Consider the following 67,095-nt stretch of genomic DNA (forward strand, 5'->3'; position numbering starts at 1 on the left):
TGGTATAATTAAATTAAAATAATTTTTCAGATTCCAAAAATTCTATTGTTTTGTACTTGCTTCACGCTCTCTTTGTACCTACTACAAAAAAGGCCTACATCGATTCTAGTGGAAAAAAATGTTTACAAAAATGTTCAATAAAAGATTCACAAAACAGTCTGGTGATGGTGGCAAATACAGTAGTTGAACTAGAAGAAAATATGAAAGCTAGAAAGCAGAAAAATATTCCAATACAGCCTTGTATGTTAATAGTTGGCACAATCATAAATCCTTCACAAATTATTATTTATTTTGATGAAATCAAGTATAAGTTTTTCTCTGTTATTAAAGCAATTGACTTATGTTTTAAAATCTATCATGTTTTTAACATTGAGTACCCGATAGAGTCTTTAAATGTTTGGCTATTCATACAACGTTATTTTTTTAATATTAAATCAAAATTTCATAAATCATGTCCTATAATACAACAAATTATTTCTGAATTAAAAAAATAAATAACTAATTAAAAAAAATACTTATCTTATGTACTTTTATTTGTAAAAAAATATATAAATACATATTTATTAAAACAAACTAATTTGTGATTTTTATTTTTTATACAAAATTTCCTTCATTTAATTTGGCTATATTTTAGATATAACCTACTTGTTTAGTACCTAGGTACCTACAATATTATATTATATTAAACATTTAGTTTGGTATACTGAAAATAGTATGATGTCAGAAATGAATATTCAACTTTATTACATACATATTATTTAGGTAATATTATCACTAATAAATATTAAATACCAACAGAATTTTTCAAAAAATTGTTTTATATAAATTGCTTACTTATATATAAATATATACCAAAGGGACATGCAGTGTTGTGTTTTAAATCTTTTTTAGAAGAGAAATTTAAAAATAATGTAGTAACATAACATAACAATATTAAATATGGCTAATGAAATAGTTGCTCATTTGCCAAAGTGTAGTATATTCACTAAAGATTAAATTGACCACCCATTTTTTAAGGGGGGGGGGGTGGTTATTTTTTTCTAGTTTTTGTAGAACTTGAATATTTATCACATGTAACTTTATGACAACATTGATAAAAAAAAAAAAACAATTGTGGGGAAGCACTCCCCCCCCCCCATAGCTGCACTGTTAGATTTAACAATGTAACTATTTAAATCAACAATATATATCTATTGTTTCAAATAAAGGTTTTCATCAATTTAATTGAATACTGTATAAATATAACAAAACTATTGTTAATATTACAAAATTCTATAAATGTAGAATTGTTAAAATAAACAATAACTTTGTTAAACTAAATGAAAACTTTATAAACTTAACAAAACTTATTGTTAATTTAACAAAATGCAATAAATTTGAGGTTTAAAAATTAACAAATCATTTTTTTTGAACTAAACAGGAATTTTAGCAAATTAATAATACGAGTACTGTTTGTTAATCTAAGGATTAACAAAATGTAAATTTTGAAATCAACAAACGGGTTTGTTGGCCCTATGTTAACAATGATTTTGTTGATTTAATTGTTATTTTTTTTAATTTTACCTAGATTTTTCTTTCTGTGCATGGATGTATGGAATTTTTAATTTAATTTAATTTTGTGGAACCTTGTTTCCATGTCCGTAGCCATATGTTATTAGAAATTGTTTTTATTATGGATTTAGCGTCGTGTAGGGTGAAACAGTTGAGTCTAATCGCTCTGATGTACATGTTCAGATGTATTCACTTATAAGAATCAATATCATAAAATGTCTCGCCCACAAGTCGTGGGGAAGCCACTCATCTAGCCTATTACAAATATATAAGGCACTCATCCTTTCTAAGCTCGAATATAATTCATTCTTATTCATAAAAGCTAAGACTTCAGCACTTAATATGATTGATACTGTTCACAACATGGGGTTAAGACTTGTCACTGGAGCATTTCGATCCAGCCCGATTCACAGCGTGCTTAATACAGCAGGAATAGCCCCACTCGTCATCAGGAGAGTTCACAGCTCCCTACTACTAGCAACCAGACGCACCCAAAACAACCTCAAGGTAATGTAACAAATATCCGACTCTCTAATGGACATCTTATTCTCACATCTGGACGTTATCAAAAACGAAATCCCTCAAACACCCCCTTGGACACCAAACAACCTCATCAATAAAAAGCTAAGTGAAATGCCGAAAAACGACACCATACCCATAAGCTACAACATACGTTCAATTATCTCCAATTTTCAGGATTTTACGGAAATATACACCGACAGCTCCAAAATGGAAAGCGGTGTCGGAGCAGCTGTGGTATTCCATGATCATGTTTCCATGCTTAGACTCCCTAATTTCTGTTCAATATATTCGGCTGAGGCAATGGCAATTTAATTTGCCTTGGACCTGATAAAAATAAAACGTTTACAGAAAACAGTAATCCTTAGCGACTCACTAAGCACCTTGAAGAGTATTGAAAATCTATCCAACCAGAATGAGATAGCCAGAAAAATCCAGAATCAACTTTACGACCTTACACATTCCGGCTACTCAATCAACTTAATATGGATTCCTAGTCATAATCAGATTACGGGAAACCAAAGAGCCGACGAGAAAGCACGCCATGCAATAACATCCCCAGATGCGATTAGACTCAACTGTTTCACCCTACACGACGCTAAATCCATAATAAAAACAATTTCTAATAACATATGGCTACGGACATGGAAACAAGGTTCCACAAAATTAAATTAAATTAAAAATTCCATACATCCATGGCCCTATCCGTCGGACTCCTCTAGGAAAATAGAAACCGCAATAAACAGAATAGGAATAGGACACACATGGCTAACACACCAATATCTGATGAAAAAGGAAGACCCTCCCATTTGTGCCAGTTGTGGTATTCCTCTCTCAATTAAACACATCATATCCGAATGCCGCATATACGAAACGGACAAACGGGAAGCAGGTGTATCCAACATTTTATCAGAAGCCAAACAATATTAATAATTTGATAACCTTTATAATTAAGTCCAAGCTTATAAATTGTATGTAACCTGTAAATAATTTTATATATATTATGTAACCTATTGTAAACCAACGCCAATGGCCTTTGACGCCGAGGCTTAATATAAATAAAAAATAAATAATATTTCCGACTTTGCAGTTTCTGTAAAAATGATTGTTGCATTAGCGTTCGTTAAATTAGAAAATTTTGATGCTGTTGTTGACGCGTTGGCCGAATACCTTAGTGAAGAGTTTCATACTTTATTAGAATGGTTCGAAGACAACTATATTGGAAGGGTAAATAGAAATGGTAGAGGTAGACGCACGCACGTTTTCCAACTGATATTTGGAACCTTTATAATAAAGTTTTAAATTCCCAAGATAGGACTAATAACCACGCAGAAGCTGCGAATAGGCGACTTAATGTTAAAATGGGAGTATGCCATCCGTCAATCTAGGCTTTTATTAATTGTTTAAAAATAGTTCAATCTGGCCATGATTATTTTTATTCTCAGTCAACTGCAGGAAAAAGTCCACCTAAAAAATTAAAAAAATTTGCCGATCTAGATAAACGTATTTTGAAAATAGTACAACAGTATGATAGTAGAGACTACATTTCATATTTAAAAGGCATAGCATATAATATCTCACTACCGTGATTACTGTTTACCTTAATATTATTATGACGAAATAAATTATAAAAAAGCGGGTAAGTGGGTATCGCTCTGCTGTACATTGGGGGGGGGGGGGGGGGGGTGGATCGTAGGTTAAATTTGAATGCAATGATAGGTATCATTGTATACGAAAAACGATTCTGAACGGAGACGGTTTATCTGTCTAGGATATATTATAGATTATTAAAAATTTTAAAATCCTAGATTTAAAAAGAAAATTTTTTATGAATTTCTAGCTTAAAATAATTTGCGAATTTTCGTGATTTTTAAGTATGTTGTCAAAATTAAAATTTTAATGCATGTAAAAAAAATTGTGGCTATATATTTCTTTTATTTTTCAACTGCTATTGTAAAAATATATTATGAGCCTTGTATTAAATTCTCAAATCATAGAATTAAAAAGAAAAACTTTTATGAATTTCTATCTAAGATAATTTGAACATTGCCATAATTTTTACGTATTTAGTCAATATTTGAACTGTAAATGCTTATAAAAAAAATTTTTGACTATATATTTCTCTTATTTTTCAACTGCTATTGTAAAAATATGTTAGGAGCCTTGTATTAAATTTAAAATCTTAGATATAAAAGGAAAATACTTTATGAATTTCTAGTTTAAAATAATTTGCGAATTTTCGTGATTTTTATGTATTTTGTCAAAATTCAAACTTTGAATGCTTTTAAAAAAAAAATATTCATATCTATTTCTTTTATTTTTCAACTGCTATTGTAAAAATATGATAGGAGCCTTGTATTAAATTTTCAAATCTTAGATTTAAAAAAAAAACTTATGAATTTCTATCTAAGATAATTTGAACATTGCCGTAATTTTGACGTATTTAATCAAAATTTGAATTTGAAATGCTTTTAAACTTATGGAAAACTTAGTATTGTATTTTTAATCCTTAGTTATAAACACAAAAAATTTTATGATTTTTAAATTTCAAAATTACTTGCAAATTTTCGCATTTTCGACAGATTTCGTAAAAAATTGTGACTAAAGATTTTTAATTTTTTTTAGCTACAATAAGAACAACTCATAAGGAACCTTGTATTAAATTTTCAAGTTTTTTTGGTAATTTAAAACTCGAAAATTTCAGTGGTCTATAAATAACTCAAAAAAAGTCGAAAATTTTTGAAAATTAAAACTATTTATAGATAACATTAACATAAACATTTGGTGAAAATTTCAAGTATTTACAGTGATTAGTTTTTGAATTACAACCATATAAAAAAAATCGATTTGGTCGAAAACTGGTTTTGCGTAAAAATTCCCGTTTTCTGTCATTTTTTTTTTGATTTTCTCGATTTTTTTGAAAACTGTTGGAAAATGTTTACTTTTGACCTCTATAATACACCAAGGATATTCACTTTTACATCGGAAACCACCCCCAAAGTTTGAAATTGAAGCATTATTTCGACTAGTTTGCTGTACACAGACACATAAAAAAAAAACACATCATTGTAAAATCAATACATTCATTACTTCGTTCAGAATCTAAAATGTATTATTCTTTTAAATTTTTACCATTGTTATTAATTTTGAATATCACGAAATATATATTATAAATGTACTATTATTTTTTAGCAATTTATTATTATTATAATGACAAAAATATTTAAATACCACGTCGAAACGGCCCCGTCGAAATAGCCCAATATATGTCCAAGATCCTGTAAAATGTATACTATTGCTAATAAGCAGGGTTCGGATTTTATAGCATCAAAAATTCTAAAATATGCGCTATAATATGACCAAAAAACCCGTAAAATATGCTGTATAAATATTCCCTAAAAAAATCAAAAATAGCAACAAATCAAAATAAATACAAATCAAAATTGTATTCAATTTATCATATATCTTTATCAAATCATATATTTATAAAAAAAAAACTAAAATCTCCGTATGCAGTTTAAAAAAATTTGTATGTACTGATTAACTATTGATACCTTGAATTATGACATCGTTTGTACGCAACTATTCAAAATTATCTGAGTAAATAAGAATAAAATTTCAATTCTTATTGATTCACATTAATGATTACCATTTTTTGTCACGAGATTTATGAGAAATATAAAATAAAGCGTTTAATTAAGAATATTAGCAAAACATGGCACCAAAACTTTAAAAGTAGCACTAAAATTCTAAAATTCTAAAATTCTTCAAATATGCAAAAAATAGCAAAATAAAATTTCATATTTAGAGTCCGTGGTGCATTAAACAAATGTACAGCCCACTCTGTTATTTTTATCTCTATCCTATAATAAGTAGCAAATGCTATAAAATCCGAACCCTGCTAATAAGTAATATTATTATTAATTTTTTTTTTATATATTATATATTTAAGTAATTTACAATCTATACAACTATGTACAATGGGCAAATTTGATAATTAATATAATATGAAATAGCAGAATTTAGCATTTAGGGGCAGGCACTCAGCAGCACCACCTGACCGAGAACATTTTAGATGCCGTGGGTTTTTTTTTTTTTTTTTAGCAGGTCTCTAGGCCACTGCCTTTTTAGTCTTCTGCGTACATTGCCAGGAAGTGAGGTGTAAGAAAGTTGCTTTATTAATGGATTACTGTGAGAGTTTAAGTTGGAGTGAAATTTAGATTAATGTGCTTACTTATAATTTATTTACTTGGTTGTTTTAATGTGCTTGAAATTTCTCTCCATAAATTTTATTTTAGCAGGTGGTCACTATAATTTTTTTCACTCATATCATACAAACATTTTCTTTCTCTAACCAACTCAATAAACATCTCTAAATCCATGGGTTTTTTTTTTTAATTGTACTAAAAAAATTTAAAAATATGTTGTGGCCCCTGTGGCATCCGAAAACAAATTGCCATAAATTGACGGATATTGTCGTACAGAAATTGTTTTTGAATTCACATTGTACCGACAGACGTTGACAGGCAGCGACACGACACGACAAAACAATCTTGGCGAGGATGTCTTGTCGGTACGGTCCGTGTCTGTCGTGGTCGGTCTTTACATAATATGTGAATTACACCATTACAGACAATGTTTATAATAATTTGTCGTGTCAATTAATGTATATTTCTGTTATTCGTGTGTTTATTAATGTTATTCGTGTGTTTATTAATATTATTAGTGTACCTACTTATAATATATTAAGTATAAACTAAAATATTTTCTGTTTAAGATAGTACAAACTTATAGACTTATACGTATTACGTATGTTTCAAAGAATACTATTCATAATATACTCCATATAATTTACAAATGTATGTACAAATAAGGCGTTAACTTAATTTAAACGATTTTAATTATTCCTAAATGTGTAAAACTTTAAACCTGATACTAAAATATTATGATACTTTAAATACATTAAATCCATTGTACCTATATCAATCCTAATATCAATATAAATTATAAACTAATTTTTAAAGTTTTCATTTTTCTCGTAAATGAGAAATATATTCCAATCATGATCAGAGTCAGAATCAATAATATTATTATTTAAAAGCAATATGTTATAATAAATAATTTTATATATTATATAACATACTTTATAGGCACTTCTAAAAATGAATGTTTTATATTATATTATATACTATATAATATAATCAAGAATAGGTATTTTGTTTATTAACAACAGTTTATTAACATTCAATTTTTTGTTTTTATTTACATATTATTTTTGTATATACATTTATATACAATTAATATTATAATCATTATTATTCAGACACACTTATACATATCTCAGTCTCAATTCAAGTCATTAATTTTTTTATTGTGCTTAGTTGAGCTTTTGCACTACGCATAAAACTTGCAAAAAAGGATGTGAAATCGATAAACATATGCAACAAATTAGAAAAATTGTAAAAACAAACGCGAAAACAATATATTCTACTATATTCGCTATTTTAAACAAAAAATGTCTCCTACGGGTGACGTCACAGTCCGATTTCTCCCACTCCCGCTTTTTGATATTTTCTGTATGAGGCAATCTTTATTATCTATAAACCTTGGAGTGTAGTATAATTGATACAATCAAAGACTCAATGGTCTCTATAAAGTGATTTTATTTAAATAATATTCTAGAATTTTGTACAAGTTACATAATTACACATAATTATACAGTACAAATCCTACACCAATTGAGTTTTATAAATCATTTAAAAATGTTTTTTGTGCTAATTATTTTTAACATTCCTGAGGTGCAAATTGCATTGAAGATTTAGATGAAAATTTAGGTGCAGATCTACCACAATCCGATAAAATTCTTTTTAAATTTTTAAATATTTTAAAATACAACTTTGTAAATTATAATTTAAGTACCTACCCTAAAGTTGTGTCATCAAAACTAGAATTTTCATATTCAATACATAAGTTGTGTTCCATAACTTCAGCTTCATCAGACGGCATTTCAATAGGACTTGATGGTGTACTAAATGGAACATTTTGATTTTGTGTCGATAGCCTTACATTGTCGGTCGATATGGTATGGAATAAAGACATATTCGGAGTAATTTCTATTTCATTATTTAAATTCTCTGAGGTCGACATTCTTTTTGATAAATTTACAAAAATATATGAATAAAAAATTTGAATTATATACATAATATTGAAATTTTAAACCATTTATTAGTAGCGACTAGTAGGTACTTACCTTTGTATTGAAGATTTAGATGAAATTTTAAGTTCAGATCTACCACAATCAGATGAAATTCTTAATTTTTAAGGATCCGATAAAATTCTTTTTAAATTTAAATGTGTTAGTATCGGCACAGTTGATTATAGACAACTTGACATTCCAGAACAGAATGCATTAACTTACATTGGTGGTTATTTAATGAGAAAATGCTTAGAAAAACGAAAAACGTACTTGTCAGGTTTGTACAGATTATGCATAATATAAAGAGTTAAACCAGTCATATCTTTTGAGTTTTTAAAAACCGTAACCTACTGGAGACTACTCAACTTTTGGAAATTTAATGCCTCATGATGACTTTTATAATTTTGTATCTGAATTAGAAAATATTTCTATTGAAAACTTCCCTTCAATTTCCTATGAAGACGGTGTGGGTGCCAAGTTGAAGCAACAAATGTGTAATGTACCTTGTGAATCTTTTGATAAAATGTTTATTTATTTATTCGCTTTAGAATTTTTTCAGCTGTGACATTTTTAAACAGAACTTTAGTTTCAGAAAAAAAATTAAAAGATAGAAGATTGACCATCCTGACACATTTGTCATTACACACACTATTTTAGATGATTTTTTTATATAAAAAAAAAACCATTAATAATACCAAATGATCCATAAATTGTGTCAATACCTACTTATTATTTCAAAAAGTTAAAACTGTAGTCCTGAACAACGATTCTCAACCGGGGGTCGACAATAATTTTTTTAGGGTCGCCAATTCATGTGGGAAAAAATTGTTTCACTTAGAATCTTATAATTAATAGTAAGTGTTGAAATATATTTATTTTTGTTTGGATAGTCCGATAGTCGATAAAAACGTACTATTTATTTATAATACAATGCAAGGCTAATTACAGAAAAGATAACAATATAATCGATTACGCGATGTTCTGAGTATTTTATCGGTGTTTCGTCAGTTGTATGTCGTACACCAGCTTGCTGGTAAAGTATTGTTATTATAAGTTATACGCTATTTGTACATAGTGTACGTTTATTCAATACCTAATTATTAGAAAATGAGTAAACAAACATCTTTGTCAAATTTTTTTAAACAGCCCTCAACATCAAATTCATCTTCAGCAATTGTGAACGGTTCTGATTCAGATGTTAGTGAAAATGAATTAAGACCACCACTTAAAAAGGTAAAACTAACTTCAAAAATTTTGAACTACGATGAAAGGTACGTCGAATACGGGTTTACTTATTTACGTGAAAATAATATAGATTTGCCTCAATGTATTATATGTAATATGGTGTTGGCCAATGCATCTCCAAAAACCTAATAAACTTTTGCGTCATCTTGAAACAAATCACGTTCATTATAAAAATCGAAATAAAGATTTTTTTTAAGAAAATTACAGTCCTGAAGATGCATTCTCTGTTCACAGTGATTTGTCTAATGATGTATTTAGCAATTAAAAGTGTAATGCTCCAAAAGTATGTTAACAATTGTTTTTTAGTTTATAAGAATTAAAATAGAAATTAAAATAAATTTTTATTATTTTTATTACAGTTTTTTGTCTAATATAATGATATATTGATATTTTTTTTTTTAAACAGATATATTTCATATTTTATTTTCAATCATATTTTGAGTATATTTCTTATAATAAAGAATAATACCTACTTTAAATATTGTAAATTTATTATTCTTACCTCAGAGTTAAAGCTAGTTTTTCATTCGGAGGAATGGACTTCCTCATGCCGGTATCTTGTTTAGTTATATGTTTTTTATACTAGATAAAAGTTCGTTGAATGTATTCTTCGACATACGAAAATATGAGAAAATTATTTCATCATCTCCTTCTAAGTCATCAAATAGTGTATTAAATAAACCTCTGTTCGGGGTATTGGTTTACCAATCTTAGCGCCTCTTACTCGCTTCTAAAAACATATTAAGCAGCGCCACTAACGCACTTCTAAAAATATGAGCAGCGCCACTGATGCACTTCTGAAAAAATATTCAACGCCTGCTGCTAAGAAGCGCTTCCGAGTGGCTACGTGCGTGAAGGAGCCCTAATTAACCTCATATAATTTAATATGATTTTAAAATATTTTTTTTAGGTACCTAATATTTTATCGTTATCATTATTTTAAAAACTTTTTTGAATGAGGCCATACATTTTAAATTGATATTCTCTGTGTATTTCATTTAAATTAAATTTCTGTCAAGTAGTTATAAGTATTGTTATGATGAAGGGAATAGTGAACAGACAGTTTGTACCCCTGTACCACTATTCTCCTCGTCTAAACTTAAATACTTATAACTACTTGATAAAAATTTGATTAAAAAATAAAAACAAACTAAACACTCAATGAATATAGATTTTAAAACATATTGTCTCATTCAATAAAATAAAATAAACTAATAATAATGACTAAAATGTTAAATAGCATTTTTGGAACTTTTAAGAACTTTCTGAAATAATGAGTATGGACAATATAATTGTATCATTCTATATTTAGATGTTTTTTTAACAATGAATTCGTGATATTTTATATGAAAAGAAGACAAACAAATGTATTTTTAAAATATATTATTTTCTATATTGTATCCAATTTTAAAAACCAGTATTTTACCTCATAAACTATTGATTTTTTTTAGATTATGTATTTATGTGTAATATTAGTACATTGTAACATTTTGTTGGATATTTATGAGTTAATTCAAATCTAAATTAAGCTACCAAATATGGTACTTAAATAGGTATAACTTTTTATGAATATATTTTGTAAACTTAATTTTTAGATGAACCTAAATTGTTGAATTGCATTATTTTTTTAAATAAAATAAGAAACCTATTTTTATTATTTAAGTTCAAAAATATCATTAATAAATTGTTTTGTTGATATAATTGGCTTTGCTAACAAAAACAGCACTCATAAGAAGAATACTAAATAACCTGTTATAAATAAATACTTATTGGTTATTACTAGAATTAAAACCTTAAATTTATATTCAAATTGAAGTACCTACTACCTCCATTGGGAGACCTCTTTACTGTGCTCTTCTGTCTGTTTTGTTATCTTTTATCACTTAAGCTTATTGTTCAATAATTGCAACAGATGTTATAATATAGAATTTTGTTAAATTAAATAAAAATAAATAAATAAATACAAATATCTTGAAATTATAATCAAACATTATCGAAAGACCCGTAATTTGATGAAATTTTTTGGTAAGGTTTTTAAAAGAAACCCAATAATGGTACTGTAAGGTTTTATTTTATGATACTGCAAAGTTAAAAATGTTTCTATTCAGCCTATTTTACAATATAAACAGTATTTCTAATTACAATTAATATAATATAAATAAATAAAATGTTTAGCTGAACTATTGTATTGCAAGAGGTAAATTTAAGAGTTTTTTTGGGGCAACATTGATGGTTGCTTTCAATATGGTGGGAATTCTTATCAGATTTTCTTAAGAATAATGTAATTTTTGAGATGTGACCATTCTGACTTTATACATTCTGTGATAGTACATTAACTAATATATTTTGTAGCAGCTAATAAGTATGTATAAATGTAATGAACTTTTATAAATAGATATAATTTAATATTAATATTATGCAAATAAATACATGTGCAACAAATGCTAAATATTATTAATAGACAGAGCCACATTTTTCCATGTACTATAAGCCTTAAACTGTGGTTCCAGCAACCCGCACGCCTTCCATCTATCGTTTTGAGTCCTGTATATCTAAGTCTGTGGTATTAACTGAAAAGACAGAGCGATGATAACATTGCTTAAATTATTAATTACAAATAAATATGTATTTAAAAATGTTATCAAAATAATTACTAGGTATAACTTATAATGTAGTCATATGGACATATTATGTTTAAATACAGAGTGTATAATTCTGAATTAATATTTATTTCAAGCGGTCATCCGATTGCAATTATAATATATCTACGTAAAGTATAAATTTATAAAATATTACAATAAATAATAATAAATATTTAAATTAGCTAAACATCAATATGTAGTACATTTACAAAACAACGGACACGAATGGAAAAAGTAAATATCGTTCGGTCTATATTAAAATCATAATTAATAGCGTATTGTACTACACTAAAACGGCTAGTGTCTAAATGTTAGTATATCCAGCTATGGGGTAGTTGGTTGTGGTTTGTAGAGCTGTCTGAGGTGCGCCACTGCGTCCATAGACCCGTCGCCGCCCACCACTTCACCGGAGACTACGTTATTGCTTTCATCATCCGCAACATAACCAGGGCTCATCTGCAACCGCCACGCGTTCAACCAGTCCTTTGGCTTGCCAATACTTGAGCCACTGCCCTGTCCAACGGTCGCATGCCTCTTATTTGCCACTGCAGGTGCGGAGGCAGCGCTCGCCCCTGCACTACCACCGATGGGCAACGTGTTGGTTTGCGGCCCGAGTTCCAACTGGAACTGCACGTCTGCGTTCGGACCCAACCGAAAACCCACGCCCAGTCTCGAGTCAGTACCTAAAAATGTTTACAGAATTAATAATTATAGTCTCCTGAAAACGTCTGTTCACTCGTCAGAAAAAGTATAGTATGGTCGCAGTGGGTTATAAAAAAATCACAAAAAAAAACTTAAAAATAGTATGCATTTATACGAGTGTGTTGGCTTTTATAATTGTAATGTAATTCTGCAAATAATGACAGAAAACTACAAACGTAAAATATAAAGATGACAATTTCTTAAAACAAATGCATTTCTAATGGATGTCTATAACGTTTTATAAGAATATAACAATAAAACAAAATATTCATTTTAATACTTATAATTTATAGTTTATATTAAAGTGAAAGTGTTAATTATTTGAATATGAATTAATAGAAAAGTAAAAGAGTTTCTTTTTTTGAAGGTTGTTTGCCATTTTCAACGTTTTAAATAAAAGCTATAAAATAATTTATTAAACGTTAATCAAAAAAAGTTAGGAAAATTGTTTTTACTATACTTATAGATCAAACTTTTAACTTAAGATTTATGAATTAATAATTAGACAAAGATTTAATTGTGCAGCTGTTATACGCGTGGCTGAATTATGAAAGGCTACATGTGTGATATGTTTTAGCAAACCATTAATTAATCAAATCATTATAAATTTACAACACTACAAAAGTATAAAATGTACGCATTAGTCTTATAATAGAATACTTATTATTAATTGTATTTTTCTGTCATATATTTATTCATTTACCGATCAGTCGTTTTCCAAAAGTAATAAATTATAAATACAATAATCGATTAATATTATATGCCTAATATATTATAACTATTTATTGTTGTATCGATCTTTACCTTTCTTGATTGGAGGCATGTTACTGTAAACTACCGACAATAATGACGGGATTTCTTCTGGCACAAAAATCGTTGCGCTTACGTCTGTAAAAAAAACAAACGTCATTAGGTTATAAAAGTAATCGAAATGTTTATTTGATAGTTACAACTATACGCGACCCATAATCAAAATAATCCATTAATAAAAAGAGTAATTAATTTCATAATATTTATCGAGGAAAGATGAAATTATTTATAATTTTCCTTTTTTTGGTTTACATGTCTACAGGAAATTGGCAGAAACCTACAGGCTACAATATGTTTTTGATTTTTACTCAATAAAATTATACAATAGTATATTGTGTGGCAAGGGCGGGAAGTGAGCCATTTCAGTCGCGGGCGTCGTGTGCCGCATTTCGCCCAAGACTGAAATGGCCTTCCCGCGCGAGCCACACATACTATTTTTTGTCACGCCCCTGCGTTCATGGAAAAGGTTATGCAGGGATCTATGCAACAATTATAGACTATTCTACAAAAACAATTTCATGGAAGACGTATCGTTCGACGCACTTATCTAGGAACAGTGCAAATTAAATATGTTTAAATGTTTATGCGTCATGCAAGGAGGTTATACTATACATTTAAGATGTAACCAAAAGTTTATGTTTTGTAAGAACCGTGGTAGGTATACATTTTAATTTCTGGTTGTGCAGGGGATACGCGCCCGGCGGTCGGCACTTTTGGGGATTTCTTCTTTTCCGCCCGGCACTTTTGGGGATTTCCTCTTTTCCGCCCGGCACTTTTGGGGATTTCCTCTTTTCCGCCCGGCACTTTTGGGGATTTCCTCTTTTCCGCCCGGCACTTTGGGGATTTCCACTTTACCGCCCGCTGGACGGAAAAAGGACGCTTTCCAACGCTTCAACCGTTGTCGAAAACCAAACTTTCGGTGCAGGCGTGACAAAAAACATTTTTCCTGTCTTATAAAAAATCATTGGTATTCGTTTACCTACCTATATCATACATAATATAGTGTTTTTAGGTAAATCATCAACAATACTTCGTGCAGTAAACCAATTTAAATCATTATGTTAGAAAATTAAATTTTCTTTTTTCACTCCCAATCAGAATATTATAGGTACTACTTATATTAATTTTAATTTACCACATATTTGATGAATTATTTTTTCAGAAAATTATATCTGGTATAATAATTACACAAATGTATTAAATAAATAATATGCTTAACTTACATACAATTTCAAAGAAGAAACATCGTCCTTGAATAACAATTTAATATAAAAATTATTGTGATAGGATAATATTTCAGAAGTAAAATTAACAAAAACCGCAGTGGTAGGTACCTACCATTATTGAAATGTAGAAATATGTATTAGGTACAGTATTAATTTATTTATTTTTCGTAGATACTTGTAATTTTGCTGTGTATTAGAATATATTATCATAGTTATTTTAATTTTAATTGAAGACATGATTCATAAAGGTATTTTTTGTTGATTTTGAAATCAAATTAATATCCATGTCTTATAATTATAATACATAATAATATGTAGTATTATTATTTTTATTGATCATCGAGTGAATCATTTTACTTTCTTTATTGTAAAATAAAGTGGTTTGGTCCGTGTCGCCCAATGACGCTACTGTTTAATATTATAAATTATATTATATAATGTTCCTACTCCAACGAATCTTATTATGTATCAAGGAGCCTATAACATGTTATTAGTAGGTAACGATATTGATGAGAATTTACGACAAAACACGCGACATACACGCACGAACATACGAAGTAAATGGATTTTCCTAATACCTACTTTCTTTTCGTTTATAAAATCCGGTACTTATTTTAAATCCGTAGTTAGAATTTTGTCTGAGAAAAACATAATATAAACGTATCTAATGACTAATATAATACACGTAAATTATGCATCGTGAATACCGACGCCACGGAGCACGAAATACAGCCATTTACAAAATATATACAATGTAAGTAGGTAGTTCTATGTCCTAGAATCAAGATATATTATGTCATAGAACAATAATATATTAATATGAGTAGATTTTCTCAAAAATGTAAACTTGGTATTTGATAAATAATAAATATAATTTAATAATATATTATATTATTAAGTTTTTCTCTTACGGAGATCATTATTTTTTTTTAAGTACTTACAAAATCAGTACAATTATAAATAATCAATTAATACTATATACACACATACCTATACTTCTAGCATTAAATACTAGACAAAAAATATTTGAATACACAGTACCTATTAATAAATTGTCATTGTTTTATTATTCTTAGCAGTATAATTAGTAGGTATAATTTTCAATTGTTAAGCTAATTCGCTTTAACAAATTATATTAATATTTTAATCACGAAATTCGGAACATGGCGGAATTATTCAAGACCTAAAGTTTGATTGGTGATTAGAAATCAATATGCACTTGAGAAAATAAAGTAAGGTATTACACAGAAATAAATAATAGTAATTGGTATACATTTCTAGAGTTATTATTTATTATGTAATAGGTATGTGCGATTTACAATAAAATCGAAAATTACCATAATTATATAGTAATAAATATAGAGTCATAGAGATATCTAATCAAAATTAATAATGTTTATAAAATATTAAAATAGATAAGTTTTAAATTATTAATATGGTTTGTACTGTTTTGTTAATTTATATATAAGAATATCGAATATATAATGTATGTTTCTCGATCATTCAGAAATGGAATTTTTTTTTACTTTAATTAAAAACATAATGACGTTTGACCCAAATAAGTGCAAATAAAAACACCAAATGTATGCAACATTAGGGAGTTTCGATTCATATTATATACTGTATACTATTATATATTTCATGAATCGATCATTACAAAACTTTATATTAACACTACAACTAAATAAAAGTAATGGCTTTTATAGATATCTTAGAATAATTTATATTGTGTACCTTTAACTCTATTCATAAAGTGAACTTAATAGGTACATAAAGTATTACTGAAGTAAGATGCAGCCCAAATGTTTGATTTTTTTGCTATTATTTTATATATATATTTTTTTTTAACTTAGGTATAGAGAATAATTTCTTTCTCAATTATAAATGTTATACATAATCTATAGCTATAATAGCAACTGTATGTCTCTTTGTATGGTATGTTACAGTTTTTTGTCTATTGCGAGGTTATAAAAAAAGGTAATTAATCAATTAAAAAACTTGTTTTGTTTAAATCGTTGTTACTACCTAGTACTTACATTGCTAAATTGCAGAATTATAAGTTTCGTAACATTGCAATTATTTCTAGAGTCTACTCATGTCTGTATGATATATATATCATATCTAGGCTTAAACTCTAAATTAAATTATTATCAATAATTCAATCGTGTCGTTAGTAGAGGCTGAAAGGGAAAGCTCTATAGAAATATAACATTATAATAACGTCGTTATTTGCAAAAATGGAAAAAATAAATACTATTTGATCGAACGAATATAAAAAAAAATTCAATATTTTACCAATAATTATGGATTGGTCATCTCCTTTACCATAAGAGTCTCAAGGTCTCAAGTCTTAATATATCTAAGAAAAAAATTAGGTGTCGTTACAAGACAGTTTTTTTTTTTGAACATATACCTATATAGGTAGGTACTTGAAACAGGTAGAATCGTATAGTTTTTAAATTTATAATGTCGGCAAAACTACTTTGGACTGATACTACTCCATCAATTATAATGTACAATATAGCATCAAATAATAGCAATAATAATAAATTGCATGTCCTACATATTAGTCACGACAACGATCGATTAATTTATATCGGTGTAAAATCGCATTATGTTATGACTATTATAGTTAATATATATTATTATTAACATATAATATAACGTGGCGGATTCAGCGTGATGACCTCAATCCAAAATATATTATGTTCGATACGTTACGTTTAGTTGGTGTCACCCAACACCTTAAATAAAACTAACCGATTTGTTTTTGAGTGGTGGAAGATGTCGAAAATACTTAAATATAAAACACATGATTAATCGAAAGTAATCTTCGAAATATTATTCGTTGACTAATAATCTGTTTCATTTGATTCCTTCATAACTTCATAAGCAGGATACTTACGCTGTCGCTTTGTTGTAAAATACCAATTTTCATTAAAAAAATTTACATAAATAATTTAATGTTCTCTAAAATATAATTTAGCACAGGATTTAATGACATTAAAAACAGCTACGACTAACGTGTTATTTGAATATTTTATTGTAGGTCAGTATTATGCATTATGGTTAGAGCAGTATACGAAAATCATGTGTATCCGGTTTTCATCATCTTATCCATGAACTCGAGAATTCGAGATACAGAAAACATATTCGTATGTTTTTTTTTTTTTATTCAATGATGATACTTAAATAACCAATTTGAAATTTGTGATTTTTCTACCTTTGATGGAAACGTCGGATGAACACAGTACAACAATTCATTGGCATTCGATTAGTTCTTACTATAATATATATTATGTATTGAAACTGTAATATATAATAACTATATATCATAGTTTTATACCATAGAAATTCTAGTCAGATCAAATGCACAACATTTAAACAAACATAATTTTTTTAGAATTTTGACAAAATATGTGCAGGTACTTACGATATGTCGCGTAAAGCGTGATCAGTAACGGCACGATGAGACATGACGGTGGCGGTCCGCGAGCCATTGTGCGGACGATACGACTGCAGCCGCCGAACGTGATCGTAAAGTGGTTACTCTCTCTCTTACACGGGCGCACACTGGTTTTCACTACACTAAACTTTCACTTCACCGCCGTAATAGATTTCTTCAGTTATAATGTCTGTCCAACTCAGGAGTGTATATTGTATTTTGTCCTAGGGAGGAGAGTCTCCACACTAATGTGTTTATCCAGAACTAACTGTTTTCGCAAGCCCGGATTAAGGTTCGATTGGGCCCCAGGACACCATACATCTAGTGGGCTCCCTTTCAACTCAACTTTACCTTCAAAACAATTTATCACTACATTCTAAAGACTGTATATTCGTATTATTGTTTAATCTTGTACAAAATAAAAAATAAAGTTATGTAATAATTTATTATACAAATATTGACATATTATAGGTATATATATAAAAAACACTGCTTTTTTTTTTTTGTTAAAAAGAATAATAGTTTAAATTTTTCCTCGCTTTTTTTTTAACAAATTTTTGAATCGTTTCATTAAAATCAATCAATTTCAAAACATCATTTTCAGAGTACAATACCATTAAAGATGTTAAAGTTTCCTGAGTCTGGCTTGTTCTACATTTATTTTTTATTTTTATTAATTTGGGTAATGCTCTTTCAGCCGAACAATTTGCCACTAGGATAGTTAAATATAATCTAAAAGCAATTAAAATATTTGGAAATACTTCCTGCAATGATTTTTCGTAGAACCATTTTAAATAAACTAAATGCATCACTTTCATAAAATGTTACTTTACTTAAATATAAAAATGTTTGATATTGAATAATTTCATTTCAAGCGAAGAGTCAACATAATTTTTATATGTAGAAAATAGAAATACAATTCTTAATACTCTTTTGGACTTCACTATCTGAATCTGGTGGACGACTTAATTTAGTAATAAATCAAAAATGTGTAGAAATATAACTATACGCAGCAATTCTATTATCTAGTTCTAAAACAAATTTATCAATAATAATATAATGAGTATCAATTCTCATTTTGTCTTTTCCTTTATATTATATAACTTCTGTTTTACAACCACTAATATATTATGATCAGGATACTTTTTTTTCTCGTTCTTTCAGCTTCATTCTCATATGTTTTACAAACATTTTGAATAAGTTGCATGATTTTATTTTCATAAAATTCATTATAATCTCTCAAACTTAATACAAAATGCCTTAATGATTTCAGCAAGTTAACGGCTTTTAATGCATCACAGTGTTTTTTTGTAATTCAATTGAAGTTTTATTACTTCTCTCCAAAATATCACTCCATAATAATGTTAGATATGCAGTCTTTCTTTTAACATTTTTTCCACAAACTTTTAACTTCTCTTTTTATTTCACCATTTTCATATAATATTTTTAGAGTATCGAGAATTTTTTCATAATTACCTATTAATGCTTAACATGCTTCAGAATGACAAGGCCACTTAGTACCACTCAAAGATTTAAGTGTAATTAACCGTTGCTTATCATTTTTATCCAAGTTATCTGTTAGTATTTTCCATATATGGGTAGAACTGCTGAAAAAATTATAAAATGTTTGTAAAAAACCAAAAAAGTTTACTACCTCAACACAGCAATCGACAGAGTGAACACCAACTAAATTCAATGAATGAGCTGTACATGGTATATAGCCATGGTTATGGTATGGCATTAAAGCTAGATCATTTTTACATTTGACACGCGCTTGTAATCCTTTAAGCATGCCACTCATATTGGACCCGTTATCGTAAGACTGTATCGTAAGTTACCCCTACAATCTTCAATACTTAATCCAACACCCGAAAGAAATTTTTCTAAAACATCATAAATTGATTGACTTGTATGACTTTCAATAGATTTTAATCCTAGTAATCTTTCTTGTACATCTGACTTTTTACAATATCTTATTACAATAGCCATTTGATCCACTTTTGATAAATCTGAAGTAGAATCCATAATAATAGAATAATATTTCGATATTTTACTCATTAGTAATAAAATGTATAACATCAGTTTTTAGTAAATCCATAACTTCATTGAAAATAGTTTTTGCCTTTTTCCTTACATTTCCAAATGATTTTTTAAAATTGGATCATATTCTGAAATTAATTCCATTATACCAAAATAATTTCCATTATTATTGTTTCCAATTATTTCAGTATCCCCTCGATATGGTAAGTTTCTAGAAGCTATAAATTTAATAATTGATACAACTCTTTTTAAAACATCAACCCAGTATTCAGTTTCAGAAGATATTTGTCGACACATTTCTTTATTAATTGATCTAGTTGTATCTGTCCGTAATAATAATTTTGTTGTAGCATCCGATGTGCAATACTATTTTCATGTTCACCAATTCTATTACTTTTTTACCATTTATCAAAGCCAATGCTTACAAGGATTATCTCGAAGTGGACCGCATAATTTACAAACATAACAAAATATTGAATAGGTATAGCAACCATTTTCTATCACATATCTCACCATTGGATAGTGCTCTATAAAAAACTGATGGAGAAATATAACTTGTGTGATCAGTTCCTAATGTATAAATAAAAACAAAAATGTTATTACCTAATTGATAAAAAATCAAGATACTTGATTTTTAAAATATTACTTAATAAATACAATTCAAGCTATTAAAAACACATTTAAAATCTAAAAATTTAAATAAAAAGATTATAATAATATACAACCAATAGGTATAGTAGGTATATAGTATAATATTAATACAGGTATTGCACTGTTACTTAAACATTATTAGTGGCACTAAAATTTCAATTCATAAAAAATTGAAACGTTATTGTATGACAATTTGTACTATAAAATATTATATTATATAAATTAAAAATCAAAAATCAAAAATAAATAATATGTTTTGGTACCTTTAGGTAATTTATATTATTTTTTTTTTTTATTATTAATCAATATTTGATAATTTAATTAATTAATATTATGATGAATATTTAAGTAGGTAGATGCATTTTGTATATAAGGTTTTTAGTATAGTAACCTACCTGATATAATACGTGCCGACTGACTAAAATAATTGCTCTCCTTATTTTGGAAAAAAGTTGATCCTTTATTTACACAGAAACTTATAAATTTATCATTCATATTATTTGGCCAGTTAAATGGATCTTTGTAATATTCATCATGATCAAGAATAGTATCTGATATCAAATTAGACTCTTCAATTTCTGTACAGCTACTTGAACTTGGTACTAGATGAGGAAAAACTAATGTCTGATTATCAGCTTTTAAAACTAAGTCTAATTTATCGCTTGGAACAGTTGGAACAATAGCTATAACAGGTTCTATATTATAGAAGTATTCAAACATGCATGTTGTAATAAACTCACTTACTACCAAATACTTTGTTTTAGTACCTAATATGTCGTACTTACCGGGATTTAAAACTGTAAAGAACCCTGTAATTTTAGTCAGTTTTGAAGTAAATTATTTCTCTTGTCTTTTTTTTTCTTTTCTCCGCGTCACTTAGATATTTTTTTGTGTCACTCATTATTATTTTAGTTGTTTCTTAATTAATCATTATAAGCTAATAAGCTATAACACAATAAAATAAATAATACAATACTACACGAGTTGAACTGTAGTCTATAATAATTATAAAATAAAAATTATTTAAATAAAAATACACATAGCCTAATAGTCGTAGTGAAAAGTGAGTAGTAAATATATAATATTATATAGTAAACAGTAAACACCGTACCACAAACTCCACTCCGTCTGTAACTATCCGTCGGCCATCAACATAATACGATTTCACGAAATTTCCATTATTACAAATTCTATTTATAGAGTTAGATAAATTATATTGCCTCCATATTGAGATAATAAAAACATGGACTGGACAATATAACGTCTTATCATATATAAATTATATGGGTAGGTACCTCATACGAATAGATCAAGAATACCTAATATCTATTATTAGTTATTATCATATATACGCTATCAATTATTAGAATATTATTTTAATATTTATTATCATTTAGTAATTTTTCGTGACATAAAATTAAGAACATAAAAAAATATATAAAAATTCTTTATAACTACTTTAAATGCATTAAAAACATATATTTTACAGATAAAGATGGGCCCTAAGGCCGGGGCTATACACAGCGTATTCCGCCGCGTTTCGAACGCGGCGTATTCCGCGGCGTTTTCCGTCGAATTCAAAATACATTGGTTTATATCGGAGTAGCTATACACGACGGATGTAATACGCCGCGTTTTCATCCGCGGCGGAAAACGCCGGTCGGCTTGCGTTTTGGCGGACGAACGCCGAAGTAATAAAAACGCAAACTCCTAATTTTACATTGTTTTATATTAGGATGGGCTATACTGGTGACGGAAAACGCTGCGTTTACACCATAATTTTATGAATACAATAATTTGACGAGGATATTCAATATTTTATCTATTTAATTTAACTACCTACTCATAAATAATAAATAGATTGTATATTTTATATATAGGTAGGTATTATATTATATTAATTTTAATATATGTAAAGAAAAATGTTAAATTATTTCATATTTGATATGTAGTATCAAAATATCTAAGTAAATATTTTAATTAGTTTAATTAGTAATTGATGTTTATAATTTGTGTTGGTTACCTAATTTTAATTTATGGAAGTATTAAGAACAGTTTTGTAAAGAACAATCGTAGAAAAGTTCAATAGGTGGTGTTGTAATTAAAGAAATTATAGAAATAATTATTGGTAGAAATTATTGGTATATCAAAGTGCATTGAAGCTTCCTCCTATTTCCCCCCTGACAATAACTTGAAAATTGAGTGATGCTAGTTGCGAGGACACTAGGAAGAGCATTTGTAACTTAAAACAACTTTGTGAATAAAATGGCCTATGTTAAAAACAAAAAAATACTAATTTACCTATGTAAACCCCAATGAAAGTATGGAACAGTACAATATTGTCCATCATATAAATTATAAGTTATAGGTACTCAAATATAAGCCATAAACATGAAACCAGCTAATAATAAGACAAAATTAAATAATTTCTGTTTTATTTTTAAACTAATATTATATTATATAATATGATGGGATATTAAAACTATTTATATAAATTATTTTAATATATTGTGCATTATTTTTCATACCACCGTGCTGGTTAGCTGTGTGACTCGAGCCGTACCTTCGAGCTGTAGGTAGTCTTGTTTTGAAAATGTATAATAAAATTAAAAGCTACCAAAGTATTTAAATAGAATTGTTATTTTAAAATAACTATTGGAAAAATATAAACGTGTGATCATATTATTTTCTTTATTTGAGTGTTCGACACTGTGACGTTGACATCTACGGACTCGTGGTCAACTAATCATTTATTATAATTAATAAGTAGGTATATCACATTTTGTGCACCAGTATTATACCTTTACTAAGGTAAGTAAAATTATTAATTTTTTAATTGTGTTTAAAATAATAAAATGTATTATAAATTATTTGTATACATTATTTAACTTAATTTTCTACATTACAGAAAAATATGTCATTTGATACTGATTTTTTCATTATATCTATTGAACAAAAAATAAGTATTTGGAACACATCATGTATGGAGTACAGAAACCGTGATTTAAAGTTAAAAGATTGGGAAGATATTGGAAAAACTATGAATCTTAATTTTAATGATTTCACTGCGAAACAAAAGGATGACTACAGTGAGTATCTACATTATAATAATAACAATAGTATTTATAACCAAAATTTATTTAATAATACGCATTTGTGTGATCATAATATAACATAATAGAAAAAAATTATTATTATAATGTTCCACCTTAATTTAATCACGTAATGCTACTTATTGTAACATGATAATAGTATTATTATTAAATATTAATGTACCTAATACATAAAAATATATTTATTATTTAGTAAGAAATTATTAAATTTTAAAATACTGCCACTCCAACAAGCCTTCTGGGCTATTAAAATATTTAGCATAATATTCTCTGACGTCTTTAGCGTTTGTACCTGATGATCCTCGAAATACAGTGTCTATTGAATCCAATTCACAACAAAGTGTTTCTTCATAATTAATACCATCACGTCTTCTCACAAAATTATGCAAAACACAAGCACCTTTAACTATTATTTCTGCAAAATCAGGTTCAACTAGTAAAGGGGTATGAAACACCCTCCATTTATTGGATAGTATCCCAAATGCGCATTCCACATAACGCCTAGCTCTTGACAGTCGCAAATTAAAAACTTTTTTCTGGACATCCAAGTTTTTTTTAGGATACGGCCTCAATAGATTTTGGTGTAGACCAAACGCTTCATCACCAACAATTACGAAGGGTTGTTCTTGACCGTGGTCGTCGTTTGGTAGCTTCTTAACTCCGGGTACATTTAATTTATTGTCGTATAATTGTTGTCCTAGGGGAGATCTTTTAAATATATTACTATCTCCTTCTCGACCATATGCACCTACATCCACTGTCAGAAAACAATAATTAGAATCAACCAACGCCATAAGTACGATAGAAAAGAACTTTTTATAGTTAAAAAAGTCTGTTCCACTATGTTGTGGACTTATTATACGAATATGCTTTCCGTCCACTGCTCCTAAGCAGTTTGGAAAGTTCGCATTCTTATAAAAACCTTCCGCAGTATTCAACCATATTTCATTTGTTGGTACAGGCATCTCTAAGGGTTGTAACTTTGTCCACAGTACCAATAAAGTTTCCTTTATTATCACACGAATAGTGCTTTTTCCAACAAAGAAATCCAAATGTAATTGATTGAAAGTAGCTCCAGTTGATAAGTACCTGGTAAAAATAATAAGATTTACTTAACTTAAAATTTAAAAAAAAAAAGGTGGGCAAGTGGATGTCGCTCTGCTGTACAGTAGGTTACAAGTGGGTCACTGTATAATGGATGGTATTAAATTTGAATTCAATGATATAATATCATTGTATAAGAAAAACGATTCTGAGCGGAGACGGTATGTCAGTCTAGGTTTAAGACATATTATATACTTATCTATGGTATTAAAAAAATAATTCACCTATAATAAATTCCAAATACATCAACAACAAACCGTGACACTATCACAGATATATAATAGTTTACTTTAGAAGTTTCAAGTACCCAAAAATAATATTGTACAATCACAACAAAATAACTAAAAAGAATATTCTAGGTTTTTTAATTTGTAATTCGTCCAAATTTGAACTTAAAATGACTATAAAAATAAACTGAGTTTATGTATTTTTTAGATTTTTTCTTAACATAATTATCTACTTACGTGGAACCTTGTTTTAAATTTTCAATCCTAAGCTATAAAAGTTGAACATTTTATAAATGATTAACTACAAAATAATTATTAAATTTTAAATTTGATAAATGTTGTCCAAATTTGAACTTTAAATGCTTATAAAAAAAAAATTGTGCCTATGTATTTTTAATATTTTTCAACTGCTATTGTAACAATATAGCAGGAGCCTTGCATTAATTTTTCACGCTTTTTTAACCAACAAATAAAATTTTATTGATATTTATAGAAAAAAAAACTAAAAAAATTGAAAACTGACAATGTCCGTAAACAGTTCAAAAAGGGTCGAATTATTTTCAAAATTGTATCGTGTATAGAAACTGCAAATATAAACAACCAGTTAAAATTTCATGCATCTACGATCATTTGTTTCAGAGTTACACCAAAAACCAAAATCGATTTTGATAAAAATCAATTTTGCGTAAAAATTCCCGTTTTTCCTTAATTTTTCTTTTGTTTTTCACGTCGCTTTTGAAAACTACTGAGAAATTTTTACTTTTGACCCCCCAAAGTACCAACTAGATTCAGTTTCCTATCAGAAAAGTTACTGTTGAAGAAAATCGAAGCATTTTTACTGTCCTAAAAGGTGATGACAGACACAAAAAAAAATAAAAAAAAACACACATCATTGTAAAATCAATACATTCATCGCTTCGCTCAGAATCTAAAACTCATAAATGCCTAGCCTCGAGTATTAATTTATTAACAAATTTAGGATTCTGAGTGGAGCGATGAATGTATTGATATTACAATAATGTGTTTTTTTATTTTTTTTGTGCCTGTCATTACATTTTAGGACAGTAAAAATGCTTAGATTTTTTTCACCAGTATGTTTTCTGATAGGAAAGTGAATCTAATTGGTACTTAGGGAGGTCAAATATTTCTCATTAGTTTTCAAAAGCGACCGGAAAAACAAAAGAAAAATTAAGGAAAAACGGGAATTTTGACGCAAAATCTGTTTTCGAGAAAATCGATTTTGGTTTTTGGTGCAACTCTTAAACAAATAATCGTAGATGCATGAAATTTTAACTGGTTGTTTATATTTGCAGTTTCTATACACGATACAATTTTGAAAATAATTCGACCCTTTTTGAACTGTTTACGGACATTGTCAGTTTTCGATTTTTTTAGTTTTTTTTTCTATAAATATCAATAAAATTTTATTTGTTGGTTAAAAAAGCTTGAAAATTTGATAGAAGGCTCCTAGTATATTGTTTCAAAGGCATATGAAAAAAATTAAAAATCGTTAGTCACAGTTTTTATTTATAAGCATTTAAAGTTCAAATATTGACAAAATACGGAAAAATCACGAAAATTAGCAAATTATTTTGTGTTGAAAATTCGTAAAAATTTTGCTTTTAAAATCTAAGATTTTAAAATGTAATACAAGATTCCTTATAAGATAACTACCTTTATCAAAAAAAAAATGTCCATAAGAAAGTCAAATTAAGTTTTTTTTTATAAGCATTTAAAGTTAAAATATTGACAAATTACGTAAAAATGTCGAATATTTTCAAATTATTTTGAGTAAGAAATGTATAAAAACTTTTATTTTCAAATCTAAGAATATGCTTGCAATTTTAATTGAAATTCATATTTTTTTAGTTAAAGAACTTCAGAAGAAATGGAAGAGTTTACGCGATGCTTTCAGAAAAGAACACACCAAGTATGATAGATCTGGTTCTCAAGCATCAAAAAAACCGAAATATTGTTATTACGATGCTTTGTCATTTTTAACACCGACATTTACAGTTCGACAGTAAGTTTAGCCTACTTTGGTTACAAAATAACAATATATACCTACATTAGCTACTTTTTATATAGAATTAATTTTTAGGCTATATACTATACATACATGATAAAATGTTCTAAATGCTTTGACTTAATTTGAACTTTCTATAGACATGAGAATTTTTCGGAATTTTTTTTAAGTGGTTGAAGTCACAATTTTTACAATTTTCGTCAAAATTCCTAAAATTTGCAAATTATATTTTTTAGTAACAAATTTTTTTTTTTTTTATATATCTAGGAGCTGAAAATTTAATAGTAGAATCTTCATATGACATGCTAAAAACTAAAAATCAAAAAAAAAAAAATGTTTTTTTACAACTTTTTTTATACACATTTGAACTTTAAATTTTTGTAAAAATTAAATATATTATAATATATTTTACGTATAGGTATTTTATAATACACAATGACATTTTCAAAATGTTTAGATTAATTTTAACTTTTAAACTAATGCCCAAATACCATGAATCTATACACACTGTTCTAGAGCAAGGTAGTATATTGACTCAAAAGTGAATAACAATAGTATAATATGATAAACATATTATTATGAAATAGGCTGACAGATCGTTATTACTTATTACGCTCAGAATCGTATTTTGTTTACAATGATAATATACCATTGAATTCAAAATTGACACTCAGTGACCGATCACTATCGATACCACCCAACCTAACCCACTTCCTCAGTCCTCACTTTTTTTATTTCAGAACATCAGGTAATATTTCACTATTTTCACTCGAAAATACTATGAATATGGAAGATGAAAATCCAACAGAAGATTCACCAGACATTGACGCTGATCCTTCTTGTGATTTAACTGCACAAATCGATACACCCACCATGAACACGCCTTTGCCAACATCCATCTCGGGAACAAAAAAAAACACGAATAGAAAAAATAGTGATTCGCCTTCTTTATTCCAACAGAAACTTTTAAAAGTTTTGGATAAATCTCAGAACGAAGATGATGATGACGACAAACATTTTCTTCTGTCATTATTACCCAGAATGAAGGCAATTGATAACGCCAGTAAAATGGATGCTAGGATTGAATTGATGCAGGTCATACAGAAATATGCCAGGAAACGTCCCGCTGAATCAACTTCACCATATTGTCTACCCATACAACCAATTCAATATCCACCATCTATGCCAACTTTGAATACATCTCACGAATATGGCCTGCAGGTTCCTGAGAATGTAATTCCTGGCTCAAGTAATAATTGGCCACCCCACTATTAGATCAAAATTTATTTTCATTTTTTATTATTTTGTTAAGCACAGGTGTTAATATTATTTTGTTTAAATATGATACTAGGTATTTTTCATTTATTTAATTTGATTTTATAAGTTGCATATAAAGTGTTCAATTTTGATTTAATTAGAAATAATAGGTAATAAAGTATTTATTCAAATAAAAAATTGGTACTTACTTTAGAGTAATCGATAACCTTTCCACTGCCGGTATTGTATCACCTTTGATGTTTTGTTCTTTTTCCAAATCACTTTTTACAATATTTAGAAGTTCATCAAATGTTTTTACAGACATTTTATAATAACTAAAAAATTTTTCAGGAAATCGTCGTAAGTCCTCATATATTATATTGAATTGGCCCTTTTCTGCCCTTTTTTTCCCGTAGGGATGTACCGCAAACTTCCTGTGTACAGATTTCTCTCCTTTTTCTTCCAATGCCTCATTTATGGCAATTATTAGAGCTGGTGTAATTTTTGGCATAATGATAATTGATAAACCTACTCCTACGAACTGACTAGTGCAAATGATCGATCGATGAGTGTCTATTTATTAATTTGTGCTATTCGATTGCGATTAATATATTTATTATTTATATTATTGATACAATAATTATGGGATTTACCATTATTTTTAAATATTGTATAAATATATGAGGCGGAATACGCTCGACGGATACGTCTTGTATAGCTCGGCCGTCGGAAAACGCCGCGGAATACGCCGCGTTCGAAACGCGGCGGAATACGCTGTGTATAGCCCCGGCCTAAAAATCAATGGGCCCCGGGACCGTGCCCTCCTTGACCCCCATCCAACCACCACCTTAATCCGGACTTGTGTTCTCGTGATGCTCGAGGGGGAGCTCTGGATCTCAGTACCCCATACACCAAAATAACTTTACTAGGTATTGTGATAATATAATAATTATAGCGTCTATGCTATAGACTATAACATTACAGAGTCTGTAATACAGACACAAAATACCTAAGTAAGTTTCTAATAATATTTAAATAATAGTGATAATTATTTTCATGATTTAAATTTAATTTAGCTTGAGTTATGACATGCCATTGTTTAACTTCATGTTCACGTCAAACTCGAAAATGTACATGGAAAATGATAACAAGCACAGCCATTATTGCTTACGAAATAAATACATATTATTTTTAAGATTCAAATTAAATGTGAAAGAAACTCATACATATTGCCATTTTTTATAATTTGAGTGACGCTCAGTGGCGCTTAGTGAACGAGTGCTTCCTAGCAATTTTAAACAATAGAGAAGAACATTTCTCTGGACGGTACTTATAAGTTGTATTATAAATATAATACGATTGATTCTTTTATTCATTATTTCAAAAAGTATTAATTATTTTCCCCTTATGTTTAGTAGTAAAAAAACTATTAACTTGAATTTCTGCAAATGGCAGAGTAATACGTTATTAATACTATGAATAAAACAGTTTTATTTATAATTCGAAAATTAGTTTTTACTATTGTTTTATTTAAAAATTTTTTTTTTGAACTTAACGTGTTATAAGAGAAATAAATATTGTATCATATTGGTACCTAAGTATGAAAATAACATGTTTAACATGTTCAGAGGCATAACTATGACATTATTTTACGCCCAATCATAGACCAAGGTAGAAAATATATTATTCCCTACTAAGGTTCTGAATTTGAAATATTTTTCTTCTTTTATATGTGTTCAGTTATAAATGATTATAAATAATTTTTTGATAATATACAGAAAATATTGATAATGAATAACTATTATTAGTTATAATTTATATTAACCAAGGTTAGGGAACTACTATATTGATTTATGTTGATGGTTGTAAATTAAGTTTGTTATACAGGGTGATTTTTTTATCATGAACCACTCATTATTTCAAAAAATATCAATGTTTTTGAAAATATTTTTTTACAAAGTTTCGTGTTATTAAAAAAACAACATTTTCATTAAAAAATTATGTTTTTTAATATTTTTTATCCTTATATTTTTTTTAAGTTTTTTACTTTTTTGAATGACAACCTATAGTTTTAATTTCATATTCCAAAGCAGAATATTTTTCCAAGTATTTTGATACGTAAAAATCGAATTTTGGACGAGTAGTTTATGAGTTATAAGTATTTAAAGTTTAGATTGGCGGAGTGGAGTGGTACGGGTTACCCCGCAAAATGTTTGTCCACTACTCCGCTTGTCTAAACTTAAAATACTTATAACTCATAAACTACTCGTTCAAAATTCGATTTTTACGTATCAAAATACTTAGAAAAATATTCTGCTTTAGAATATGAAATTAAAACTCTAGGTTGTCATTCAAAAAAGTAAAAAACTTAAAAAAAATATAAGGATAAAAAATATTAAAAAACATAATTTTTTAATAAAAACGTTGTTTTTTTAACAACATGAAACTTTGTAAAAAAATATTTCCAAAAACATTGATATTTTTTGAAATAATGAGTGGTCCATGATAAAAAAATCACCCTGTATAACTGCATAACATATGGTAAGTACCTACTTATATTGGTATTAATTTTATGGTATTATACATAAGTTATCACCTATTAGTTGGATCTTTATTGGCCATTAATTATTATTTTTATTCGTTGTGATTTTTGGAAGTAAAGCGGCATTGTTATTTTTCTTATTTGAGTTATTTTGTATTAATTGTATTCATAACGATTGTTGCCTGTTGGACGTTACTTCGTTTTTTTATTTTTTACATACCTAGGTACCTAGTTTTATAACAACCATTTAATTGTTTTTATTTATTTATAATCAATTAATATGAGGGAAAAAAGCACGATATTCATAAATGTTTTCGTGATGAACATATAAAAGAAGGAAGTAAGTTGTTCCAAAAAAAATATGTAATTTTTGTTCTTGGTCGACTTTTCCGAACGCTACACGACAACAAAAACATATTTTAAGTTGCACTTGTTGTCGTTCTGATGTGAAAAATAAATCTTGGGCACCATAAAAAATATGTCGAAAAGTCTACTATAAGTATGTAAATTTATTGTAATTTTATTGATTTAATAATCTATATAAATATATATTTTATAGCCTATATTCATAACACCTATATAGCCATAAAATTATTTTGTCTTTTAAAAATATAATATGTACCTTAAAACAATAAAAATTATTTGTAATCTAAGATAAACCATGGGCCTCCACATGAGATTTTCTTAGTGAGGCCAAGTAATCTCTCGATATTAATTTAAATAAAAAAATTAATACAAATAATACACCTTCAGAGAGTGCGCGCTGACTTTTTATCATCATCGTAACCACCACGACACGCAACATAGAATTTATTAAATAAATAAATGAACAATTGGTAACAAATAATATTATTAACACATATTTCTGAAGAAGACATGTCCGAGGATGAGCCACAAATGAACACAGAGCTGAGTGTGGCAGAACTGTGTGACACGACCTCGCTACCGGTTCGTGAATTTGTGTATCGGTATTACCTGACGTTGGCCAGTGTTCCTCACGACGTCTGGCGTTTTTACACGATCGGTGCGCGGTACACGCACGTGGATGGATCCGGGATCGAAGAGGCACGTGACCCAGGACCGGCAGTTGGCCAGCACCAGATCCACGTGAACATTATACATCAGCGGTTTACTGAGTGCACGTTCCTCATACGATCGATAAACGAGCAGCCGGTGGCAGACGGCCGCGTTCACGTTCTGGTCACCGGTGACACGTCACGCAGTCAACGGACGGCTGACTCATTCATCCAGTCGTTTGTGCTCGAGTACTTACGTGAGATCAATCAGTACGCAGTTACCAATTCCATACTCAAGGTGTATACATCATTGCCACGACCGCCCCCTTAATTTTTGACGTACATTTTCTCGTTCAAAAAACTGATGAAGAAACATTACATCGCTACCTGACCGGTGGACATATTATAATATTATTGCTTAACGAGTCCCATATTGACATAATTTATTATGAATATTATTATATTATATTATAAGATCATTTTTAATGGTATTTAGTATACAATCGAAAAATATTATGTTTTCCTGGAAATGCTGATGTATTAAACTAGGGAACCTGCTAAAGGTGTCGAAAGTTAAAAATTATGTAAAAAATATTAAAAATAATTTTATGTATAAAAACCTTAATGATAAACCACTTTAATGTCCCTCAAAAATGCAATAAATAAATCAGGGTCTTCTTTTCTAGCAACTTTCCAACAATAGTGGTCGAGATGCGATTGCAAAAGTTGCATGGTTGTGCATCTCATCGTTTTCATGATTTTTGTTTTTGCATCCAACCATGATCTCTCTATGCTCTGAGTGTGAGCTTTCGTCAAAGGATCATCGTAGTTTTGCTGGTGGTTAACAGTGTTATGAATATATCCATTATCTTTCAAACATCTATAGGCTGACCACTCGTCTGAATGAATAACAGAGCCAGCTTCACACTCTCGTAGAATAATTGGTAGTAATGTGTTTTTGTCTCTTCGAAGAACATAAAAATATCGGCAGTCAGAACCATTTTTAAGCCCAAACACCCAAGGTCCATCGACTCTTCGTCCATGATTTCTACCGTTGTGTAGTTCAGCATCACTGTCTTCCGATGAAGCGGGTTGATCACCATTAAGTAACCTTCCACGATTGTATTTCCTTTTTCCGGCAAATCTTGCCTCTTCAATCTGTATTGGATTTATGACAGTTCCCAGCATCTTTGGTCGTTTTTGAATAATACTTGAACATACTTCACGACACATATTAAACCAGTCAGTAACTGTCACCTGACATCTACCTGTTAAGGTGGCTGTTGTTCTTAAAGGTATGTCCATAACAAAAAAAAAACAATTCTAATATTTCCGTCAGTTTTAGTTTACTATTAGACTTGTTGTTCAAGTCCTCATAGTAAAAAAATGTATTGCCTTGTCGTACACTGCGCGAAGTCTGGTACCCTTTTATTTTTGCACCGAAGAACCGGACGAAATTTCACCCCCGCGATTGCGTTTTCTACTATTTACCATTTCACTACCGCACTTATGGCATGGTAACGTTTCGTTGGCAGTGTCTTATAAGCCATGCTCCCTTAAAAATGCAGTGGCATTTTCTTCACTACAGGCGACGGTCGAATAGAACTCTTTTAATTGCATGATGATATGCACTTATACACGGTTAAGTTACTGATCGACGGCTGTTCAGTTACTAACAAACTTATTAAATACACTACCACATTGTGGTATATCAGTGATTTTGTCTTTTAGTATAAATATAGGCGGAAAATACAAAACTATATCGTAGGTATACAATATATTACGGCAAATTATATTTGGGTCAATTTTATCTTTAAATGTTTTTTTTATCGCTGCTCAGATATGCAGTATACATACATGTTTGTAGACCGCCTGTCGGTAGACCGTATATCCGAGCAGCACCGAGATTTCATAGAGTATAGATTACGGTAATGTTACAGCGTGAGCACCATATACATAATATATGTCATTAGTAATGGGCATACTCGAGATATCTCGATCATGAAAATCAATCGAGATATTTCGATTATGAGTAAAATGATTGAGTAATCGAATAATTTCGATAACCTATGAGTAAAGAAGTAATCGAATTTTTGAAATTTTTGAATTATTATCTGGTAATTGATTTAGTATATTTTAAATCTGAAAAATAGTATACAATATACATATAGACATGAGATATAGATATTACAATTTTCAATGTAGTACATACTTATAATTATATGTATTTATTACTCGTCTGCTTTAGACTTTAGTAGACTAGTTTAGTTTAGTTGACTGCCCCATTGTTATGTACGTCTACACAACTAAATAATTGAAACACGCAGTGAGGTGGTTAACCACTACACTTTATTTGAACACTATGTTAAATACAAAAATACACGGATTTGTGGATGCTCTGGAGGCTCTGCTGGCTTATCAACAACTGCCTCGCCCTGGGGCCGAGCGCGGTCGGGCAGGTCTGCTGTGGCTCAAAACTGTCCACGCAGCGGAATGCCATATATACGGCCGACCGTGCTCGTTCCCACGGCGGATACATGGTTATATATATATGTCAAATAAATGCTTATGTAACAAATACTTATATCCTTATATTACTAAATGAAATGGGTATATAACACCATCAATTTCACTTAACTTTCCAAAATCGCCTTGAGTATCAAATATGATAAACAGTCTTCTTTTCCAGTGGCGCAACTTGGATTTTTTCAAGGGGGGTGTCCGCCAGTAGCGTATACAGTATTTTCCCAATTCATTTCCAAATTTGTTAGTATATTATGTACATATGACAGTAGTCACCACTACTATTAAATATTTACCTATTATATTATATTATTCAAACGATTTGAATCAAACCACCACCATAATTATTTCTGAATACACTACTGACGTCCAACGTTTTATTAACTAAACAATTTATATTACGTGAGAAGGTACGTGACACGTATGTTTAGATTAAAGTTACATAAGTAATTGTCGATAAACTATGGACAAAAGACTTAATAACATTTATCAGTTATAAATTATAACACTAGATTTAGATTTAAAAAAAGATTGAACATTTTTTTTCAATGGTTATTGAATATAATTAAATATAAATTTCCTATTATACGGTTCAAGGGGGATGTCCAGACACCCAAAACACCCCCCTTGGTTGCGCCACTGTTCTTTTCGTTTTCATATAGGTAAATTAACACAAACTTACCAATAACGTCTCATGTATCACATTTCCTTCTCAACACAACTTGCCACGGTGGCCTTGAGTATCATATATGCACTCATTTGCTTAGTTAAATTATAACTTCATAACATTAATTTATGCCATTATAACAAACGGATAGAATACTACACAATATTTGTAATATTATTGTTCTTTGGCCTTTCTCTTCTATAACTTTATTAGTTTTTTTTTTCTATAAATTATAAAAATTTAAAAATTTAAAAAAAATAATGACTAAGTCTTACAATCATAATAATCTTTATATTATAATATATTGTTATATTTATTATTATTAATGTTAATAATAATCTAAAATTTACAAATAAAATCAAATATTTAAGCTTAAAAAATACAACAAATTAGGTAATAATATATTTATTATCATACTGATATTCAAATTTCACTTGCATAAATTATGATTAATACAAAGAAAAATAAAAATATAAAATTTTAATGTAAAAAAAAAACAAATTTTTAAAATAATATAATAATAGTATTATTCATTATTTTTTATTTATTTTGTGCTCTTCAGAAAAACATTGAATAGGTACAATAAAATTTTATGCAACTAGCACATTAATGTTAAGTCGAAGATATACCTATAATTGAAAATCGGGATCAGCATCCGAGTCATTTTCGTTAGGCCAATTAGACATATTATCCAGTAACTCTGATATGTTGTTCTCATTTATAATTAATCAGAGAAGAGATGAAGTAGGAACATTCGTTTCTTAAATGAAAGAATTACGCACAGACGAAAACAAATTCTTTAATTACTTTCGAATGTCAATTTCATCCTTTGACGAGCTTCATAACCTATTAAAAAACTAAAATGAGAAATTGCATTCAACCTGTGGAAATAATAGCTGTAACACTGAGGTAAGTAATAACGTTTAATGTTGATTGTATTATTAACTTTTAATTTACTGAAAAATAGAAAAATAACATGTGCATGACTAGCTCCTTGCTGTTGTAAATAAAATGAAAAATACAAAAAGTTTATTATAATAACAATTAAAAATTAAGAAATTAGAAAAGTGAATTAAATTGGACTTAATGCAGAAAAGTCAATCGAGTTGTAAGAAGATGATGTAGATGGTGCTGGAGAGGGACTATCTATAGGGTGGGGTATCGGCGCACAAGAGGTTGGAGCTATAGGTTGATCCAAGTTTTGATAATACTGGTAAGAAGCTTGTTGCGGTGGTTGATGTATTTTTTGAGTTATTATATTGGGATAAATAAATAACACCGGGAGCGCTGATGGCTTATCAAAGATGTCCGCGCAAGTAGGACGATTATGTTCGTTGTACACTGTGAATACGTACTATTAATAGGTACCAGTGTACTACATACCTATTTACATGAAACATTTTTAAGATATTGGTTATTACTTAATGCCTACCAATATTTATTATTACTTACATAGTTACGTATTATTAAATACTTAAAAAATAATAATATTTCAACATGTTATTAAGTCTACAAGACATATTCGTATTTGTGAAGTGTACTGTAAACTCCAGGAATTTAGTAGTAGGCGAATGTGTTCTAAATAGTAATCAAATAATACTATGTGGAAAAATTATTACAGAAAACGTAAGTTTTTGAAATAATAATTATAAAACTGCTTTATATTGCTTTATTGCTGTTGTAATTCATAGAGTGCATGTATATCTATAAAATGCTTAGTGCTTAAAACATCGCAGCTTTCTGATACACCACATGAAGTTAATGGCCAACTCAAAATATGTGATGGTGTTAATGAATTGTCAAAAAAACTAGACATTGACTATTTTGCTTTCTCTTGCCCGGCTGGTGCATCTGAATGTTGCAAACATGTAGTAGCTGTGCTTTTATACCTAAATAGGTAAATTTATTTTTAATTGACAGTAAAAGTACATTTTATGATATATTATATTTAACCCTTTCAGACCTGAAAAAAAAAATAAGAGGATCTTTTTCTGGAAATTTTCTCATACAAATATCTAAATATAAATCGAACCAATACAGTTATGATAATGATAACCACCGACGTATACTACCGAGCGGTCTGTTTTTCGCCACCATCGATGACCGATCTCCGGTTTTCGATTTTTGTTTCTGCTCAACGTCATTGACTCTCGCAACACGTCTCCCGGACTCAAAATTTTTGTTATTTGTTTTCACCATCGGCGGAATACCACCATGATGGGCTGAAGTGACGTCATAGGCCCGAGGCGGGCGAAGTCATCTCAAACATCATCAACTTAGTACAAGCAGTCGTCGTCAAGTATTATTTTCCCCCCAACATTCCCCTTTTTTCATTTTGATTATGTATCACCCTAGTTTTTTTATATACTCAGATTTTCCTCAGAGTTGCCCCGGTAACCGTCCTGCGGAGCCGTGGGTCGTTTCCTTTAATACATCTAAATGTATAATGCGTCATACCGACGTATGATTATCATTCCGTGCCGGTAACCGCTTGTCGGAGCCGTAGCATTATCTTATATATTTTTTCCCTGTATTTTGTGCACTTTGCCATGTGCCAAATATTATATATTTTTTTCCCTGTATTTTATGCACTTTGCCATGTGCCAAATATTATATATTTTTTCCCTGTATTTTATGCACTTTGCCATGTGCCAAATATTATATATTTTTGAATTGCACTTGCCATGTACCTTATCTTATATTATTTTATTCATATTGTTTAAAACACACCCTTTTCTTAAAACCGTGTAAAATATAACTATATGATTACCTTATATTTTGTCACATTTTTTTATTAATATTATTTATTTTACATTTTTTTTCCCCCAATATAAATCCTCGGCATTCATTTGCCGTTGCGTGTATCAAAGCCTATGAGCTCCACCGACTTGGCCTTCGGGTCATCACGCGGTGCGGCTCCTAGGTCACGACAGAAGTGTTCCCCTTTTTTCGTGGGTGGTTTTCGGTAGGTAAAATGCCCGAATTCTCACAAATATACTTTTGTATGTTTTAGGACTCACATTGAGGATATTTCTTGCCTTTCGAGCACTGATGTTGCATGTCAATGGTCTAAGCTTAAGCAACCATCGTTAGAACAATATAAACCAGAGGTCCATTTCCCAAGCCCCGCTTAAATAACATTTTCAATTTTTTTTTTTTTTATTCGATTGTGCTGATTACCTAACTCTACAAAATCAATTTTCAAATAGGGCGGGGCTGGAGAAATGCTACCCCCCCCCCCAAATGAAATTTCTGAATTTTTTTTTTCAATCGATTATGCTCCGTTTGTTCTACTTGGTCCCGTGTTTGTGCTGAGTACCTTACTGTGTGAAATCAGTAAATTACTTTATTTCAGCGACAAAATAAATAAAAAAATTATTATTATTCAACATAGCTGAAAAAAGCATATCAGCACTAGAATTTGTGAACATATGGTGTTACTACAACACAATAAACATAATGATATGTATATACTAGGGCTGGCGGTATTTTTGATAATTCGATAATTACCGGTATTAAAAACTACCGATATCCGTTATTTTCGGTATTTCAGAATACCGGTATACCGTGATTCGGTAATTACCGTTGGTATCGAAAATACCGTGCTACGGTAATTACCGTTGTTATAGAAAATACCGAGGTACGGTAATTACCCAAAATAATACCGTAGCTTAAATTAATTATTCATCATTATTAATCGAATAATATAGGTACCTATTATATAATTATAAATTATAATATATGTATGTGTGTTGTTGTAATTTTCGTGCATTACCCCCATACAAGCCTACTAAGTAATAATTAGTATCTTAAACCGCCTGTTCTCCGCCACCCGCCGCCTATTCGTTTCCAGTCCATTCTATCTTAGTCTCGTGCTCGGGACAAAAACAACTATTTTTAGAATTCCCATTTGATAATGGTAATATTGTTTCGATTATTTTTAAATGGTGAATTGTAGATTAATATTGATATTGACTTGTCAGGACCTGTGCCCTGCATGCACTAGTGACTAGTGCCTTGTTAGTTGTTACTTGTTAGTGCCCCGACATCACGTTAATACGTTATAGTCGTTACACTTTTATTGTGTTGCCTGTTATATTAAATATTTAAATATTATACTAATATCTGTACTTGGGCTGAGTCGCTGAGATCTACTTGACGTCTTGACATCCCGATGTTCCAACAGGTAGTACAATACTTCTATTATTAAAAAGATCTCTATAAGTCCAAACTTTTAATTATATTAATGTTTTGTAGAAAATTAAATAGGTAGAGTAAAGTCTAAAGTGTGGTTATTTTTCAACAAAACAAAAGATGGAGGAATTTGTAAAAACTGTAATCAGATTAAGACTTGTAAAGGTGGAAATACCAGTAACCTTATAGCTCATCTACGGTTTATACATCATAATCTTTATAATGAGTTAAATAAAATGAACAGTTTAAATGATATGCAGTGTTGTATAAAGATAATTTTTTAATTAGGTATATAGATAAAGATAAAAGATAATTGCTGGAATAGTTATATAGATAAAGATAAAAGATAAATAATAATTTAATTATCTAGATAAAGATAAAAAATTAGCATTTATTATCCAGATAAAAAAAAAAGATGAAAATTTTTTTAAAGGTAGCTATTATTTTATCACAAAACTAAATTGCATAAAGTATATATTATATAACAAATGTATTATATCACACATTTAAATATTATAACTAAATAAATATAGTATAATATATTAATAAATAATATTAGTAAATCGTTATCGTTTTACTATTGAACACGTTTAAAATAAATTAAATTAAAAAGATTACTGAAGTCAAATGTTATTTTTTTAAGTGTAACAAACAATTATAATAATGGTATTTAAATATTCAGTATTTAAAATTCCAGTAACAATATTTAATGATTAATAACTAATAAGTAATAAATAATAGGCAATAGGTAACTAATAAATAAACAAACTCTATGCTAATATATTTTTTTTTATTTTTCCTCAAATATAATAACAAATAATATAAGCATAATATAATAACATTTATGTATTGCAATAAGTAAAAAAATCTTATAAAATAAAAATAATAAGCAATTTTTGTTTTAAAAATAAAAATCTAATACTTTAGTCTTTAGTAATAGTATTACTATATTATAATAATATAGTTATGTTTCATAGAACTTAACAAAAACAAAATACATATATAACTATACATTTTAATAAACCAAATCTTAAACTTTATAATACAAGAAGAATATCAAAGAATTGAAACATTATTGTAGTCGATCATTATTATTTAAAAGGAAACACCTACAACATAAAAGCATTTCAAATGTTTTGTCGCTTAGTCTGTTACGCCTGGGAGTTAAAATTTGAGACCCACAACTAAACAAGCGTTCCACAGGAGCAGAAGATGGTAATGTTGTATTATATTTAAGAAATACATGTTTTACAATAGGATAAGAGTTTAAAATGTTCAGTTCTTTTTCTTTAGAATCTAAGTAAGACAAAGCTTGCACATTAGCAATGTTTGTTGATGCAGAAGTAGATGGTTCAGAATTATTTTCATTAAGAATATTATAAAAATCATCATCATCATCATTATCAACTGTTTCCAATTCTGTGTTTGAATCTAAATAATTTTTTACAAATTGACATAAATCTTACGGGAATACAATTTAATTTAAATTTTGGATGACTTATTGATGACAATATATAAGCTTTGCTTTTGACATGTTCAAGATTAAATATGAATGGAAATCTTTTTTCTAGACTAATAACTATCGACAATGATAATGGCCTACAATACACCAAACTTGGTAAATTAAGTAACTTTAATCTCAGTGGAATTATTGTGGGAATAACATAACCCAAAAAACATGTTTTTTCACCCTGTAATTTGTCAAGGGAAACAGCTAATGGCTCCATTACACAACAATATTCCTCTAAAAATGACCATTCGTTTAACGTAAGTTTACTTAATTTCAAATCATCAAATATAGATATAAGTTTATCTTTATAAGAAACTACTTTTTTAGCAGCAAAGAACATAGAGTTCCATCTAGTTAGTATGGGAACGGGAAATTTACAATTGCATACATATTCTATTTTATCAGAAGCGACAGTGCTTCTACTCAATAGATTCCAAAACGAATTTAGCTTTTTGAAAGTTGAAGTTGATATTTTATTATAGGACGAGTGAGAAATTTTAGAAGTATCTACAGTTGCTATAAAATTCAGTGTATGAGCAGTACATGTCATGTGCTCTGGTAATTCATATTCATTGCTATAACTTTCAGAACTAAGTATTGAATCCATTGTAATGATTTCAACTTCTTCCTCATTATCTGAATTATCAGAACATGAATCACCGCTTCCAAACCAATTGACTTGAGAAGAAAATATTCTAAATGCTTTTCCGAAGTTACTAGCATTGTCGGTAACGGTGTGCGAGATTTTAGAATTATTTATTTTATAGTATTTAGTAATTTCATTGATAATCTCAGCAATATTATCATAAGTATGACTACTTTTTATGCCTCTGCATCCTAGAACATAAGATGACCTATTATAAGTATTTTCATTTATAAAATGACATGTCATGCCTAAATAACTCTTGTTGTTGCAGCTCCAAATATCGGCAGTAGTACATATAAAGTTATGCTCAGAAATAAGTTTAGTTAACATAGAACTATATGACAAATATTTAAGTTTTAACTCTTTTAACATCACTTGTCTATCAGGAAGAGAAATATTTTCTGTGATTCTAGTAAGACCTTTGATTAAACGCCGAAAAGCTGGTTTTTCACAAGTTACCATGGGTCGCATTTCTTCAACAATATATTCAAAAACCAATGTAGTTACCAAAAACAAAATTAAACAACTATAAATATTAACATAAAAATTATATTATTTAAACTATAGCACTTTTAGGTAGGTTATTATTTAATGGATATTCTCATTTCTCAACAAAATAATAGTAAGACAACTAATGAATAATATTTGAGCAAATTAAAATTATAATTGTATAAATGAAAAACTGCAAAGAACTGCAGCAGCAATAAACTGATAAACTCATTTGAACATTATTGTTATTACTAGTTGAAATATTAAGTTTGTTAAAACTAATTATTCATTTTGGATAATGATATGGTCTATGAGAAAGTATTGTGTAAATGCAATACAATATAATACGTCTAATAACTACAGGGTGATTTTTTTATCATGAACCACTCATTATTTCAAAAAGTATCAATGTTTTTTAAAATATTTTTTTACAAAGTTTCATATTGTTAAAAAAACAACGTTTTTATGAAAAAATTATATTTTTTAATATTTTTTATCCTTATAATTTTTTAAGTTTTTTACTTTTTTGAATGGCAACCTACAGTTTTAATTTCATATTCCAAAGCAGAATATTTTTCTAAGTATTTTGATACGTAAAAATCGAATTTTGGACGAGTAGTAGTTCATGAGTTATAAGTATTTAAAGTTTAGACAAGCGGAGTAGTGGACAAACATTTTGCGGGGTAACCCCGTACCACTCCACTCCGCCAATCTAAACTTTAAATACTTATAACTCATAAACTACTCGTCCAAAATTCGACTTTTACGTATCAAAATACTTAGAAAAATATTCTGCTTTGGAATATGAAATTAAAACTGTAGGTTGCCATTCAAAAAAGTAAAAAACTTAAAAAATTATAAGGATAAAAAATATTAAAAAATATAATTTTTTCATAAAAACGTTGTTTTTTTAACAATATGAAACTTTGTAAAAAAATATTTTAAAAAACATTGATACTTTTTGAAATAATGAGTGGTTCATGATAAAAAAATCGCCCTGTATACAGGGTGATTCTTTTATCAAACAACACTTATATGGTGTCTGTGTGTAAATACCACCTAACATACACCTATAACACACAAACACTACCCAAAACCACCCAACTTTGGGAGGCTATATCTTGTAAACGGATTAACGAAAAATGAAAATTTAAACATGAAAATTCATTGAAAAATAGCCTTTTTAATTTATGAAATTTTAAGTATAGGTTGTCATTTGAAAATCAAAAGTTGATAATGGTTAACCTGATAAATATAAGGGTGAAAATATTTAAAAAATATATAGTTCTAGAACAAGATGGTTCTAAAATTTTGAAAAAAGTCAATAGTTTTTGAAATAATGAGTGTTGTTTGATAAAAGAATCACCCTGTAGATTTGTTTAATTATAAACTATTTTTAACCAACTTTATTTAGATTTTAATGTTAAATTGGTGCAATAATTAGAATATTAGATGATCTATATCAAATGTTTGAGTTTCAAATGTGAAAACAATTAGGTAGGTACTTTAAGAAAATATCTGTAGTGATTAAAGTGTAATCTGAATTTTTTATTGCTTAAAAAAGTAAATAAACTACTACATAGCTCTTTTAAAACCTATTTAAAAATGATATACAAGATATCCAGTTTTTGTAGTAGAACTTAACCAGGTCTAGTTCAGGAGAAGTACTTACTTTAGATTTTGAAACTTTATTTGACTGTGCGAATGGCAATGTTGACTGAGTAGAAGGCAATGTTGAATCATTTGTTGATTTTTTTGATTTGTAACAATCTTTTATTGCCTTAACTTTTGAAAGACTTCCTGGATGTTTATACTATAAAAATATACATTCAAATAGTATCTACAATGTTAGGTATTATAAAATATATAGGTAAACATTTTTTATTAGAAAATATACATTACTTATCAATTCAATACTACCAAGAAATTGTAATGGTAAAGCGGATGGTAAAGTAAACTAGCCCATTACAAATCTAAAAAAGAAATGTTAATTTTTTTTTTATTATTTAATATTTTGGTTAGCCAATAGTGTTTTGATAGAGCTTTCTTTTAAATGGTATATATAGATTATAAATAATGTATGCTTTTATTAAAAATCAAAAAATATGTTAAACATATTATTAAAATAATAGCTTTAGGTCGTAGCGCAGGTTTATTAAAGATAATTATTTATGATTAAAGTATAAGGCACTTAGGTAAAAAAAAAAAGAAAATCATAATGAAAACAGTGTACTACCTATGTGGCTATGTATACAGAAAATAGGTAGCCTATCATCATAGAATAATATAATTGATAAAAATGGATTATTATTGTATTTTGTAAATTAGATACCTAATTAATATTAACTATTCAGTACCTACCCACTAGTTTGTCTATACTCTATATAAATCTTCTTAACATTTAAAATTAATAGGTAGGTACTACACTATTTTAATCAATGTTCATGTTTCAAAATTCCTTATTTATTAAATAAAGTTAATACATACCTTGATGTGACTAAGAAAATTTCCAGTAGAACCTTTTTGCCCTTGAATAACTTTAGTACACATTTGGCACTGGGCTGATATATTTTTATCATCATCTTTTATGACACTGAACAGTTGTCCATCAAGAATATAGCAATTAGTACTTTTAATACTATTTTCATTTGATGGTTTGAGATCATCGAGGTCGTTGGATTGCGTTTGAAGCTTTTGCTTTTTATTTGAAGTGCAGTTTGACTCAGAACTTACAAATTTGTCCATATTGTGTAAAACAGATAGGTAACAAATAACAATGGTTTATTCGAATATTCGAATATTGTGAGGTTGGTGGAATAACGTATAACTGTATAAGTGACTTGACTACTATTAGAGACTATAGTCCGCGCAACGAAAACTGGCCGGTGACTGGTGTGACTCTAGTGGCAATTGTCAATAAGTGGTTATTAAGCTAATTGCCGCGTTTTTTTAAAATTATTCGTTCACATGGTATATATTAATTAATTATTATACCAATCATGAGAGAAAATGGTTTATAAGATTATCAGTATAAAACATAATTTCAATACGTGATATAATATATATACAGTTTATTGATTGTTAATAATAATTGCAAATCAGTAAAAAAAAAAATAATATTTTTACACATACAATAAAAATAAAATAATATTTATACCTATGCTGGCTATACTTAATATTTTACATTTATTAATAATTACGACCCCTCTATACAATACATTCCAGTTAAAATTATAATTATAAAATTAAAATTATACAGCTAAAACTGGTTTTCAACATCGCATAACAAACACACCGCGTGCGCCTATTGTATAACATCGCAGCGGCGACGCGTAGTTTGAGAACCCGCGGCTAGCGGCACGTTCATGGCGGGCGGGTTTCGGGGGTAACCGGCCAGTTTTCGTTGCGCGGACTATAGAGCACTAGACAGTGAATAAAAGTAAACAGTGTGAGTGTGTGACAGTCGACAGTATGTACTATGTTCCCGTGTTTGGTTAAACTATTAAATAAATTAATTATTGAATTTATGATTGGTCAATGGTATACCGAAATAAATTCCATGTTTATCTAATTATAGAACTTAATGATACAGAATACAGATTGTTATCGGTATAATATAAACATTATTAAAATATAGATATACACTATTCATGTATATAATATTATTGCAATGCTAAAATTAGTATTGTAGATATTTTATTTTATACTACGTAATACTGAATACTGATTATAATACCTATAAGTTATTACACTTATTAGTAATAGTTATTATTAATCAATAATAATTTTGTTATATGATAGTTTCAAATTTTAAGTGTAAAATGCGGGTATCACTATATTGTGTAATTGTGTGTAGACAGGCTAGACAGCATGGCTATATAAGATACTAGTATCTATAGCCATTGTAGACAGTCGGCAAATACGATACGAATATGCCGATACGGCGATACGTAATTAAACCAAAACGTTAACTATTTTTTTATAGTTTATTATTGAGAATATGAAGAAAAAAATCATTGACTATAGTCTATAGAGTATAAAATATACTATTATATTATTTATATTTATATATTCAATGCTAATACAGTAATACATAGTAATATAGTATTCATATAATAATATAACTGAATAGGTAATAGTTACAATAATAATTTTTAGTTATGATGTATACTATAAATGTATATTTAAAAAATATAAAAAAATAAATAAAATAAACTAAATATAAATTTACAATTTTTTAATCGGAAAATATAAAATACCTGAATAACATTACTTATTATATAAATATTTAAAAATTAAATGTTATCTAGATAAATTTATCTATATATTTTAGTTATTTATCTTAGATAGCAGCATAGATAAAATATTTCACATTCATCTGTATAAGATAAAAGATAAAAATAAAACTATCTAGATAATTTATCTATATAAAACACAACACTGATGATATGTAAGTATTAAAAATATTTTATTATTTATTTAGGTATGCATTATGTAGATATAAAATACCTAAACAAAGGTAGGCAAGAGGATACAAAATCGATAAGTTAAAATTTATTATGGTAAAAACTATTAACTCAACTCAGTTTAGAAAAAGTTAATCTATTTTTTTAAATAAGTATGTAAATCACATTAAAAGTGAATTGGTCTCTCTAGTTTCTAATTTATAAATTATAAAAAACAATTTTATTGAACTTTTATCATAATGTACCTACACTGTATATTATTATACTTTATTTTAATTTTATACTATGCTAAATATACTAATATTTATGTACCTAAACAAAAAATTTCAAAATGTTTTTAACTTGATGAACTTTTTTCGACTGTGAAAAACTTGGTTATTTCAACTGTATATTAAATTAAACTAGTTTAATTCATAAATTGATTAGAAACTAACTAGTTAAGTTAAAAAGTTTTAAAAAAATAACTTTTCAACTAGTTAATGCCCACCTTTGAATATAAATAGATGCAAATTAATAAAAAATACAATTACATTAGTTGCAAACTTAAAAACAATACAATAGTTGAATAGTTAATGGTAATTGATATATTTCTAGTACCCATATAAACTTTACATAATTTTAAATCAAATATAGGTAGTGTTAAGTTAATATATATATTTTGCTTCTTTTAATCGTTCATTAAAGTTGGTTAAAATATTATGAACATTTTTTTAATTAGTATTATGAATTTAAATATAGGTACACCTAAATAAGATGAGTTTTATTTCATGTGTATTCTTAAATAATTACCCAACTCCAAAGTCATTATACAATATACATATTTCATGATAATAAAGGTTGGCATTAACTTAACTAGTTAATTGTTTTTGTTTTTAACTTTTTATAGTTAATTATCTTTATCATTATTGTGCATTTAAATTTATTGTATTTTCGTATCATTCGGAACCACCATAAAATTCTGATTTGTCGACTCTTTTTCGATTTTTGTAATTTATTTTCTAACAATAGGTTTACCTATCTGATATCATAATGACATAATCATCTGATGTTTGCTCATTGTTATGTCCTGATAAATGTTTGTGTGAATCAAAAATTTAGGAAACTGAATGGCTTAAAAATATTGTAGCTTGAAAAAAAAAATAGTTTACCTGTTTTTAACTGAGTTAGGTTAATTTTATTTTCTATCTTAACATTCAACTTCTTATACATAATAATTTATTGATTTCCAATAATATTTTCCAATTAATATGAATATTATAGATATAATAGATATATGCATAAAACTTACAACTTGTTAAATTTTTCTTTGTTGACTGTTAATTTTTAACTGAAGGTAATATAATTGAATTAACTTAACTTTTAACTTTTAATCATTTTCATTAACATTCCCCAACATTGGATGATAAAATAGCAATTATATTACATATATATATATATATATATATATATATATATATTAGTGATAGTACTGATGAAATGATACAAGAGCAATCTAACCAAACTACAGAAACATTATCAACTACTACTAGCATATCGTATCCTAGTATACAGCCAGAACAAAAATCCATTTCATCAAATTCTATTATAAAGCCTAAAGTCCAATCTACACTTAGAGTTATACGACCCCTAGACAAACAAACAGAAGAAAAATATAAAAATGTTATAGCAACATGGGTGTGTATGGATATGCAACCTTATAGGTCTGTTGAGAAGCCAGGTTTTAAACAACTTATGAATACTTTATGTCCAAATTTTAAGATACCAAGTCGGAAGTATTTCTCAGATCATAAAATACCTCAAATGTATGATGAGATAAGGCTTATAATACAAACTAAACTTTCTTCAGGACAATTCATAGCACTTACAATAGACTGCTGGATATCTAACAATGGACATCCTTTTATTGGTTTGACAGCTCATGCAATTTCTAACGAGTGGAAATTAGAAACTTTTTGTTTAGACTGTACTTCATTAGATATTGACCACACAGCTCAGAATCTTCAACGATCTATTAAAGAGATATTATATGAGTGGAAAATAGACAATGAAAAAATTATAGCAATTACAACAGATTGTAGTGCAAATATTTTAAGAGCAGTCAGCTTAATGAATTTTAACCATGTTGCTTGCTTTGGTCATGCGTTAAACACCGGAGTGACTCGTGCATTTAATATTCAACCTGTCAAAATTTGCATTACAAATGCAACAAGAATACGTTCAATTTTCCACTATAGTAATAAAATGAAGAGATCATTGTTAGAAGCACAAAATCAGTTGAATCTTCCCAAATTGGTAGCACCATCATCATCAGAAACTAGATGGTGGAGTGTTATGCCTTGTCTTTATTTTGTCAAGACTCAATATTCAGCTCTCTTACAAATTTTTACTACACCAAAGCATTATAATTTATTACCTACTCGTAATCAAATGAAGCTTATAAACCGTTTGCTAAAAATAATTGAACCATTGAAACTGTTAGGTGAATCAATGGCATCTGAAAAGAACATTACAATTTCAGATTTATGACCAATATATCAAAAGTTGAATTTAATGTATAAGCCATTTAGTGAAAGAAATGATGTTGATTGTAATAATCTCATTGATAATGAATACTCGGTTCCATTATTTCCAAATAGTGATGAAAATGACTATACAGAAATATTCACACAGTCAAGCAATCAAAATGATTCAGGTGATGAAGATGATGAAGAAGAAACTTCAGAAACAAATTCATTATCTCAAGCTCTTAAACATGTTGAACAATTAGTTGTTTCAGAAGTTTTAGAAACATTGTCTAAAAGATATTCTGGTAACGAACATACCATGCAATTATTACAAAAAGCTTCATTTTTAGATCCTCGACACAGAAACAAATATCTTGGAGATGAAAACCAAATATGTATTATTCATGATGCAATTAAATCAGAAATGGAACAAATGAGCAACTCAGAATTAGTGAATGACCTTTCCTTGAAAAAAATCACCAATTTACAGGTAAAAATTTTTAAAACTGAAAAACATTTATTAAAACATATTATATTTAAATGTTTTGTAAAAACTATGTTATATTATGAAACATTTAAAACATTTAATTATAATTTATCTTCTCTTTATTTAAAAAATATATCAATTCAACATAATAATATGCTAAAACTAAATATTAACAATAATTTTGTATTGTTTTTAATTGTTGTATTATTATATTTGTTTTTAAGGTATAGCTGCATTTCTAGACAACCCAACTTCTTTATCAATGGAACACGAAGTTTCAACTAAGGAATCTAATGAAGGAAGTATTATCAGAGAAATACAGGGATACTTGCAGATGCCTGTTGTGTGTTTGTCTGCAAATCCAACAGATTGGTGGAGAAAATTTGGTGCAGAATTCTCTAAACTTGAAAAATTGGCAGAAAAATATTTATGCATACCTGGAACTAGCGTACCTTGTAAAAGGCTTTTTAGTACTGGTGGTAATATTTGTACAGATAATCGTGCATCGCTCGCTCCAGGTCATGCTGAACAATTGATTTTTCTTTCAAAAAATGCACAGTTTTTTTAACCTTGAAAAAGGTATTATTTTAAATTAAAGGTTAATTGTTAATTTGTTAAATTTTACATAAAAATTTATGTTAAGTAATATGTTGAATGTTCAAGTCATTTTAATAAATAAATATAATTTTTATTTGTATGCCTTGAAATTTAAATCTATAAAAAGTTTTTTAATCTTATAACTTAAGATTTTTAAATTATGCTAATAACATGAACTTACACTATGCCATATCATCATCAATTAATTGTTTGACAGTTAACTAGATCTTATTGTTACTGTCTTACTAACCAAAACTAATCCAACTCAATGAAAAAAGTATAGTAAAACATGTTCAGGTACTATTAATATTGTTTCTATTTTACTATTTACATTTTTTAAATCTTTATTTATATCTATAAATTAATTAATTTTAAGTTTCTTATTTATTTGTACAAATATTGTTGTATGCATATCTGATATCACTATATCAGTCATAATAGCCATATCATATGACATATATATATATATATATATTATATAGTGGCTTTTGACACCAAGCTTAGAGTAAAATTAATTCATATATTATAAAAAGCATTTCTCAAAAGTAAAATCTCATTTCTTAATGAGTACCTACCTGAACAATAATGTTCTGTGTAGTGCACAAAATGAATGTTCCATTATTTGTTATAAAATTAAAAATGTGTTTTCATTTTATAAGCATACCTTCCTGTCTTAGCAAGGTGGCTCATTTCAAAATAGCTTCATACATTTGTGGCTCTCAAAACTAAGGTTAGAGGCCATCCCTGTTATAGAGCATGACGCCATGACAATATTGAATATGATTTTTTTTTTTTTTTATTTTTTTTTTATTAGCTATCGGTATAAAACCATTATAGCTCAACAATTACAGTTAATATATAATACAGCAGATAAGATTACATAATAATACAAATATAGATATTGTCAAGAAGTAATATAAAATAATAACAAGATTGCATGTTAGCACAAGTCAGATATAGCATATTATACAATTATTAATACAATAATATTTATGGTGTATTAAGTTTCTGTAAAACAACTGTAAGCAGAGAGAGGAGGGGGTTAATCAGTGAGGATAGCTCGGACAGAAAATTAGATAATGTGGGAAGGTCATTAAAAGAATTCAACCTAATGTTATTTTTAGTAGCATTGATATCATCGGGCTTGGAAACAACAGATGCATAAGACGGTTTGGACTGAGAGGAAGTAAAAGTGTTTGGAAGAAATGATTCGACCGGTTTATTTATTTTGAGAGTCTGCGTTCGTTTTTTGTTCTGATGTTTTTTAAGACGCTCAGAAAGTGAATTGAAAACTGGGCAGCCTTTGTAATTGGCCGTATGATCACCAGCACAGAGGGCGCATTTGGCTGGGCTGTTTTGGTCTTTTGTGCATTCCTCGGAAAAATGATCTTCGCTGCATTTGACGCACCTAGGAGTATGGTGACACTGATTTCTTGTGTGACCGTAGTTTTGACATTGATGACATTGTGGGGGACCACGACGGGCTTTATGAGGTTTCTCGATGACGACAATGGTGTTGAGTAAAGACGTAATATTAAGAACATCTTTGTTGTTATTTTGGGGAAATAAATCGACGAAAAACATTGGAAGAGCGCACTTGTTTTTATTTTTAATATTCATTACGTGTTTCACGGAATGTCCTTTGTCTAACAAGGCGGTGGAAATATCCGTGCACAGAGTAGTATGGTGAAGGTTTTTTATCACGATTCTGTATGGGCGAAGTTGACGAGGAAGGAAAGTGTGGAAACTGGCGTTAGTATCCATTAAGTGCTGAATGATTGTATTATAACTGATACGATCACTGGGACGAACGATCAGATAATGAGAAGTTGACTTACACGTAAAGGCGTTTAGATTGGTAATCCTTGATAGTTCGTTTTTAAATGCTGAGAAATTGTTTATATTTTTAATATACAGAGGGGGAGGCTCCGGCTCCACAACATGCTCGATGATAGTTGGTACTTCAGGATCGTTTGAGCTGTTTGAAACGGGCATTTCGAGTGCACTATCGGTGGACTCATCCGTAGCGAGAACGGAGAACCGATTTGGTGAAACAAAAAATTTTTTTATTGACTTATTGTCAATGGGTTGGGTGAAATTGACGAAGCAGATAAATTTCGTTTGGACGGCATATTTGGCGAAGCGCGTCAGGAGACGTGGACTTCGACCAACGTGTAATACGTATATCTCAGACGAAATACTTAATTATTAAGACCGTAGGCGATTGCAATAACGGAGCGAAACTCATTACGTACGTGTGTAGACATTGGAGGTATTGACCGAACTGAATATGATTTAAATCAGCGTTTTTCAACTTTTTGAACGTCGTGGCCTTTCAAAATAGGTGAAAAAAAATCAGTCAACTCACGACCCCCTTCCCCCTACCACCAGGTTTATAGAAGTAGCACCTTTAATATTTTTTTTTAAGAAACTCCTCCCCTTTTCGCCGTAATTTTACAATATACTACCAGACCTAATGACGTATTCGGCATAAATGCAGTTTAGCTCCCAAGCGATTTTTTGGAATTTTTTTTTTTCAAAATGTGTGTTTTTGCATGCTTAATTTGATGGTACTTTTAAAAAAAGCCGGTCGAACTTATTTTGGAAGTTATGGCCAAAAAACTTCAAAATGCTTAACTTTTTCAAAAAACGTGTTTTTGAATTGAAAATACAAAAAATTTAAGTTTTTAGAATTTTTTTTTTTAGATACGTTTGTGTTTATATGCTTAATATTTTGGTGGAATCAGAATTTTCCTATCGTACTTACTTTTTATGTTATTGTCAATAAACCACATAAAACTGAATTATAAATTTATTTCAAACATTTGCATATTTGTGAAACTCAAAATTAATTTTTTTGACTTTTTTTTTTTATTCGATGAGTAATAACATATATAAGTTTTTGGTGAAATCAGAACTAACTTATATTTTTTGGTTTGGAAGATATAGATTAAAATAATAAGCAATAAAAAATCAAAATGTACAGGTAATATGTATTTTATTCATAAAATATAATATTCAATATTCAATTTGATACAACATAAAATATCTGCATCTATTCGGGTAGGAATATGATTTTGCACACGTATAATATGGTTTACCTATATGTTTACCTGATTTGGCGACACGCAATGACGCCTGTGTACGACAGTCACATAAGTGGTAATCTTCTGCCATGTATTTAAAGTATCGACATCTTGAGGGGTCAGTGTAATTTTTTTGGCATACAACAAATTGTGTTGTACTATTTTCCAAAAAAGCATTTGGTTTGTCACGTATTGAAACACGTAATCCACAATGACAAATATATAAACTTTCATCGAACATCCAACGATTCATCGTATGTTCATAATATGTGTGCTGTATAACTAAGTAAGGTACCGCCACACTGGTAATATCAGTCCACTAATCACACTTCTTTCTTCAATTCTAAATACACTCGTCGCCAAAGGCACTCTTCGTAATTACTTTCGTCCAATACCCATTTTTATTACATACTATTATTTCCACATTATAATAATCTTATCCATTTGTACTATATAATATTATTTCCTCATTAATATTAAAATATCTTTAGGTTCTAACTGACTAATATCAGTATAATTAATGTTTATATTATTTATAATATCACATTACTATAATGATGTTTATGTTGATATAATAATAATAATAATAATAATAATAAAAGACCACGATTAAAGATTACTTATAATACCTACATTATCGAGTTTTTGCGTAGTCGTTGTCGTAGTTGCGATCTTGCGTCGAATTTAATTTTCAGAGTTGTGTCTTGTCTACAAAAGTTTTTAGGAACTGTTATAAACATGCCTCACGATTTTATTGATATTTACGAGCTTTTTGAGCGAAAACGTCAAGGGCCAGTTTCTATAGAAGTACTTGAAAAATTGCAGTCTTGGACACTAATTGCCAAAAACAATGCACTACAATGTGATCATGGGCATTATCTTAAATTATGTTTGAAAGCAAATTGTTTGGACGGATATGTATGGAGATGTCGAGAATATTACACAAATTCAAGTCGAAAAAAAGTAAATGCTTAAACTTTATTATTTGAAAATTCAGTTTTTCAGTTCCCAATAGTTTGACATTGTAATCGTTCTATAAATTTACCCATGCCCCCCCCCCATCGGGGGTGTTTTTTTTTTTTTTTTAATTACTTTTGGCCTCCTAAAAAATCAATCTTAATTAATAAACAGTATTTTCCAAAGGTAAAATGTGATGTTTATCAATCTATAAGGAAAGATACATTTTTCCACAAGTCCCACTTATCCTTGTACAAGATTGTTAGTTTTACGTATTTATGGACGAAAAGTGTATCACTATTGTTCCTTTCCGAGGAGTTAGGGATTGCTCAACATACCGTCGTGGACTGGGCGTATTTTCACCGTGAAGTGGTTTTCGATGGCATGATAATACATCATGAAAAAATTGGTAGGTAGTTATTACCTTTAAAAGTTTAAAATCTAATAGTATGCTGTATCTGAATAGTATTTTAATATAACAATTAGGAGGAGTAGGTAAAACGGTTGAGATCGATGAGTCCAAATTTGGAAAACGCAAATATCATAGAGGACATGCAGTTGAGGGTCAGTGGATATTTGGTGGTATACAAAGAGACAATGGAGCATGTTTTCTAATTCCTGTCGAAAAGCGGGATAAGGAAACATTGCTAGCTGTAATTAAAGAGTGGGTGCTGCCTGGAACACAAATAATAAGCGATTGTTGGAAAGTATGTATGTAGGTACTTTCAATCTATTTTTCGGTTTCACGTTTCGTTTATATTAAATATATTCCAGAGTTACGACTGTTTGAATGATGAAGGTTTCAAACATTTTAAAGTGAACCATTCAGTGAACTTTAAAGACCCAATTACAGGCGCCCACACCAACACAGTCGAAGGAATGTGGAGACATGCGAAAGCTTCGCTGTCGCAATACTCGAGGAAAAAACATTTCTATGGCGGCTACATGGCCAAATTTATGTTTCTTAAAAAATGCCGTTTATTAAATCTAGACCCTGTAATTGAATTTTTTCGTTTAGCCGGCAATTTATACAATCCACATAAATATAACAACGAGGGGATCGACGTTTCTGATGACGACGATACTGATATAATATAATATATAATATTATCTAAATCTGTACATTTTGATTTTTTATTGCTTATTATTTTAATCTATATCTTCCAAACCAAAAAATATAAGTTAGTTCTGATTTCACCAAAAACTTATATATGTTATTACTCATCGAATAAAAAAAAAAAAGTCAAAAAAATTAATTTTGAGTTTCACAAATATGCAAATGTTTGAAATAAATTTATAATTCAGTTTTATGTGGTTTATTGACAATAACATAAAAAGTAAGTACGATAGGAAAATTCTGATTCCACCAAAATATTAAGCATATAAACACAAACGTATCTAAAAAAAAAATTCTAAAAACTTAAATTTTTTGTATTTTCAATTCAAAAACACGTTTTTTGAAAAAGTTAAGCATTTTGAAGTTTTTTGGCCATAACTTCCAAAATAAGTTCGACCGGCTTTTTTTGAAAGTACCATCAAATTAAACATGCAAAAACACACAATTTGAAAAAAAAAAATTCCAAAAAATCGCTTGGGAGCTAAACTGCATTCGTTCCATGATTTTGACGAATATTTGAACTTCAAATGCTAATAAAAAAAAATGTGCCTTTTATTCTTATAATATTTTAATTACTATAAGAATAATTTATAAGGAAATTTGAATTAAATTTTCAAGTATTTTGACTCGGCCAAAAAAATTTTATCGACACTTAAAAAAAAAATTCTCATAAAAATCGAAAATTTCAGTGGTCTATAAATAACTAAAAAAAAGTCAAAATGTTTTGAAAATTAAACTGTACCTATATACATAACACTAACATAAACATTTGATAAAAATTTCAAGTATTTACAGTGATTAGTTTTTGAATTACAACCATATAAAAAAATCGAATTGGTCAAAAACTGGTTTTGCGTAAAAATTCCAGTTTTTCTGTCATTTTTTTTTTGTTTTTTCGATTTTTTTGAAAACTGTTGGGAAATGTTAACTGTTGACCTCTATAATGCATCAGGATATTCACTTTTACATCAGAAATCACCCCCAAAGTTTGAAATTGAAGCTTTATTTCGACTAGTTATGCTGTACACACACACACACATTGTAAAATCAATACATTCATCACTTCGTTCAAAATCAAAATAGTTACTTGAAAATTTAATACAAAGTTTCTCATAAGTTATTCTTATAGTGATTAAAAAATTATAAGAATACATAGGCACAATTTATTTTTATTAGCATTTGAAGTTCAAATATTGACAAAAATTCGTCAAAACCATGAATATTTTTTTTTTTGTGTCCGTCATCACGTTTTGTGGCAGTAAAAGTGCTTTGATTTTTTACTTCAGTACCTTATTCGATCAGAAAGTGAATCTAGTTGGTACTTTGGGGAGTCAAAAGTAAAAATTCTTAATATTTTTCTAAATAATCGGGATAAACAAACTAAAAATTAAGGGAAAAACGGGAAATATAATAAAACAATAGAAAAATCGAATTTTTAATCAGGAACCTTGTGAAACATCATAGTCAACAAATATAAATTCAAAAAAGCTTTCCAATATTATGTTCAGAGTTTTTTTTAATCAAATATAGGTATTATCACTATTATCAAAAAATTTTCAACGAATCGACTAATTAACGCAATGGAATATTTTAATCAAAATTAATATTTGGACATATTTTGATAATTATAGGTAATACCATTTGATAAAAATTAAAATATTTATTTTGGAACTATAGGTGAATGTGGAATCAAGGACTCGGAAAAATATCACTACGATGCACATGCCATACATAACTAGACAGACCTGGGAAAATATTTTTGTTAAGAGGACGTAATACCACAGAATAGATAAAATCAGAAAGGACACTCGATGCCAAGAACGTTTTGCGTGGAGTGGGGACGGAGGCCGCCATCTTCTTATTTATGCTGTTTTGTTAGGTTATGAAATTAAGTTGTTATGAACACTATGAGATATTGTGTAACTCGTGTATGTTTACCTTTCGCTGACTCGCTATTTATTATTATTGTTCCAATTAATTAATTATACTAATGAAGTATTGTTTTAAAAACAAAAGTTTTTGATCACAATAAATAAACAAAATTGAAAAATAGATATACTATATTTGAATTAAATTGTATTGTAATTGAATAATATACTTACCTATAGGTACTATTTATTATTTAATTAAAAATAAGCCAAAATTCCAAAAAGCATGAAGTAAGTCTATGGCCAAAAATTGGACTTCAAGATTTTTAACTTTAACCGTATCATTTTGTGATTTTATTTTTTAGTTAGGTAATTTATTTTTCATTGTATGGACACACTGATTCATAAATAAGAATATGGCCGCCACGTTTTTGTGTGATAAGTATGATTACTGTGTTATAATTTTTAAGTGTCCACCCCCTGGTAATACTGGCATTTGTTGTCTGTCTTGTTAGCGCGCAACATAAATTACACTCGGCATTTCACGTGTAGATTTGTTAGTTTAAAAATTAGAGTGGTTCTATCGAAGATTGATGAAAAGAATATTATCCGTGTTTGTAATGGGGTTTTCTGTAACAATAAATCAGTGATTTATAATCACTAAAAAAATTAATTATAATAGTAAAAAACCCATATACCTACAAACACAAAAAGGTACCTAAACCTAATGTTCTTACAATCAGGATCTATAATAAGTTGATATATTCAAATTTTTAAACTAACGAAGCTACATAGGTATTATTGTGATCTGATGAACATAAATTTGAAAATGATAGGTAGGGGTACGCTCTAGTAAGACGGAGACAACTAATGTCGATGTGGCGTCCTCTAAACACAGAACAGTTGGAATAAACCAACCATTTTTTATTCTTTTTGTTTGACCTATCAAATCCAAATTAAATTTTTATTTACATTCAAATTTATCACATTAATATCCACTACAGTGACCAACTCAACGGATGTATACTCAAAATCTTATATAAATTACATTACGATACCTATTTTGTAGAATTCATAATGATAATGAACTCAATTGGCACTAGAAAATGTGTTTAAAATATTAGTAAATATGTAGTGTACTACATGGATATATTTTATATTGATACAGATTTTATATTATGGCTTTTTAAAGTTTTTAATAACTAAGTACATAAATACGAATAAAAATATTAAGAAGATTTTTATTTAATCTCTTGGTAAATCCTTAATAAATAATTAACAGTTAAAACCGTAAAAAATGATCAATTAAACAAAAAAAAATATTACTTACAGTAACCTCATTGTTTGATTCTATTTCTTCTAAATCCATATTTTTCTTGATAAATTTAAAGTGTGAATACGATATCAATTTGTGAACTATGAACTAAGTAATATGTATCTATTGCTTAACAACACAGAATGCGAATGCGAATGACAAATTTAATTGCATTTGTTTACAGTTATGCATTTATACTTCAGTAGTTTAAAATATAAAGTGTATTAATTGTATTTGTTTAATTAATATAATACGTTTATATAATTACCTTCGTCAAAAATATTTATAGAGCCAACTTATACTTAATGATGAGATTTTTTAAATTTGCAAATCAACATTTTTTTTATAAATAAGTGATACAAAATTTAATTTTAATATTAACAATTATTTTGAAAAATAGGAATATAAATAAGCTTATCTTCTTTATTCTTTATTTTAATTTATTAAATTAGTTTAATATGAATGGATTAGTTAGCATCAATTGTATTCAGCTATATATAATATAATATTCAAGATCTTGAAACTCTTGATATCTAAAAACTCTACTAAAGTATTGATAATATAAATAGATTATATAACCATATAAGTAGATCATATTGTAACGTGAACATTTAAAAAAAAAATCACCCTATACAATGTTACAAACATAGGTGTAAGTCCAAATGTAGGCAAGATACACGGAAAAAAATAATTTAGTTATAGTAAATAGTTGACAACTTAGTGGTTGAATCAGCTTTATTGATAGTTCTATTTACTTATTTATTTAGTAACAGCTACTAAAACTGTATTGTTAAGTATTTTAAGTTCATCCAACTATCTATAAAGTAAAAACTAGGTATTAACTACATTGTATAGTAGAGTTACCAAAATAAATCAGTTAGAATTTCTGAAACTGTTTGTTTGTTTATTCCAATAATAACATTTTGGTATGGTTACTGTGATATTTGATAACGTTTACTATACTGTATAGTTGCACACAATATTACTGTTTAGTGTTTACACTTTAATGGTGCGGCGAACTGGCGACCGCGTGCGTACTGCGTTGCAACTTGCACTACTTGCAGGTTATACAGTATATTACCTACACCAAATTTTGTTGTCTGCACGATTCATAAACTATATTTAAATATTTAATATTGATTATTATGCCAACCTATATAAACGTTTTATTTCAATTATGGCTGATGAGTTTGTTGTAAACATTTTAAATGAATTCAAATTAAGTGAAAGCATAATACAAGTATTTAAAGGTAAGTTAATTATTGTAAATATAACTAAGCTTTGATTATAAATAATTTAAACATAATCTACCTACCTACACAATATATTATCGAAGTGAAATAATATTTATGATTTTTTTACAGATGAAGACATTGATCGTTTGAGTTTTTTATGTTTAACTGAGAGTATATTGGCTAATTTGATACCGAAAATGGGCCAGAGAGCTAAAGTTCTAAACAAAATTAATGAATTAAAAAAGTTGGAAGAAAGTAATAGTACTCAAGCTGTGGTAAGTACTTTTAACCTATAAACCTATCTCATTAGTTAAACACGTAGGTACTGTTATTGTAGAGTAAATTAATATTTAGTGTCATGGTACCAATCCTGATATAGGTACCAGCCACCAGGTACCTAACTAGAAATAATGACGTATAAAGTATCTAACCTTCCTAGTCACAACTCATATACATATTAATTTATATTCTTAAATAGAAATCAAATTAATTTTCGTAGGTTATGTTTTAAATTTGGAATACCTAAATTAAAATTTGAGCAACTTATTTACTAGCATGCAACTTTTTGCTAACTATAAACTTAAAACTTGAAATTCTAAGCATTGACTTAACTTAACCAATTAAATTTAATATTTTCCATGAACTTGCTCACATTTTGTATTGGCCATAGTTGGTGATCCCTCATTACAACAATACATTATTGATGTACATAGATATTATGTATTTTATAGCAGGTTGATTCTGGTTCCACTAAATATAATATATTTGACAATGGAAATTTAAGAGAAATATTACTGTTGGAAGATAATTCTGTGTTCACAAATAATTCAGCACACAATTTGTTATACGATAAGAACAATACAAATTTATTTGATGATAATATAAATTCTAACTTAAATGAAGATACTCCCAATAATATTATAAGTTATGATGATACAAATGCTAATTTAATTAGTTTGAATAATGTAATAGTTTCACCAGAGCCTGTAAGTGTTAAGAGTTTTATATAATTTAGGAAATACTAGGAAGTACTTTATATTGTGTATTCTAATAAATATAATATTTCTTAAAAATAATATAGGAAAAGAAAAACACAGTAAAAGAAATCCTATTGAATCACTCCGAGGGAAATATAATTTTAAATTTTTATGAAGCTCATCAATCATTGAACAGTCTTATGAGAAATAAAATGACTCATGTTATCATTACTTCTATTTTACAACAAAATGAGAACCAGACTTTACAAAAAAAATGTTTTGAAACTTTATCATTAGATATCATTAGATTATTTCCTACCGAAACCACTCAGACATATTTTATTCCATATCAAAGAGAAGGAAACAAAAAAACGCCTAATAGAGGAAAACTTTGGGATAAATATTGCAATCTAAGAAAAATAATTAGAGAAATTTCAAATAAAAATAAATCTTCTAAAGCAATACTTGATAGTTCAGATTCAACACACTCTATTAATTATGAAGGTACCTAACTTAATTTATTATATGACTGAAATAGTGTTCTTATTATATTTTTTAAATTTTAAATTGTTTTCAAACACTAGGAATTGAGGATGACATTCTTTGGTTGAAGAATAATGTAGCTCCTTGGGAAACACTTTTAGAGAAATGGGATAAAACTTTTCAACTATGATATAACAATAGTGTTAAATTTAGCGAAGAAAAAAACATGTGTTTTAAAGATTATCCGGGGCTAAAAACTTCAACTGCATTTGTATTGGTTAGTTTAAACTTTTAATTTATATAATTAAAACTATAAACCTTTATATCTATTAACCTTTTAACCAATTACAATTATATTCTTGAATTAAATTTAGATTGAGAATGATTTTAATAAATTATACCCGGAAAAAGCATTTACTTTCTTTGTAAAATTTGATTTATTTAAGAAACAACTTATTGTGTATATAGAAAAATGTACATCCAAGTTTAGAGAAAAATGTTCAGTTTTAATTAATGAATTGAAAACCCCTAGTTCATCAGGCGAGTGAAATAATATGAAATAATAATTAAATATTTAATTATTTAATATTTTGTGATAGGAGTTTTATAATTTTTGAGTTAACTCTTCTCATATTTATTTTACTTTTCAGGATGTGATGATATTGCAGCTATAAAATTGTTAATGGAACTATTTTCTCCAGTTAATATAAAACGTAAAATTGGATGTAACTCTAAAACACAATGGCGTCCGTCTAAAATTGAAATGCGACAAGCTTTCATATACTTTACTAATGTAAGATATATTAATATCTGCTTTAATTAATTTTTTCATATTTACTTTTCATTATTATAATTATATTGCTTGGATGTTTTCAGAATTTCACTCAATTGAAAGAAGTTGATGAAAAGAAAAAGCATTAAGGAAAGGACATAGCGTTCAACCATATATGATATTTGTTACTGATGGAAACAATGATTTGGAAGTATCTTCATACTATGTAGTAATAAACAGTAATCATATAAAACTGGAAAGTCCCCAAAAAGCTATCGACATATGTTTCAAAATTTTTTTTTCTTTTCATTTAAATTACCCAATTGATTGTGAAGTTATGTGGACTTTTGTTCAGAAATATTTATATGATATAACCACCAAGTTTGACAGTAATTTTCAACAAGTAAATTGTATTATGCATGATTTAAACATTTTAAAATGATTAGTTTTTAATATTTTAATTTTAATTTTATTTGTACTTGTAGTTCATAAAAAAAAAAAATTACATCATATAATAATTTACATTAGGTAAAACATGAAGCCAATTTGCTTTTTATGTTCCAAAGAAGTTGGTAGTAATAGCCAACTTTTTAAACATTTTAAATTTTTCCATTCCAATTGCATTATTTCTAATTACAAATGTTATGTATCAAATTGTCAACGCCTATTTGACTCATTAAATTCTTATAGAAAACATTTAAAAATACATGATGAAAATCAGTTAATTGAAATTCAGCATTTAAATGATAATAACATTTTACACTCTCAAAATAATCATAAAACTCAGGATGACTCTAATATTGATAATCAAACAAATATAACAAATGAAACTACTGATATATCCATAGACAATTTTAAAAACTCAGTTTCAAATGATGCAATACAATTAATATCTAAATGGTACAATAAATCAATTATACCTAGAAAACATGTGCAGCTTTTAATAGAGGACATAAATTTTTCTCAAACTCATTTAAATATTCTAAAAGACGAAGTCATCAATACTTTAAAATTAAACGATTCTACTTGTAGCGCAGTGTCACGTATTTCATCAATGTTTGAAGTTTTAGGTGACCCTTTTAAAGAACTAAAAACTGAATATCATAGGATAAAAAGTCTAGAGAATTTAGGGGTTCTTATAAAACCAACAGAAGTGCAAATAGGTAGTAAGAAAAAAAAAATTCGAGGTGAAATTCAAACAATTCCTATTAATATTTATTTTATTTCATTGAGGTCAATTTTTAAAGTATTTTTTGAATGCCCAAATGTTTTTAAAACAATTACAAACCATTTAGAAGAGCTTTATTTATCTAAAGGAAATATTATTAGTAGTTTTGTTCAAGTAAATGAAAATTGGATTTTAAAACAAATTAATAATCCTAATAAATTATTCATACCATACATTTTGTTCTTTGATGATTATGAGACAAATAATCCATTGGGGGCACATGCAGGTGTACAAAAATTAGGAGCTGTATATATTTCACTAAGTCCGTGTCTGCCTTCTCAATATTCTTCAAAGATAAAGAATATATTTTTAGCACTACTATTTAACTCAACTGTTAGAAAAGATTTTGGAAATCAAATTATTTTTAATAAATTGATTGAAGAAATTAATTTTTTAGAAACTATTGGTGTTGACATAGTTGTCGATAACAAAAATTATAAATTGTATTTTTCCCTAACATTAATAGTTGGAGATAATCTAGGTTTACACTCGATTTTAGGATTTTCTGAAAGCTTCATGGCTAACTTCCCATGCAGATTTTGTAAAACTTCAAAAGCAGACTGTAACATCCAAACTACTCAAAACCACAATAGTCTTAGAAATATGACAAACTATTCAGAGGATGTAATAATTAATAATTTGTCATTGACAGGAATAAAAGAACCTTGTATTTGGAACAATGTTATTAATTTTCATGTAACAACCAATTTTTCAGTAGATCTTATGCACGATTGCCTTGAAGGTGTGTGTAATTATGATCTATCTGAAATACTAAAAAGTTTTATTTTAAATTTTAAATATTTTTCATTAGAACTTTTAAATCAACGGTTGGTTGATTTTGATTATGGCCCCCATGATATACAACATAAACCTCAACCAATATCACCAGACTTTTTAAAAAAGAATAAACTTAAAATGTCTGCCGGCGAAATGCTATGTTTCACTCGTTGTTTAGGAATTATGATAGGTGACTTAATACCTATTAGCTCAGAAATCTGGCAACTCTATGTGATCTTAAAGCAAATTATTAATATTTTAACTTCTAAAATAATAAATAAAGATTATCCATCTCTACTTAGAACATTGATAACAGAACATCATGAACTATATATAAAATTATTTAATACAAACCTAAAACCAAAACACCACCACCTTGTTCACTATCCATTAATTATGGAGAAAATTGGCCCTTTAGTACATGTTTGGTCAATGCGATTCGAATCAAAACATCGAGAGTCAAAAATGACTGCACAGTCCATTACATGTAGAAAGAATATTTGTTATTCCTTAAGTCTTAAACATCAATTAAAACTTGCATACCAATTCATATCAAATGATATATTATCAAATTCTTTTAGTTTTGGTCGTCAAATTATATTGTCTAAATTTACTATTGATAAAATTACAAATATTTTAATTAATAACAACTGTTTATTGTATGACTTGAATCATGTTAAGTTTATATCTTGGGTTGATGCATATGGTACTCGTTATGTTAATGGTATTACACTACTATATAATATGGAAACTATTCCTAAGTTTATAACTATAAAATATATTTTTTTAACTGCTGAATTGACACCTTTTTTAATATGTTTTAAATTAAACACTCAAGAATTTAATGAGCATATGCAAGCGTTTAAAGTTACTAAATGTAGTGATTTGGTATGTTTTGCAATTAATCATGAACTAAGTTTGTGTATTTTTCATACATCTAAAAATGGATCAAGTTTTGTTTCTTTTCGTTAATTAGGTATCCTTTACTTTTTAAATCATATTTTAGTTTATAAGTAACTAATTTAAATTTTGTATTTAATACATTCACTTTTTTTATAAATTGTAAAATTACTTGACTTAAGTATATATCAAGTTTTGTATAATTTATTTTTTGTTAACAGTTATGCTATTTTTGATAATTATGTTAATTTTTAAAACTTACTTTTATTTCTATACAACTTATGTCTAAATATATTATTATCATATTATTAATAATTTAGTGTTGTTATTATTTTTATTTTTTCCTGGTAGGGCTCCATTAATTATGGTTGGATTTTACGATATATATTATTATATGTAAAATTTAAAATTGCCTGGGTAGGGATCTAGTACCCCTGGATCAGTGGCGTGCTCAGCTTTTTTGAAAGGGGGGGGGGATATTCAATTTATTCAAATTATTTTCTATTTGTAAATACATTATAGATAAACGTTTAACTTGGAAACCCCATCTCCAAAACAAAAGGAAACTTGCCAACAGTAGACTCCATCTCTTCCGACCTCTTCTTAAATCTAAACTTAATCTAAAAACCAAAATGTTATTGTATAATACAATGATCAGACCTGTCTGGTCATATGGTATTCAAATATGGGGGATGGCCAAACCCTCAAACATTCGCCCCATCCAATCTTTCCAAAACATTGCCCTACGTACTTTAACTGGTGCTCCATGGTACATGACAAACCTTTCACTTCACAACGACCTCAAAGTTACAAATGTCAATGACTACGCCAAAATTCACTACCACCGTTTCCACTCCCAACTCAACTCCAGTACTAATCCTCTCATTAAAGATATGGCTTCACTGCATATCCCAGGTAACCCCCCTCGCAGGCTCAAACGAAATTGGAATCGAGATCTCCTTAAGTGATCTAAATCTGACTATAAGTTCTTAGGTGTTACCAATGGGTGACTTCCTTAAAAGTTGTTGTTTTTTTTTTTAAATAAACTATGTATATATTCTATATCAAAATTACTAAATGTGCTTGTTGTATAGATTGTTTTTGAATAAAAAAAAAAAAAAAAAAAAAAAAAAAAATACATTATACACATACAAGTTTTTTTCGTGTAGATAATAATCATTAAAAAAAATCCAATGGGGGGGGATATGACACCCTGATCCCCCCCGTGAGCACGCCCCTGCCCTGGATGCCCTAAATAGTAAATAGTAAATATACCACCGAATATAGTTCATGTAATTTAATTACATGGTTATTATTACTATATACATTTATACATTAACTAACCTGTTTGGTTGGGGAAACTATTTTATGACTTATATTTACCATATTATTTAATTAGATTAACAATTAAAATATGTCTTTACAACATTATGACATATTTATTATAACTAAATATTTAGTTGGGAATGCAACTGAATAATATTGTTACCTCTACTATAATATTCCAAACAAACGGTTTTAGTAAATGGAACTAAATAAAAATTTTGTCCCTATATTAACCCAGAAATATAGTTGTAGATACCATTATAATAGTAAATACAAACATACATTTTTTTGCGTGTAAGTTAAACTTACTTTTCTTATTTATTTAACTCATTAAAAGTTAGTAAGTATTACTTATATACTCTAATTAGTTTAATCAATTATAAAATATAATCAGGAAAAATGAATTACCTCGTTAACGCCAAGATGTAAAGGATGTAACATATAAAATCAATTTTTTATGTCAAGATAATATCGAGTTATTTTTGTTTAATTTATGACATTTTACTTATCTACAAAATACCATGTTAGTTTTCTTTTATTTATTATACTTTACTGCGGTCTGCGGGAAATTTATAGAACAGTTTTATAAAACACTTTCAGTCTTATTATACATCAACTCTAGTATAGTGGTTTATTTTTTGTTTGGTTAAACTTTCAGT

At 28.3% G+C, this 67,095-nt stretch overlaps 6 protein-coding genes and 2 pseudogenes across 6 annotated transcripts; 5 read left to right on the forward strand and 3 right to left on the reverse strand.

Annotated features, from left to right (window-relative positions):
- Positions 1-12,115: 12,115 nt before the first annotated feature.
- On the reverse strand, positions 12,116-18,429 carry snsl (snustorr snarlik). The gene is made up of 3 exons (XM_089217340.1): positions 18,325-18,429; positions 13,660-13,743; positions 12,116-12,836 (listed from the first exon to the last, which is right to left on the reverse strand). The coding sequence occupies exons 1-3, from the start codon at positions 18,389-18,391 to the stop codon at positions 12,478-12,480; spliced, it is 510 nt and encodes a 169-aa protein (XP_089073466.1). The 5' UTR covers positions 18,392-18,429; the 3' UTR covers positions 12,116-12,477.
- Positions 18,430-22,994: 4,565 nt separating this feature from the next.
- On the forward strand, positions 22,995-28,988 carry LOC149061044 (uncharacterized). The gene is made up of 3 exons (XM_089216038.1): positions 22,995-24,116; positions 27,341-27,494; positions 28,238-28,988. The coding sequence occupies exons 1-3, from the start codon at positions 23,942-23,944 to the stop codon at positions 28,770-28,772; spliced, it is 864 nt and encodes a 287-aa protein (XP_089072164.1). The 5' UTR covers positions 22,995-23,941; the 3' UTR covers positions 28,773-28,988.
- A 3,184-nt stretch (positions 28,989-32,172) lies between these two features.
- Positions 32,173-32,643, forward strand: LOC149061045 (ras GTPase-activating protein-binding protein 1-like). Its single transcript, XM_089230813.1, has one exon. The coding sequence runs from the start codon at positions 32,173-32,175 to the stop codon at positions 32,641-32,643; it is 471 nt and encodes a 156-aa protein (XP_089086939.1).
- Positions 32,644-40,959: 8,316 nt separating this feature from the next.
- LOC149061046 (uncharacterized) lies at positions 40,960-44,154 on the reverse strand. The gene is made up of 2 exons (XM_089216157.1): positions 44,014-44,154; positions 40,960-42,325 (listed from the first exon to the last, which is right to left on the reverse strand). The coding sequence occupies exon 2, from the start codon at positions 42,321-42,323 to the stop codon at positions 41,100-41,102; it is 1,224 nt and encodes a 407-aa protein (XP_089072283.1). The 5' UTR covers positions 42,324-42,325; positions 44,014-44,154; the 3' UTR covers positions 40,960-41,099.
- Positions 44,155-44,243: 89 nt separating this feature from the next.
- LOC149061047 (uncharacterized) lies at positions 44,244-45,214 on the reverse strand. The gene is made up of 2 exons (XM_089216158.1): positions 44,829-45,214; positions 44,244-44,314 (listed from the first exon to the last, which is right to left on the reverse strand). The coding sequence occupies exons 1-2, from the start codon at positions 45,084-45,086 to the stop codon at positions 44,258-44,260; spliced, it is 315 nt and encodes a 104-aa protein (XP_089072284.1). The 5' UTR covers positions 45,087-45,214; the 3' UTR covers positions 44,244-44,257.
- Positions 45,215-48,487: 3,273 nt separating this feature from the next.
- On the forward strand, positions 48,488-50,366 carry LOC107167435 (E3 SUMO-protein ligase ZBED1-like; annotated as a pseudogene).
- A 3,793-nt stretch (positions 50,367-54,159) lies between these two features.
- On the forward strand, positions 54,160-55,536 carry LOC149061048 (uncharacterized). Its single transcript, XM_089230814.1, has 4 exons — positions 54,160-54,444; positions 54,625-54,847; positions 54,925-55,145; positions 55,213-55,536. The coding sequence occupies exons 1-4, from the start codon at positions 54,220-54,222 to the stop codon at positions 55,534-55,536; spliced, it is 993 nt and encodes a 330-aa protein (XP_089086940.1). The 5' UTR covers positions 54,160-54,219.
- Positions 55,537-59,915: 4,379 nt separating this feature from the next.
- On the forward strand, positions 59,916-62,647 carry LOC149061049 (uncharacterized; annotated as a pseudogene).
- The last annotated feature ends 4,448 nt before the right edge of the window (positions 62,648-67,095 follow it).

Source organism: Diuraphis noxia, unplaced genomic scaffold (genome assembly GCF_037042655.1).
Source record: "Diuraphis noxia isolate RWA-SAM2 unplaced genomic scaffold, SU_Dnox_SAM2 contig0001, whole genome shotgun sequence".
In the NCBI taxonomy this organism is placed as follows: Eukaryota; Metazoa; Arthropoda; class Insecta; order Hemiptera; family Aphididae; genus Diuraphis; species Diuraphis noxia.

Bases quoted from the DNA above. Each gene is read 5' to 3' on its own strand.
- LOC149061046 (XM_089216157.1), bottom strand. From the start codon at position 42,323: ATGCGACCCATGGTAACTTGTGAAAAACCAGCTTTTCGGCGTTTAATC.
- snsl (XM_089217340.1), bottom strand. From the start codon at position 18,391: ATGGCTCGCGGACCGCCACCGTCATGTCTCATCGTGCCGTTACTGATC. The intron at 13,744-18,324 runs GTAAGTACCTGC...TTTTTTTTACAG, and splicing joins CACGCTTTACGCGACATATC to ACGTAAGCGCAACGATTTTT. The intron at 12,837-13,659 runs GTAAAGATCGAT...AAACATTTTTAG, and splicing joins CATGCCTCCAATCAAGAAAG to GTACTGACTCGAGACTGGGC.
- LOC149061048 (XM_089230814.1), top strand. From the start codon at position 54,220: ATGCCTCACGATTTTATTGATATTTACGAGCTTTTTGAGCGAAAACGT. The intron at 54,445-54,624 runs GTAAATGCTTAA...TATTTTCCAAAG, and splicing joins CAAATTCAAGTCGAAAAAAA to GTAAAATGTGATGTTTATCA. The intron at 54,848-54,924 runs GTAGGTAGTTAT...TATAACAATTAG, and splicing joins AATACATCATGAAAAAATTG to GAGGAGTAGGTAAAACGGTT.
- LOC149061047 (XM_089216158.1), bottom strand. From the start codon at position 45,086: ATGGACAAATTTGTAAGTTCTGAGTCAAACTGCACTTCAAATAAAAAG. The intron at 44,315-44,828 runs GTATGTATTAAC...TTTCTTTTTTAG, and splicing joins ATTTTCTTAGTCACATCAAG to ATTTGTAATGGGCTAGTTTA.
- LOC149061045 (XM_089230813.1), top strand. From the start codon at position 32,173: ATGTCCGAGGATGAGCCACAAATGAACACAGAGCTGAGTGTGGCAGAA.
- LOC149061044 (XM_089216038.1), top strand. From the start codon at position 23,942: ATGTCATTTGATACTGATTTTTTCATTATATCTATTGAACAAAAAATA. The intron at 24,117-27,340 runs GTGAGTATCTAC...ATATTTTTTTAG, and splicing joins GAAACAAAAGGATGACTACA to TTAAAGAACTTCAGAAGAAA. The intron at 27,495-28,237 runs GTAAGTTTAGCC...TTTTTATTTCAG, and splicing joins CCGACATTTACAGTTCGACA to AACATCAGGTAATATTTCAC.